This window comes from Arvicola amphibius, chromosome 3, assembly GCF_903992535.2.
Source record: "Arvicola amphibius chromosome 3, mArvAmp1.2, whole genome shotgun sequence".
NCBI lineage: Eukaryota > Metazoa > Chordata > Mammalia > Rodentia > Cricetidae > Arvicola > Arvicola amphibius.
In genome coordinates this window covers 117,977,261-118,049,349 of record NC_052049.1, presented here as the reverse complement: position 1 = coordinate 118,049,349, position 72,089 = coordinate 117,977,261, and positions in this window count along the sequence as shown.

Sequence of the window (72,089 nt, the reverse complement as noted above, 5' to 3'; positions counted from 1 at the left end):
CATTCCTTGGCAATCTTCAGCAGACCTCCTTTGAGAACTGCTGGAAGCTAGCATCTATGTTACCCTGTGTCTGTGGCTAGTGATGGACTGAGGGTCAGACACCTAAATTAATAGGAACTAATCAGAGAACATCTATTGGTCATGATGACGGGGCATGTTCTCCAAGCCATGCTGATTCTAACTCCTTGTGGTGATTTCCTGACTGAAGCTGGGGTCAAATCCTACCTCTTGCCAGTTGCTGATATTATAAAGACCCTAACCTGACCCTGGCAGCGATGAGTCACCTCTTCATGGAGAAGCCATCTGGTGGAACTACCCGAATAATAAATACTGAAGAGCAACCGAGCCTGCCCTCCTGATGGAAAGCGAGCTCCTGATTCAGGTGCTGCCTCGGGTGAGTTTTAGGTCACTCTTTCAGCATTTTGTTTGTGGCAGACAGCACTGCGAAGGGATCTCCTTATCCCGTGTGCTCAAGGCTAAGTGCATAAATTGCAAGAGCGGGTATAGGTGGGGATTGGTGGAGGCTTTCAGCTCCCCCCTGGACAAGGAAAAGGAACTGTCTGTTTAGGAGAGGAACAGACTTCAGGACAAATTTGGGGGTTCCTTTTCAGAGGAAGTAGCAGGCATGGATTAGTACAGCGTGTAGAAAATACCCAGGATCAGAATGTTATCTCAAAGCTGATGTTTTACCTGAACCATGAAGACTCTGGGTCAAGTTCTGTGTGCCACATTTTATCTACCAGTTTCCAAGGACAAGACAGACCAAGTAGTAGTATCTTTGCACAGACTCATGGAAGGGGGATCACCATTACCCAGAAACCCCTGGAAGACTAACTGAACTGAACCAGTGACATTCAGGAGGAAGAGTGCATTACTCCACCATGGAGACTCAGACAGCAGCCAAGCTGCCACAAGTCCCTCATGCCACCTCTAGCTGTGCAGTAGGGCTATGGCAGTTTGAATGCAATTGATCCCCATAATCCCATAATCCCATAATCTCATGGGGAGTGACACTATTGGGAGGTGTGACTTTGTTGGAGTAGGTATGGCCTTGTTGGAGGAAGTGTTTCACTGTGGAAGCAGGCTCTGAGGTTTCATATGCTCAGGATACCGCCCAGTGTGTCAGCTGACTCCCTGTTGCCTGCAAGATATAGGACACTCAGCTATTACTACAGCACCATGCCTGCCTGCAAGCCACCATGCTTCCCACCATGATGGACTGAACCTCTTAATTATAAGAGAGCCCCGTCAATGAGATGTTCTCCTTACGAGAGTTGCCATGGCCATGGTGTCTCCTCACATCAATAGTAAACTGTTACAAGGAGCCACGAGAGTCTGTTTAGGGTTCTCAAGAATTTATTTAGGTACAAAAGACGGGTAAATATTCACTAATACAGAACGGTTTAGACACTGCCACTGATCCAGCTGCCTTCGTCCAGTCATTCCATCCAGGGGTATAGAGTAAACTGTCTGTTCCACTCTGACCACCCAAGACAGCACGGGAGCAAGAGAGGGCAAGACCCTGCCCCTCAGCTTACAAATTGTCACGTCCACAGACTGTGCCCTCGGGTTCAAAATCCCCAAAAGCCATTGGCTAAAGGAATCAAAATCCCACAACAGTAAACCCTAACTAAGACAAGGACTTTCCCCAAACTTGAGGCTTCCCCTGGATCACAGAGGGTGAGAAAAGGATTTAGGGGATCCTGCACTTTTCCAGCTTTGCTTTTATTCGTTTACTCAACATTTCAGGAACATCGACTGTGTTCCCATAGGAACATTTCATCATTCTCGTTTTTGTTTCAGAACTATTTTTGTTTTTCATTAATTAAAATTGTTCTCTGACAATTTCAAACATGTACATGATACATACAAGTATTCTGACCCTCCCACCGTCTTATTTTTAAAGGCTATTTGTTTTCCTTCATGCATATGAGTGCTTGCCTGTATTTGTGTGCACCACATGCTGCCCTGTACCTGTAGAGACCAGCATCAGATCCCCTGGAAATGTAGTAACAGATAACTGAACAAGGTCATCTGGAAGAGCAGCCAGTCTCTTAACCACTGAGCCACCTCTCCAGTAACGGTTTTATGAGCCATTGAGTTACCAAGGCCATCCATAGGAACATGAGTTTGAAGCTATCTGTTGGAGCATGGAGAAGTCAGCAACTGATACACAACTGAAGACTGATTCCTTTTCTCCCAGAATGCATCCGTAGCCAATAGGTCAGCAGTAAGCATGTGAGTGTCTCCTCCATCCATGGCTCTCTGTAGACAGACCAGTCCTGTGTGGACTCCAGGCAGGCATGTCTGTGTCTAGAGGGTAACATGTCATATAGCCCTTTCTATTCCTGCTTTACAAACTTCTCATCCCCTTTTCTGCTATGTTCCCTGTGCCGCATTGGGAATGAGACACATGCCTTTTTTAGGGCTAAGCTCTCAAAAGTCAGTTATTCCCAGCATCTTTTGGAGCTCTGAGTCTGCATTCCCTGCACTCACTACAAATAGAGGCTTCTCTGACAAAGACTGGGAGTTTTACCTGTGGGTTTAAATGCTGTACACTGGCTGCATTTTCATGCCTTCCCTGTTTATTTTCTATGTTGTCCCTTCCTCACTGATGATTCTGACTCTAGTATCTTTTCCTCTCTCATTTCCTTTCTCCCTCTTTGGTAACTCTCCCCATGCATGCTAGCTGTTCACTTTTCTTTTGCCTAGCAGTCCTAGAACTCACTCGTGGGCATAGAAGGAATCAGACACAATAGGAAAGAGAAGTCAACAGGGTGTTTTCCTTAGAATCAGGGTCCCTGTGAGATGGAAAATTCTCTAATCAGACCCCTGGACAGAATGCTGAAGTGGCAGTGATGAGACCCACGGCTAATGTCAAGCTTGACACCTTTGGGGGCATCTTAGCCATAGGAAACTGTGAATCAAAAAGGCAGGTTGAAGCGCCCTCCACTAAAGCTTGAACTGAATTGGATCTATGTTGCAGGCTTTGCTTTGCTTTTCTAAGATTTATTTTCCTTTAAGCATGTGTGTATATGTGCATTTGTGGGTGGGCATGGGCGCCTGTTGTTGGTATCTGTAGCATATAGAACATCAGCTCCCCTATAGCTCTAGCTACAGGAGGTTCTGAACTTCCCTGTGTGGTTCTGGGAGCAAAACTCGGATCCTCTGCAAGAGCCTAACTTCTTTATCATCTCTCCAGACCATTTTAACTTTCTGGAAGAACCAAATCAAAGCCATTGCTTACTCTTTACAAGGGAAATCTCTACAAACCAATTTAAACCAGGAAGAGATTTATGTATAGTCTAAAATTCTACCACATTTCCCTTTCTAGATCCACCAAATGTTTCCTAGTTGCCAGATCTCAGGGCTTTGTCGGAGCCATTCTCCTTTCCTCCACTAACCCACCCTCTTTTCTTCTCCCTTCTCCTTGGCCTCTCAGCTTCCACAGAATGGCTGTCCTGTCTCTGGTGTCCTTTTTGTTTTTCTTTCTTTGCTGGCATCTCCTTAGTAACCTTCATCCCCAAAGCACCACTGTCCTTATGCCCCCTCTGTGAACTTGCTTGCCCCTCACCTCTTGCATGTGTTTTCATCTAAAACCTTGGTTAATATTAGCATCCACAGTGATGACTCTTTAAATGATACCAAACCCTGCCTTCCTTACAAATTTAAGACCCACAATGTTGGCCATTTGAAAGACATTTCTAAACCAATTAGTTCAAAGCACACCTAGTTTTCCATCCTTACCCAAAGTCTCCTTCTCCAGGTTCCAATAGCATGACTTTGCATTCAGCCAGACCCCCAAACTCAGAGTCACCCCAGAGCCTGTCTTTAGCCACCTTCCCTCTTCACTTTACTTACATAGGCTCCAAGCCATGTTGTTCCTAGACTCCAACATGCCTCATCTATACAGTGTCTCTTGCACCCCAGGGTCACTGTCTTTATCCAAGTCATCATGCCCTTCCATTAGTCCTGGAAACCCTTCTGATCTTTCTTCTCCAAATCTTATCACTACCTAGACCATTCCAAAACAGAATTGCATTTCTTGCTGGAAGACAGATCTAGTTTCCTCTGACTCACAATAATCCGATCCCTTCAGCCACATGTTTCTTTATCCTGTCTCCCACCTGTTCCAGCCCTCTCTATGTATTTGTATTCTGGCAGTTTCTTGGAGAAACACCACATGTTGTCTGTCTGTGTCTCTGTCCATAGGATTCCCTCTTTCTGGGACTTCTCTGTCCACTCATACATAATATTCATGTCCCATCCACAAGGGAAATTTAATGCTTGTTGAGTGAATGAACAAATGTTTTAAGATTTGGCACTTTCGTCACTGTTCCTGGAAAGACCTTTTACCTTGGCAGGATCTGTGTGCCTCTTTGCTTCCATAGTAACGCCTGTGTTCCTTCTTGTAGATTGCTGGATTCAAACACAATTTATTTAATGTCTTTTCTCACTATATATTGTGAGCTTCTTGCAGACAGGGTCGATGACTTTGTTTCCGTGCAATGTCAAGGGCAAAGACTGGGTCCTAAACAAATATTTGCTCCAGTAAAGTGAGATAAATCAAACCAGTGGTTTAAAAAAAATATTCTCCAAATGGCACCTTCCCAACTCAGATGCATGTTTTCTGAGTCCAAGCCCAAATGAAATGGCAGCGGGGTGGGGGGCAAACATCTGACTTGGGGGGGGGGGTGATAGAAGGGCTGGGGAGGGCTGGGTTGCTGCTCCTCTGAGAGAGTAATCAACAAAGGGCTCCCGCTTTATCCTTCTTAATAATGCGTGGGCAGCAATCACTCTTTAACGGCAGTAGTCAGAGCAAGTCCCCTCCTGTTCCCTGTGCAAACTGGGAGAGAAAAAGCAAACACTACCTGGGAAGCCTAAGCAGTCCCTCTGTTTCCCATTTCACAGTGCCAGCAAGCAGTCCATTGACACTAATTGCCTGGGGGGTAGGGGGCCTATCTGGAATTTAAGGAGAGGTGAAATCCTTTCATAAGAAAAACTGCAACTACAGACTTGCGCGTCAATATTTATACCCTTTCCATGACAGGCAACGGGAAGACCCAGAGATAGGGAAAACAATTCCATGCCTACCGAGGAAACTGTCAGCCCAGGGTGAGCCAGGAAGCAGCTCTACCGCTGCTCAACTGTATCTGTCTTACGAATGCTAATGCAGCTCGTACAGGAGGGGCCTGGATGCAGACAGGGCAATCTGGTACTAGAAATCCTAGGAAGGCAAATATAAGAAGGAAGAGACAGGTGGATTTAGGGATTGAAAGATGGTGATGAAGGAGGAGAAGGAATGGGGAGGAGGAGGGTGGGGAGAAAAAGTAGGCTGAAGGGAGGGGAGGGAGGAGACCAGGAGGGGAAAGAGGGAGAAGGTGTTATTGTTTGCTTTTCAGTTTCACTTGGTTGATGTCACAAAGAACAGGAATGTATACACCAGCTCTGGACATGGCAATTCTTTATCTGCCAAACCCATCTCTCAGCAAGGACAAGAGTGCCAATCATGTGCATGGGACCAGCGACACCAGAGAGCCAGATGGGGAGAGAGCTGTACTGAGCCCTTCTGAGGAGATGAGTGGTCTCATACAAGAAAATGGCAGCTGGGAAGCAGTTAAATGTGAAGGTGGCACACAGGATGCTCTTCAGTGCTTTCTTGAATTATCTTGGAGTCATGCACTGGAGCTATTTTCACCTAGCACTGGGAGTCTTGAAACTGAGCGTTTAAAACCCTAAGCGGCAGCCCCATTCCTCCATTCATTTACTATGTATACATCCTTTGAACCACTATCGGTGGCATGAATAATATAGTAGTTATCCATTGGGAAGATCATTAGCTTGTTTTCCTCTCTAAAGCTTGGCCATAATGTTCTTCTTCTTTTCCTGCGAGTGTACTCACACAATGAGCAGATGGGCCATATGAGGACCAAGAGCTCATGAGATTTCTCAGAGCTGAGAAAGTGGGGTAGGAAGGGCCAGGGGAGACTTAAACCACACCATGGCAGAAGCTTCTGCTGCAGTGTGGTGCCAAAGAGGCTTCACTGAAGAAGCCTCGTCGAGCCAGATATCCTCACGCCAGAACTCTCCACCAGCTAAGGAAGCTTATTACTGAGACATAAACAGACACATTAGAAAGCCGATAACAGGGTTCATTAAAAGGAAGCGCATTTCAGAATACTATCAGGAATTTCTGAATTTCTGGGCCTCCTGGTAGAACCCGAGGCCATCTAAATATTTAAAACCCAAGAGAGTAAACATCATATATGGCTATTGTGTTATTGTATTTTATATTGTAAGTGTTTGAAAACTTGTTTATGAAACTGATGGCAGCTGCAGCCTCGTGCAAGTAAACCAGAGTATCTCAGAGAAGGAAACACTGTCATCCACTGGGCTCCTGGCTCTACTGCTGCAGCCCCGTCCCTTATTTCCATCTCGACTCCCACTTTGCCACTTTCTGAGAACTGATCCTTCCTCCATGCATTGATTGCTACAGACATGGCCCAGTTAGGGCAATAGCATTTTCTCCCTGGTGCCAGAAAACTGGATGGCGGAAGACGACAAGGCTCAAACTTGGTGCAACAGACCCCCTTCTAGGCTTTCTTGAAGTATAGTTGACACACAAAAGTTGTACGTAGTTAATTTGCAATTTGATAAGTTTGAACTATACATACACCTATGATATCCTCACCATAATCATGGTTATGAAAATAGCTTTCTCCCTCAAAAGTTTATTTGTTCCTGTTATTATGTGTTCTTTGGTTTGACACAAAGTGTGTGTGTGTGTGTGTGTGTGTGTGTGTGTGTGCCTGTGTGTATCCATATGCATGTTATAGCTTTGTATGTTGAGGTCAAAGGACAACCTTGGGTATCTGTCCTCACCTTCTACCTCTCTCTCTCTCTCTCTCTCTCTCTCTCTCTCTCTCTCTCTCTCTCTCTCTCTCTCTCTCTCTCTTGTTCCTGAGGATTCTCCTACATCTGCTTCCCATCTCCTGTAAGAACATCAGGATTAAAGTTGCCTATGCTATGCGCCCAGGTTTCATGTGGGTTCTGGGGATTTGAACTTAGGTCCTCATGCTTGTACAGCAAGTTGTTTTACTCACAAAACTATTTCCCCAGCCTTTCTCTTGACAGTGTCTGAAATGAACAAATGATCTCTAACTGTTGGCATATATATGTTCTACAGCAGCTCCCTAGATCTCGCTTATGGAACAGAAATGAAGTCTTAACATATTAAACAGCGACTCCCTCCTGCTGCCTCTTCTCTGTCCCTTGTCACCACTATTCTCCTTCCTTCTGCTCTGTGTCTGAATGCTCTAGACCCGTCATAGAAACAGAGTCCTGTAGGATTTGTCTTTCTGCATCTACTTATTTCATCAAGTCTCCTGTTCTTCACATTCACTCATGTGGTCATGTATGAGAGGTGTCTGTCTTTTACAGACTAAATATCGCCCTCCCCCCATCTCTCTCTCTCTCTGTACCATATTTTCTTGATCAGATTTCCCACTGTTTATACTGTTTCTAGATTCTGGCTAGTTTGATGAATTGATAAAGATTCTATACCAAAACTATACACAGAATTCCTAACAAGACAGCAAGAAGCAAATAATCAAATTAAAAATAGGTGAAAAGTTTTAATAGACTGTTCTCCAAAGAAAATATACAGATAACTAAAGCTATATGAAGGGTGTTCAGTGTTATTAATTGTCAGGAAATGAAAAATTAACAGCACAATGAGATATTAACTCCCATATGTTTAGATGACTATTATCACCACCACACCCAAAATCACCTTACAAGTGTTTGTGAGGATGTGGGGAAACTGGAACCCTTATGCACTGTTGGTGGGAATAGAAAATGGTGTAGCTACTATGGAAAGCAGTATGGGGGTTTCTCATAAAACTCAACACAACCAGAACCATCAATGATACCACTGTTATCCTTCCATACAGTTATTAGTATGAATAAAACGCCATCCCAAAGAGCTATTTGCCCACCCACGTTCATGCGATGTCTCTTTTGTCTTCTTTGGCTTGCTCTTCCTGTCGCAAATAATGTAAACCCTACATCATACATGGCCAATGGGGCAAAGTTTGAAAAGATAGAAAATTATAATTCAAGATACCAAGAGGATACCCCTCTCCCTAAGAAAATCCAACCTCCTTTCTTCAGGGAAGAGTGGGACTCTTGAATCATTCCAATGACTTGTGACCCTAAGAGCATCCCAGTACCCAGTACTGTATTAAATGTTTACTGAAGAGACATGAGTGCTCTCTTTGAGAATAGTTATAACATGGTCCAGATGACTCCTTTCTTGAGTTTAGGTCTTGGGTGTCTTGCCTTTGTAGATATTCCCACAAGTGGGATCTATCTTTTCAGTTGAATCTGCTCTGTATGACTTGGTTTGACCGGGAGACTAGGCCACAGTGATGGGACATGGGTTCTGAGTCTTGACTTCAGGAGTCTTTCTACGCTTCTACGTGCTATCTTGGGATGCTATAAGGAGACAAAGTCACTCAGGTCAGAAAGCCCCTTGTTCCAACCAATTCTTCTTGGTTGGCCAATAGCTATCTACCCTCCCAAAATATGTGAAAGACCAGCTTAGATCTCTAAAACTGGATTCCTGGCCTACAGCTGACTGCTAGCACATAATCAATCATAGAAACGTCCAGAAGATTTATCAATTTTCCAGCTCATTAACTATGGTTCTTGACCCACTCATGAAGTATAGGGATTGAATATAGGGACCATGACAATTTTGGCAAGTCTAATCTAAACTAAAACTAAACTAAAATTTAATTTTAATTAAATTAAAATTTAATTTAATTCAAAATCAAACACATAATAGATTCAAGGTGTTCCTAGTAACACTCTCCAGTGACACATTACAGGACCTCAATGCAGCCCATAATGCATCAAATGACCTCATTGCCACCCATGATTTTACCTCACAGCAGTCTATGCTATATCACACAGCCTCACTGCAGCCCGTGATGCATCACACAGCCTCACTGCAGCCCGTGATGCATAACATGACCTCAATGCAGCTGTGGTTCTGAACACATGATGTGCCCTATGTACCATGCATGTTATTGTTCCATACAGTGCCAAGGAATGCTGCCTGAAGGACTTTAGTTTAGACTCCATGTCAAGAATTTATACTTTTCTCACTAGATATAAAAATTTTCTGTTCTTGTAGAAACATAGTGGTTTAATTAGAGAAAACAAAGACATTTTATATTTTCCTACCACCATTCCTCGGTACATATAAATCAGATTAGTGTATCTTTGGGCTGTTTGTGTTTGAATGTTTGATTTCCAAGATTTCTGTTGGAGTTATTGATTTGAGGTTGATTAAAAAAATCACTCAATCAATTTTGGGCTTGGTAAAGATTAGGATAGAGTTTCCAACCATCTCTGAAATAGCCCTAAACATATTTCTGCTATTTTGTATCACACATTCATATGGCATAACATTTTCAACACTGATAGTTATAAAATCTAAAATTTGATCTACTCTAAAAGCTTTGAAGCATCCAATATACAACCAAGAATTACTTCTCTAAGATCAAACAAGCACACCCCATTCATTAGTGTGCAAATTTGTTTTTTTCAAAATGGTAAAATCACAAGCATACTAAAGAATTGTCTTAAATTACAATTTTATGATATATTATCAGTAAATGTCTTATTTGTATGCTTATTTTTATATACTTATATGCCCAGAGTAACTAAAAAATTCTCATGCATAACAGAGGTCACAAGAGAAAAAAAGTTTAAAACCCTTGACCCTGCTGATCTGTAGATTCATGAATCATAACACATACTAGTTTTAGCAGCTGAGTTGGGGAGTGATTTGTTATGCAGCAGAAGCCAACTGAAACATTGATTTTTGAAATGTCAGCCTTAGAACACTTAGAAGGCACTCAATGTATCTTCCTTAAGTCACAGTATAGAGCATACTGTGAGAGAGGACACTGTCTTAGCTTCATGTCCCCATTGATCCATCGACAGGAGCAACTGTCCTCATGGGAAAGAAGAAAAATCACGCTTTCTTGAGGGGGGGGGGCACTGTTGTTCCTCCATTCTGCCCCTCGGTCCTCTCTGTCTTTCATCAAGTTTTCCTATTACTCCATACCTCAAGCCCAGCTTTCATGTAGATCATTGTGTGCAAGGACCTGAACAATATTCTGTCTCCTCTTTGCAGAAAGACAAAAAAAAAATACATTATATCATAAAATAGTTTCTCTTGAGATTGGCTAACACAGAGTGAGCATTCTGTTACTTGCAAGAGTAAGATGAACTGTTGGATTTATATGGTGACACTGAGTATCTCTGCCCAGTGGCCCCCACTTGGATTCCACGAGGTAACAGAAATCTGGACTCAAGCAATAAAGCACTGACCTGCCCACTGGAAGTTAAATACCACACTGGATGCTATGAGGACAAACTGACAAAGCCGGTATGAAACAAGGACCCCAGGAGTGATCTCTGCCAAGTTCACTACCGATTGGAAGCCAGCCATCATGTATTCCAACGTCCATCTTCACCCTCGCTCAGAAAGCCCCTCATCCTCATCACATTGCAGAATATTTAGATGCCCTGCCACCACAGTCTCTGCTTCTAGAAGACCACACCGTCATGAAATAGAGATAGCATTTCTAGTTCCTTAGGTAGGAGACAAAGCAGAATTAAAATTCAGCAATTAAGTGCAAGGATTTTTGCTTTATGTAAAACCACAGCCACGGTGCAGTGTCCTCAGGGGGATTCACTGTGTGTGTTTATTCAATTTAATTTGCTTATCTGTGTTTCAATTTTCCATGAGCTGTGTTTACTTTTTTGCAAGGTCCAAAATCTCTTCGAGATATAACTTAATGAAAAGTAGTAAAGCCCTTCTAAGGTGTATAAGAGGCTCAAGTCATGAGGAGCAGAAGTCATTATCTTTTGTGGAGGCAGCAAATGGTTGCCTGAAATGGAGCTGATTCGGGCGATGTGTATTATAATGGAACGAATTACTGACGAAGTGCTAAATTACGGGAAACGTCCTCGTTACTTATTAGGGAAAAATAAAGGGTAAAGCACATTGTGATGTTTCCTTTGAGGCTGGGTCTGAAGCAAACAGATGTGAAAGCCTGTAACCCAACTCAGCACATGGCCATCCTTGTCAGATACAGGGTTCCCAGCACCTGAGACAGACACTCCAAGGAGTTTTTGACCTTGCAAGTTTTAAGCAGGTATGGAGGGTGTCAGTAGATGTCTTTTGGTATCTAAAATGATTGGCATTGCCCAACCATCCAGTAAGTACCAGTTTGTATTTTAAGAGCATGGAAAAATAAACCTGGAAATAAAGAAAAATGAATAGAGAAGAAAAATAATATGAAGACACATCACTATGGCAATGAGGTGAGACAGGAAAAGTATCCAGAAGAAAAGATTGTGGATTAACCTTCAAGGGTATGTCAGTGATCACCAGGAAGCCAAAGCTCTCTGCGGCAGATGTGAGAATCAGGCAAAGATGAAAGTGAGCAGACTCCAAGGAAGGTATCAGAATGAAGCATTGTTTAACATGACTATGAGAAGACACACATGCTCAGTAGAGAGTCTAGGAAGTATCCAGGAGCCAAGCGATGATGGGCTTTCTTTGTTGGATTAAGAGGATGATAGTTAGCCTATAGGCTATCAAGAATATCCATAACCTGTAAATAGAATAGTTGCCATACTCAACTAATGCACGCTGGCTAACTCGGCCTGGTGAGTGATTCATGGGGTGGAGAAGCATGAGGCAAGATCAGTAGCTCAGTGGCATGATTTATTTTCATCATCAACTTTTTATTCACACAGAACTTTATCCAAATTAATACTGTAACAAATAAAGCACAGTTACTTTTAAAAATGGGTTAATATTTGAAACAGCAATGAGCTTTGTGGCATTTTGTCTTGGTATGTGTTCCTACTGATTTTTTAAAAAATGCTTCTTATCTATGCTTAGCTATGTGACCTGGTACCTTTTCTCAGTAAGGCATTCTCTTCTTGCTTTCTCTATATCTGGGTTATGATTGACTCTTTGCCTTCTTCTTCCCAGAATTTTCCTTGTCTGGTAGCCCTGCCTATACTTCTTGCCTGGCTACTGGCCAATCAGCATTTTATTAAACCAATATGAGTGACAAATCTTTAAAGTGTACAAGAGCATGGTCCTACAGCACTTTCCCCTTTTCTTTTCCAAACAATAACCCTGAATCTAATCACCTTTGTTTAGATTTTTTTCCTACCATTGTCCATACAGCTTGTAAACATCACACTAAACAAAGACAAGCATCCATAATCCATTTTTTTTAAGAAATGTGGGTATAGTTTTCTAGGCTACTTCCGGCTGATTGGGGGGCTCAGTGGCATGATTTTAAGAGATCAAATGCAAAGATTCACAGAGTGAAGGGTTACAAGAACTTTGTGATTAATCTGATATGAGCTGGGTAGGAAAAGAAGATGTTGAGTTACCCCTGAGGACTGGTTTAGACACCATGATAGAAATATAAGGACTCTTAGAGGAATACAGAAAGGAAGGGAGATGATAACTGATTTTTGTTTTTGGACCAGTCCTCTCTCCAGTGCCTATGAAGCAACAAAGCAAGGATGTCCATGCACAATAAGATACCCTACTGTGAAGCTGAGAGTCTGAGTCTAAGGAAGTCCTATGAAAGCTGCCCATAGTGGTGAGGGAATAGGAACTAAGGAGATCAGCCAGATAGAAATGTACAGGGTGAAAATGAAGGGCAGAGCCATGTACAAGGAGCCTTACTAAAGAGTTAGTGAAGAAATGACTAGGAAGAGACAAACTATGGGCTATGTCAGACCCAAGAGAACTGGAGGGGAGAGCCCTAAAGCCTGGAATGAAGACTTTCCCAGGGGAGCAATGAGCAACCTCCACACAGAAAAAAAAATCAAGTACTAATTGGGAAAATCTTCATCAATTCTGGCATCTGGAGGGTTATTGATGACTTCTTAATGGATGGATTTTAGCAATGATATACTGAATGAAGCTTAAAGCAGACCAGAAGACATCAGAGTCAATGATCAAAGGTGACTTTTCAATGTATTTGGAATGAAAGGAAAGAGAAGGCCCAGGAGATGGCTGAGAACTGTACAGAGCAGGGCTGGAGATCAGCACAGAGCGGGGATTTTAAGGTGGAAGAGACTCTAAGCAAATGTCCACTGAAGAAAGTGGACAAAGTGATCACCAAGAGAGCTCCCAACACTCCCGTCTTCTAAGGGCTGTGTGGAGGAACAGAGGGAATCAGACAAGTGCTACTCAAGGTTTTCCTATATAGTATGAAAGACAGCTGCAAAATGCCCAGTTACTTAACATAGTAACGTGTGTGTGTGTGTGTGTGTGTGTGTGTGTGTGTGTGTTTATTGAGGGAAGGGTATGTACATATGTGAAGGCCAGAGGTCAATCTCTGCTGTCAGTCCTTAGGTACTGGCCACCTTTCATTGGTTTGGTGTGGTTTTGTGTTGAGTTGTGTTGTGTTGTTTTCTTAGACAGGGTCTGCACACACCTGGAACTGGTCAAGTAAACAAGATTGGCTATCTCCTGAGTTCTAGGGATCAGCCTCTTTTTATCATCCCAGTGTTACCAGTACATGTATGTGCTACTTTGCCCAGTTTTCTTAATGTGAGCTCAAGGATTGATCCCCCAGTCCTTGTGCCTGCCATCTCCCTAGCCCCATGACAATCCTTCTTACTAGCTTGTCCCTCTCTCCTGTCCTTACCAGGACATCCTGATGAGTTCTGACCACATGCTGCACTTAAGAGAGCTCACGGGCACCCAGATACCACCCAGATTTCCATGCTCCTTCCACTCCCATCAGCCTCTGGGCCTCACATTTCCAGTCTGGGGCTTATCTGACCTCTGAGTGAGCAATAGTCTTGCCTTGTGTCCCCTCCATGGTCAAGAAAGGGAACATAACCATTATCACTGCTGAATGAGAAGGAAGATTAAGAACAATATAGGTGAGAAAAGGCAAGAGACAAGGCTCAGCGCTGTGTGATTTGTAGCAGGTCCCACCCCATTGCTGCTCTAGCTTTCCCATTCCTATTTGGTTTAATATTCTCAAGGAAATACCAAGTTGAACACGATAGCCATAGCAGAGGACTTCAGCACTCAATCTATTTTAATCTTTAATAACATATTTCTGAAATAATTTTTAGAAGGTGTTTTTGACTTTCAGGAGAAAGAATCTTCTCTTCTGTGAATTACTATTTATTGGGGGCTTTAATACATGTTTGTTGTTTTTGCTTTTCATCTTTGCTGGCAGGCTGTCTTTTTGTAGCTCATTAAACTGGGGATTATCTTTGGGAGTGTGGGGGTAGAAAAAAACAAAAAGTCTAGTTTTCAGCCTGGGCAAAGTCGTGTTAGAAAAACAAGTAAGAACTGCCACATGCCCAGCATTAATCTTACCTGCTGAGGTGGTTTCTGCTGTTTAATGATATATTTGGGAAATGGATGTGACCCCAGAGGCTGAACATAAATAGGGCTCAGAGTGACAGGAATGAAAATTTCACATTGAAGTCCCTTACTGGGCATCACAGGAACATTTCCCATTGCTGTCTGATGGTACCATAGAGAATTAAGCTCTGCCGGGACAATCTGCCTTCTGCGGAGGGGACCTGGGGAAGGATCAGTATGTTTGGTGTTCGCTTGTTCTCTCTGTCCAGTCATGTGAAGAAAGTTGGCTGGGAGGGTTTGGGTTTTATTGTTGTTGTCTGTGACACAATTGCTACATTATATTGGAGCCTTGTGAAGAGCCAGTGTACAGTTCACTTGCCCACTTCAGTCCCTTGTGTGGAAACAGAACATTGGCTAGCCTTGGGGAAGCCCAGGACAGTCTGTAGTGGCATGGCAGAGGGGTTTCTGCCTTCAGAATTTTCAGAGAGTATGTGAAACCTGCCCAGACAATATGCATTTGCTGGAACCTTGGGAGGGTTTGTTGTTGTTATTTGTTTGTTTACTTGTTTTGTTTTATTTATGTATGCATAGGTGCATCATGGATGTGTATGGAAGTCAGGAGTCAGTTCGCTCCTTCTGCTGTGAGCTTGGAGGATCAAAGGCAGGCTCTGGTCTTGGTGGGAAGTGTCCTTACCTGTTCAGCCATCTCTCTAGTCTGAGCTGTGGTGTTTTTATGCAGCAAACTAAACTCTCAGCTTTTGAAACTGATGGTGTCTGTGCATATGCACGGTTCTTGTGTAGAGGTCAGAGGTCAGCATAGATGTCTTTCTTAATTACTTTCCCTCTCTTTTTTATTTTTTGATACTGGATCTTACTGGATCTTTTTTTTTTTTTTTGGTTTTTCGAGACAGGGTTTCTCTGTGGCTTTGGAGCCTGTCCTGGAACTAGCTCTTGTAGACCAGGCTGGTCTCGAACTCACAGAGATCCGCCTGCCTCTGCCTCCCGAGTGCTGGGATTAAAGGCGTGCGCCACCACCACCCGGCTTTGATACTGGATCTTGCATTGAACCTGGAGCTCACAGATTAAGATAGAATGGCCAAAAGTACCCGCCATCTTCCTGTCTCTGCCTCTTTGACACTGGGATTTTATCCATACACCTCTATGCATAACTTTTTATGTGGATGCTGAGGATCTGAACTCCACAGCCTCAGAATTAGGCCTTTAAAACCATATGGATGTTGACTATAGCCTAGGAATGATGGCTTAGAAGCTTGTCTTTCTACATAATTTAGGAGTCCGATGGGAGAGGTAAAAGGACAGCCTGGATTGCAGCATCTGATCTGATTGCAAACTCATGAAAGCAGGGACAGACCACAGGCTTCCACATTTGAAAGACCTGGAGCTAACTCTGGTCCATGACACCAGCCAACAGTGTAACAACACCCACCATTCCTGACCATTTGCCTGTGAAATAGGCCAAAAAGAGGCACAGGTCATGGACAGCACAAAGGACAATGTATGACCATTCGCATAAGATTTCCTGATCAGGTCATGCCTCAGGCACCCTCTCAGACACATGGGGTAATGCAGTGAGAAACACTGCCCAGAAGACAGGTCTGTGAAGCCCACTATGCTGCTCACCGACATAGCCAATCTGCAGGTCGGTGACAGATCTGTGCTTCCAATGCTTCCTTATCTCTAGTATCACTACACAGCCATCACAACTAATCAAAACTATCACAGTCACAGAACAAAGCCACAATCGTAATGCCTTGCGGGAATCTCTCACCTTTCTCCCGCCTTGGGATACAGAATAGTCAGGACGTACAAAGATCTGCTATAGTAAGAAGTGTGTTGGTAGGGCACTTGGGTTATAGGCAACTCCATTCCTAGGAAGGATGAATAAAAGGGTTTGGGTCTCCACCAATAAAGAGAGCTAAGCACTATTGAGTAGCTCAAGAAACACCATCAAAAGTCCAAGGAGAGAAGATGGAGAACAAGGGCATCAAGGATGGAGTTGAGGGCAGGACCGGAGAAGCATGGGAAAGAGACAAGTCATGGCAGCCTAAGATGGCGCTGCAGGGAAAGGAGGATCCCGAGATCACTACACTTTTGACTAGAATAGTTGGGACGTTTTCACTAACAGGGGCGTTTCAGGAGGAGTGTTCCTCTGGGGCTGTTTCCTGGCAAGGAGGAGATGAGACATATGTGATCCCGACTGCTGCACTGAGCTATGCTAGGGACTCCTCATGGACATCCCTGCTCCCTGTCTTGCACCCCTTAAGTTCATCTTAAGTGTATACCTTCTATCTAAACCACTAATTGACCCATGGGGGTCAGGTTTCTAGCCCTTAGGTACAAGAGGATACTCTCCTGTGCTGACCCTTGCCTACCCTTCGGTGCCATCACAAGTCCCTCCAGTAGAAGTCAGGGCCTAGCCCAGAATGGACCTCTGAACATCAGTGAAAATGAGATCTACGAGGCTGGTATCTCCAGGAATCAGGCAGAACATGGACCTGGTGATGCAAATGGATAAAGAAAGGTTGGATCTGAATACCACATGCTGTATGCATGTATAGAAATTTCACATTGAGCCCATTAGTATGTACAATCAATATATGCTCATCAACTTAAAAAAAAGAAAAGGAAAATGCTTATTCTTGGTAGCAGAGTGAGATCGTAATTTCCTGAGCAAGGCTACCAATCTCTGATTCTTCAACCTTTCTAGAATTTTCAAGAGAAAAGACAGAAGCACTTGGAGTGAGGCCTTGACTCCCACCCTGCCTTCTACCCATCTGGGGAAGTGAGTTCCAAGTAGCAGAAAATAAAAGCAAGCTCTGCCTCCCACAAACTCTAGGGACCCCTTAAACTCAGAGGCCTCACGTTCACTTCATTGCTCCTGTAAAAGGAGCCAGATCGATTTCCCTGGGCAGGCTGGGGAGCAGGGGTCTGTGAGGTGGGGGTATATAGCCTCATCAGGCCTCCCTTCAGAGGAGGGCTAGCTCTCAGGGAGGTTCCTGGCTTTCACAGCTGGTGGGTAGCTTGTCGGGCTGGTGTTAAGGGAAGCATGGCCTTCCTCCAAGATTACAGGTCAAAGAAACCAAAGGGAAAGATTGCAGAGCAGCGTTTTAGAAAAGATGATTCCGGTAAGAGGCAGGCAGTTGAAGAATAAAGGATTTTCCAGCGCCCTGTGGACCAGTTCAGCCTTTATTCTTCAGGCAGGGAGGATTTTTTTTTTTTTTTTTTAGCTCACCTGGTGCATTGAGGCACCAGCGGTGTGTGAGAAAGGTGATTTCAGACCGGTTTTCATGGTTCAGTAACCCGCAAATCCCTCTCTTGTGGTGTAATGATTCTGAAGAGCCTTCCCCCTTCCCCATTTGTTCAACTTTGTAACTTTTAGTAATGAGAAAGGGGCCCTAGGTGAAGAGGGGGTAGCTGAGCACCAGCCCTAAAACCTTTTGTTGGCCCTTCTGGCCCAAGGTCTCCCTTACCAACTGTCTTTGATCCAGCCTGGCAGGGAGCCCCATGCCAACAAATTCAGCAGCCAGAGAAATCAAACACCTCTCCCTCTTCTCTCTAGCCTGCATTTTGCCCCTTTTAAGGACAGCTGTGACCTGCTGCCCCCAAACACTACTGTCTCAAAAAAGTGTGGTGCATTTGATGAGAGGCTTGTGTCTTTGCAAGAGTCTGGATTTTAAAATCTACATGACCACATCTCCTCCCTTAGGTGTAAAGACCTTGGGATGTCTATGAATTGCAAGAATAGGTGGGTTAGGAGGCACTTTGATTATAGTCTCTGGTGTACTCTGGGTGGCTGACAACCTGGAGGGCAGTGGGAAGAATCCGGAAAGAGACTCCCAGACATTTGCCTTCACATCCGATTCCAATCCCATTCTGCTCCACCACATCCCTCCAGTTTCCTTCGCTTCCTCTTCCTTTGTCTGGTGTACAGGAAGGTCCAGGCTGTACGGCACAGCTAGTATCATGGCCTGGGTCATTAATTATTGTTGCTAATGAAAACATGGGCTTGGACAATTGGTAAAATGTAATTATTTACCATCTGTTGTAGGCTCTCATGTATAATCACATAACAATGGAAATAGTCATAAAGGAAAGGTAATGATACCAGACAAGTGAGCCGTGGTCACTGGGAAAGAGACTTGGTCCTAACAACAGTTAGCGCTGCCACCCTCCTCCCTCTTTTCCTCCTCACTCACTCCTCCTGCCCTTCTTCTTTGCCTTCTCCCCCCTTCCTTTCCACTGCTCTCCTTCCCTGTATCCCTTCCCCTTCCTTCCTTTCCTACCTCCTATCCCTTTTCTCTGTTTTCTCCTGATTTCTTCCTTTTCTCCTCCTCTGTCTGTCTTTCTTTCCTTTATTCCTTTTTCCCTCCTTCCTCCCCACTTCACCCCTCTGTCCTTTTCTTCCCTCTGCCTTCTTTTCTTAAAAAAGCAGCTGAAGCACACAAAACCATCATCTGTTGGCTTAAGTCCCACTTGAGTGCCCTTTCTAGTCTAAGCATCTCCTCTTATCAGGTCACCCTGGGTCATACTCTACTCTAGTTGAGTTTTATATCATAACAATTTGCTTTCACATCTTTATGTCTTATTCCCACATCTGACCACAAATTTCTGAAGCAAAGGGACTTGGTTATTCTGGGTCCCACTGCCCAACATGCAACATGATCATATTTTTTTTAATTGAATGCAGACATGAACTTCATTCTCCAAGACAAACTATTTAAAAACCCAATTATTCACCAGCATGAAATTCTTGAGATGGTCATCAGTGTGGAGGGGAAATATCATAAATGTTTCCTTGGGAAGGGCTGCTAGCCCTGGATGCTCCTGTGTCAGAGCCCCTGGGTATAGTTTCCATAGGCATTTAGGTCCCTGAACTGCAAACAAAAGTGATATGGGATTCCCTTCTGTATGCTGAGAATACCATTGGTTAATAAAGGACTGTCTTGAGCCTGTGCTGGGTAAATTAGAGGTAGGTGGGGAAAACTAAACTGAATGCTGAGAGAAAGAAGGCAGAGTCAGTGAGACGCCATGGAGCTGCCAGAGAGAAAGACTCAAGCCACCAGCTTGGAACCTTGCCGGTAGGCCATGAGACTCATGGTAAAATATAAAATAATAAAATGGGTTAATTTAATATGTAAGAGCTTGCCTGCCCAATATGTAACAGACTTTTTTTTTTTCAATGAATGCAGGCATGAACTTCATTCTCCAAGACAAACTATTTAAAAACCCAATTATTTACCAGCATGAAATTCTTGAGATGGTCATCAGTGTGGAGGGGAAATATCATAAATGTTTCCTTGGGGAGGGCTGCTAGCCCTGGATGCTCCTGCGTCAGAGCCCCCGGGTATAGTTTCCATAGGCATTTAGACCCCTGAACTGCAAACAAAAGGCCAAGATTTGAGATTTCAGGCACCAGATCAGCTCTGAAACTTTTGCAAGAAATTTCTTGTTTCCTCATGAATGTTTTAAGACAGTGGTTCTCAACCTTCCTAATGCAATACCCTTGAATACAGTCCTTCATGTTGAAGTAATGCCCCCGCTCATAAAATTAGTTCATTACAACTTTATAACTATAATTTTGTTACTGTTGTGAATCATAGTGTAAATATCTAACATGAAGGAATTTGCTATGTGACTCCAGCCAAAAGTGATTGAGACCCACATATTGAGAACTGCTGTTTCAAGGTAATAGGTATATGGAGAAAAGACCTTTCCCCAAAAAAATGCTCATTAATTCATCCATTCATTTGCTGTATGTGTTACTATTATATACCAAGTTCCATTAAATGTGCTCTCAATGCATACTTTGGGAGCCAGTGTTTACTATATCCTAGTCGACTAAGGAGGGCATCTTTTCAAAACATGCAAATGGTAGTTGATCAAATGGCCTAAGGTCAACACCTCCTGCTGGCACAAAAAAGCACGAGGGCACAGAGAAGAGGCACTCTTGATTGAATGTATCAGAGAAAACAGAGGAACAGAGTATATGTTACATGGGCTAAGGCTAGAACCTGTGGATTACCTGCTCGTGCACATCTGTGGGGGTTGTTAGGAATCACCATTCTTGAGACAAGACTACAGAGAGGTGCAATTTCAGAGTGAGCTCCCTGGACTCCAAGGAAAAGAGAGCTCAGCCAAGTTGAGCTGGAAAGAATTCCCATGCCTTTTCATGCAATATCCAATAATTCTCTGCATGGCTACTGAGGAACGTGGGGGAAGGCTTCCAAAAAGTTATGCTTTATTAACATCTTGAGTGCCCTGAGCCATGTTGGCCTTCTGTTCTGCTTCTTCCCCTCTGCTTCCTTAGTGATAATGAATGTCACAGTCCAAGAACACAACTTAACCTGCTTGTTTGATTTTTTAAGCTTCCTTAAGATTCCAAGTTACAGAAAGCTTTGTAATTTACAACCATGCCTTGTGGCACTGCCAAGCCTTTCTTTAGAAGGCTGCTTTATATTCCTTCTTGAGTTTAGCATGCTATGTATTCCTTTGAATACTAAAAGACAAAAAATCAAGGTGATGGACACGTTGCCTTAGTACCAGAGTCAGCTGCCAAGTTTGTCTGACTTTATCTCCTCCTACAAACACTTCATTGCCAATATGGTCCTCACCAGGAGAGTTGAAACAGTGTGTATGTTTCCCTCATGATCTCCTCTTTTAGTGAGTTACCTGGGCAGTACCAGGAACAAAAAGACAGAAAGTTAATATCGTACAAAAGTGTGTCTAAAGCACGTTGATTTTTATAAGATCTTAATGCTACACTGAATGGAGAGAACAAACTGCAGTTTATATTTAACTGCAGCAGGAGACTTTATGCTTAATAGGTTTTTTAATATAGTTTGACCTAGTACTGTCAAGAGAAAAACTACATTCAGTTCCTGGCTTCTGTGCCGGACATGATTTCTGCAGATAAATAATTTGCAGTGCAGTTTCTATTACTAAGATGGTGCTTTGCACATCTGTTTTATGTTTCGTTAATGGTACAACAAATGAAACCATCAACCATTCTGTTTCTCTACATTAATTCAACACGTAAGGAAGCTCTGATGACTCTAGACAGTAAGGCTGATTATTGTGTCAAAGAAGGCTACCGGTTTGGTTATACATCTGGAAAGGCTGCCAAAGCACAAATCACTAGGCTGGCAAATGGCAATCCAATTTACTATTTAAATCAAGACCAGGCACCATGGTCTAATCCACAACAGAGCACTTTAGAACACATTAAGTACTAATTTAACTTCATCTCCGGTACCAAACTGATGGGGAGTAAGTCACTTACAATGGGAAGGTCCATTGGGAGAGAGGCTCTGATCATGCCTTCAATGGGGCTTCTTTAAAAGGAAGTAGTCTTGATTGGACCAAAGGGACCACATTGCTTTTTGTGGTGATGAACATGGGATATTTCTGGTTTACATCTCCTGTTTTAGACTGGTGTTACAAAAGTCTTCTGTGGATGGGGAGCTTGGGTGGTTTGGAAAGGAAGCATAGAGCCAAGTCAAGCCCTTAGTTGTGGTTTAATAGAAATTTGGGTCTTCCCATGTGGCCAAGATGCCTCTGAGGTACTCTGCAGATCATCTGCTTTATGTCCAGGTTACAACAACAACAACAACAACAACACATTTTCTTCGGAGATGTCACAGCTCTTCCTGTGGTTCCCTTCTCCTAATGTGTCCATTTGTGGAGGAATTGGCTAGGACTGTGGCATGGGTGTGACCTTGACAGGATATAAGGGGCCAAGCTCTGCAGAAGACATCTCAAGCCCATCCAATATGTTGATCATTTTCTTTCCATTTTCTGGAATACTGCCTCTCCCGATGTGTACTTCTAAAGCATCCAGAATGTCCTCTACTATTCTATTTCATACCCAGGACTAATGTTTTGGAGTATTTTTAAGTGGTCTTTTTGTGTATGGGGCATAGAAATAAGTCAGAGCTAAATGTTTTAATCTTCCTTCCCTGTGTATTGTGAGAGCTACCTGGCCCTACTGTAAAGCTTGTTAATGAGGAGTGTTGAGGGGCACATCCCCGTGGCAGAACACGATAGCAGCTCTCAGAAGACTCCAACTCAGATTGTGCTTTCAAGAGTTGACATCTCAGAGCTATGTGTTGTAACATCAAGGCACGCAGAAGAGGGAAATGAAATCTTCCCAAGTCTTCCAAAACTGTTCATTTGTTCCTTAACCAAAAAAAAAAAAAAAAAAAAAAAACTTTTATCATAAGCTGTGATATGTTGATTTTGCCATCAGGTATCATGGGGAAGACCCTGATGTAGATGCTTATCCTACGGATACTTTAGCATAATAGTATAGCATAGTAAAGAAAGTGAGTAGATACAGAAATGACCAATGAGGGGAAAGGGAGATGGTTTAGGATGTAAGGATGCTTGCTGTGCAGGAATGAGGACCTGAATTCAGATTCCCAGTAACTCCAGGGTTGGGAACTGATGGAGAGACCTGTTAAGGACATCCCTAAAGGAGAGCAGTAGGTTTCCTGCTGTGCATATTCCATGTCCACGGGAGCAGATGGCCTTGAACTGGGCCTTAACGACGAATAGGCCCAGCAATCTTAATGCAAGAAATGTGTGTGATAGCCCCACTAATTGGAAGGCTCAAAAAATATTTGGACAAATTGGCTTCCTTACTATGAAGGGTATAAAAAAAAGAAGAAGGGAATGAAGCTGAATGGTGTGCCCATAGGACCTGAGATGCCCAACTATGGATTTGAAATTGATTCTATCAGCTATATCAAGCCAGTGGGCCATCTCGAAAAGGGACAATATTTGCTAGAGGAATTCTAAGGAAAGTGATTTTGTGTTCACGTCTCGTACTTGCACTGAGAAATGTCCCACTTCTTAATTCTCCTTGCCACTGTGCATTGCCAATATCCCTTTGAAACTTGCAAGGCCCAGTTCTGCTTTGAATGTAGTAGGCTATTGACTGATTTAAGTTTCTCCTTTTTTCTTTCCAGGAAATGTCTTTTGTGTGAAGCTGATAAGTCTGCAGGTGCCAGGGCTAAGCCATATTGGAGGAGCTAGAGCATGTAAGAAAATTAGAGTTTAATAATAAAGACGAAGGGTGTTGGGGAACTAGCACAATGAAATATTCATCCCATTCATAAGGTTCATAGAAATACAATAAATGTCCCCCAGGGACAGCCTGCGGTGCTGGGCAGCCTTAATGGTACCTCCTGCTCTCTGGACACACTTACTGGGCTTAAAATAGAACACCCCGAACATGACTGTGATCCCTTGAGGGCAAAGGAAAAAGGAAAGGATGTGAGGTGGGGATTCCGGGCATCTGACAAGAAAGAACACTCCAGCTGCCACAAAGAAGAAAGCCCTGGCCTGGATCTATAAGGAAGATGAGAAGGGTAGATCTTCTAAGATTAGCTAAGATCAAAGACCACATCTTCCTTCTTCGACGTCATTTACCATGTGGGAATCACCTCTACCAGAATCTATATCCTCTTGTCTCTGTTAAGGTTATTTAAGCCCCCTTTCCCTCCCTCAGTTTCTATTTCATTCTATCCTTTCTTTTTGATTGATCTCCATGCTTGTAAATTGAATGTCCCCAGACTTAATGGTCTATAGATCTGACAGATGCCTCTTTGCTCCTCATCATAAGATGCAGTGTTAGCATGAACCTCTCTCTCTCCTAGGAAGCCTTCCAGGTAGACTAAAAGGACTGTCTCTTGCCCTCCTAGCATGTGATGCTCTGCCCAGTGTGGTCCACAAAGGAAGTCTCCTAAGGTAACTGCTCTTGAAAATGACTGAGCAGACCTTTCAAAGGTTGAAAATATGCTGGTCAAGGGCTGGCAATGGTTGCTGTGCCTACAGGCCCCATAAACACGCTGGGCAGAGCTTGAAGGTGGATGCCACTGCCTTCTATACCTCTCTTTCCCACTGGGTCTGAAATTGCGTTACCTATGCCCAAACCACACAGTTTTTCCTTCAACTACTTTCATATCCTTTGTTCCTAAGGAGTAGGAGGCCGTTCTGCTCCCTCCCTGTGTTTTAGACATGTACCACCTCCCTAAAGCTGAACTTTAAAATCCTTAAGCATAGAAAGTATTTTTTAATGCATGCTCTATTCTCCTGTGCATTAGTCACTTTGTACTGTTATAACAGAAGAATAGACTGAATAGCCCATAATAGAGAAAAATCCATTGACTCACATTTCAGAGGCTGGGAAGTCTAGCATGAAGGGGCCACCTTCTTGCCAAAACATCCTTTATTAGTTACTTTTCTCATTGCTGTAGCAAAAGTATGTGGGTTGGGGGAAATTTTGTGGAAGAAGGGATTTATTTAACTCCCAGTTCCATGGCAGGGGATACGTAGCGGCTAGTCCTCTGCTTATGATGGGAGCTTGTGGTTGGTCACATCATAGTGGCACCTAGGAAGCAGAAACTTGGAATATGCTCCCGGCTATACCTCCTAAGCTTGCTCCCTAGTGACCAGCTTCCACAAGTATTACTCATTTCTTAAAGGGCCCAGAACCTTTGAGCACCACAAGTTGGTAACACATGAATTGGTGTGTGCGTGTGTGGGGGGGCATTTTCAAGCTACAGTATTCTAACTTCCACTGAAGCATAAAGTCTCTGGTACTTAAGAAGGCCACTGAGGACCACCCACTTGACTAGACTCTACACACAGTCTGCTTGAAACTGCACAGAGAGCTCATCAGGCCCTCCCGCTACATGTAAAGCTGATTCCCCTTGAACCTTGATCACAGGTAGATTTTACATAGTCATTTACAGTCTAAAATCAGGTTTTTACCATTGATGCTTTTCTAGTGTCAACTGCTGAAACCTATTTGTCCAAACACCATCTAGCGCGAGACTACAATTTATCTCTAAATTGTTCTTTACTGTCGTTAAAGGACAGCTTACCATTTATGGCCAAGAACTGGGCTTCTATGTGTTTATATAGCAATTTGTAGAATAGCCCTTTAAGATGACTGCAACAGGTAGCTGTCAGGATAATCTTTGTCTCCTGCAGAAGGGAAAATTGGAACAAAAGCAAACATTAGTACCACAAAGACATGGACTTGGACCCCAGCTTAGTTATTCACTATCTATGAGGACTTAACTCCTCTGGGCCTTCACCACGAATTGTCACCAATAAATATAGTCAGGAGGTTTAAATGAGACCATGTGTGTGAGGTTCATAGTAGGAGACACCCAGTGAATGGTGGCTACCTGTGTTTGTTTATATTATTATTTAAATAAACTCTGTTACCCAAGGCTACCAGAAAAAAAAAATGAAACAAAGCAAAACAAAAACATTTCTAAACGTGGGGTAAGCCAGGAATGGTTTATGTGTGGGACTCACACTACCGTGTTTTACGTCACACTCACGACAGACACCATGAATCCATAGGCGTGCGTTCCTACTGAGCGTTGCACTTGACTTTACCATAAATAGATACTAGGGCTATGTATTTAGTAAGCAAAGAAATGGAGGTGGAGTTTGCTTTGAAATGTCAAACGAGGAAATCAATTAGTATTTGTGTCCTGTGCACTAGAGGAAACATTAAGAAATTTATGCATATATATATACATATATATATATATATATATAAAACACTAAATGTGATACATCATTTATCTAAAGTGTAAATCTGTGTTCTATTTGTCAAAGTTTGTGATTTGTTCCCAAGTTGAAAGCAATTTTCTACCCCTGACTTCTTTTGTATTTGTTTATTTGTTTTTCGAGACAAGGTTTCTCTGTGTAACAGTCCTGGCTGTCCTGAAACTCACTCTGTACACCAGGCTGGCCTTAAACTCGCTAAGATCTGCTTGTCTCTGCTTCCCAAGTGCTGAGATTGAAGGCATGTTCCACCACTACCCGGCCACGTCTGACTTCTGTATAAATCAGGACTTTGAACTACCTAGTTACTAAACTCAGTTCTAATAGCGATATGTTTATATGTTAGCTTACAGACCTAGGAATTGCATTGGGTACCAAAGGGCTCCAGAGATGGATGAGGTGTCTGGCCCTCACACCTGCTTTCCTATTGGATGCTTTCTAGAGCCCAGGTCTCTGCTGACAGGGAAGAAGACTCTCCCAATGGCAAATGCAATTATGCTCAACTTGATAAGCAAAGAGTTAATTTTTCTCAGCAGCTATACATCAATACAGGACAATTCTGTTTAATTTTACTTGAATCTTGTGCCTGCCTCAAACCTTATTATTTGTTATCTAGATGGGTTTAGATTGGATTTGGGACCTACATTTATAGTGGGTGCTGAATTAAGATATTTTGATGCATAGTCTATTGGGATCATTTAGCATCCTCAAGGTATCATCTCCGAGGGGGGGGGGGAGCAGGGCTGTGCTTCCATTCTGTATTGTGTAGCTCCCAGAAAGGCTTGAATACACTGAAGGTCAAAATCTGCCAGCGAATGACAGATATGTCATACACCCTAGCAAACCCAAGGTACCAGAGCACCTGTGAAAGCAAAGCTAGTGGCCTGTCACAACCAAATATCTTGCTGCAAGAAAGATACAGGGAGAAAGCTCTGCAAGTGATTGACAGAGACAGCAAGGATTGCTGGTAAATGCTCCTTAGGGAAGCATTTTTGACTCAGTATTGGTTTTCAAACAATTCCGAAGCATGGAAAAATCCCATGTTTTCTTCATGCTTTTGAAGCAGCTGTCTGTCAGAGCCCAGAGGGCTGACTGCAAAGGTACTTATAGAGTCTGCTCCCTTGGTATATTTGCAGCCAGGTAGTTCAGAGAGAAGCAAGCAATGAGATCCCTGGAGTTTGGATTCTAGTTCCAGCTTGCTTCTGAAGGTGGACACAGTGACCCCTACGATGATGAAGACTGCATTGGGGTGTTAAGACAACAGGTTGCCCAAACAATGGAAGCCTCCACAGCAGGAAACTGTGGGCAAGGCAAAAAATAAAACCCAAATATAATACCTAATTCAGAAAGAAAGCTCACCTGATACGTCTCGCCCTTGCTATGTAGAATCCCAGAATTCCACGGGACACGTTCTGATTACAGTGTCTCAATGTCTGTAGCAAAATACGTAGGTGTGGCTGTTGTTCTCAGACACTTCTCACACATAAATTTGAGACACGGTCTCTCATTGACCTGAAATTTGCCAAATAGCCTAGGCTGGCCAGCCAGTGAGCACCGGGTTTGCCTAAGTCTACTACTGCCACACTGGGATTATAGGAACTTAACACCAAAATGATTTTTGCCCGTTTGTTTAGCATAAATTCTGTTAGACTAAACTCAGATTCTGTACTTGAATGGTAACCAGCTTACCAACCAAGCCATCCTCCTAGCTCCTGGTGTTCTAAAAGAGATATATCCAAAATGTTATATGGAGAAGAGATGGGGAGCTTCAGGCTGGAATGTGTTCCAAAGGGCTTAAGGATGCATTTACTAAAAACTGTACAGTCTAAGCATGGCTTGGAGGACGGACATGAGTGAGACAGACAGGAGAGAGAAGCAGCTGCTCGACTGGACGCAGAGAAGAGAGTACACATGCTTCCATCTCCCGGCATCCTTTCAGGCTCAAACCTACAACCTCCTCAGCTAATACTCAGAATTCTCTAGTTCTGCTTTGAAAAGGATAAAGAGATGCAAGTCATTTTACACTTTGATTTTTATTAAATTAGGAATTGGAACAAACACCATCACTTCTTTAAAGAACAAGACCTAGTCATGTCATTAGAATTCCAGGGGGAAGCACTTGGGAGCTCTTACCAGTGAGGGATATGAGCCCAGCGAAAAGGGAGAGTAGAAAATAATAAAAAGCTTGGTGGAAAGTGACAAGTGTCAGGGTGGGGGTTCTTTAAAAAAGACAAGGGACCACGTGTGATGGCCTATACCTGTAACCCCTTAATTCAGAAGACAGAGGCAAGAGGATTGCTGAAAGTTCAGGATCAGCTTGGTCTACACAGCAAGTTTCAGGTCAGACCCTGTCTCCAGTAAAACCCACATACAAACTAAAAGACTTAGGCTGCAAAGTGCCATATGCAAGGCATAGCGACTTGATGTGATAAAGGAGAACAAAGACATAGGGTTCAGTACAGGCTGCACAGGAAGTGATCCCACACAATGTCAAGCTTCTTTTCCAGAATCAATAGCCTGAGTTGTGGCCACAGATCCTACAGCGGATTGCCGGGAACAGGACTTGCTGGTGTTTACACCTGAGTATCTTGCTGTTCCCTTTGAATGTGACTTGCTTCTGAGATCACAAGGGCATGATGGCATGTCTCCTCTGAAATTTGCCATCAAAGGACTGTGTCTTTTGTGTGGCGGACTTTCTCCTGCCTGAACTTGCTTCACTCCCCTGGAGGTGATCTGCCATGTTGGAGCTGTACCACAGAGACTTCCATGATCAGGAATTGGAGGAGGCCTCCAGCAACTAGACAGGTGGAAAGAGCTCTTAATCCAGCAGGTCACCGAGAATAGAAATTTACCAGCTGCCACTCAAGTGACTTCTAGGCAGATCCACCGTCAGTCAAGCCTTTAGGTGAGACTGTAGCCCAGTTCCTATCCTGATTACAGTTCCTCAGCAATTTGGAGGCAGAGGCTGATAACAGAATTCTACTCAGATTCCTGGCCCTCTGTGATATAATAAGAGGACTTAATCCACCAAGACTTTATATGATTTATTCAACAGACTACATTATAGCAGGCTTTCTTGTTGGACTATCTTTGGACTGCCAGTCCACAAACAATAACCCTGAAACTTATTAATTATGAAAGCTTGACCTTAGCTTAGCCTTTTTCCCAGCTAGCCCTTATAACTTAATTAACCCATGTTTTTTAAATCTACATTCTGCCACATGGCTTGGTCCCTCTTCTTAATGCATCACATCTGACTTGTTCTGAGCCTGCTGGCGAAATCACACCTAAATTCTTCCTCCCAGTTTCTCTCTCTCTCTGCCTGAAAGTCCTGCCTATTCTCTCCTGCCTAGCTATAAGTCATTTAGCTCTTTATTAAACCAATCTGAAGGCAGCTTAGGCAGAGACACATCTTTACCATGTAAACAAGTATTCCACAGTGTTATATAATTAATAGAAATTCAGTGTGTTCATTTAGCCTGTTCTCCCTGCCTGGCACATATCAGTTATCTCACCCAGCATTCAGGAGCAGTGGAATGAGGTAGAGTCATGATCTCCTTTACAGGTGAGAATCCTCAGGCGTGGCCAGATGAAGGAACTTTTCTAAACTTCCCTAGGTGGCTCAGGTGGCTCTAGTGTCAGCCTTTCTTACTCCAGACAGCGAGCTGTTCTGTGAATCAGTAACATTGTTCTGAACACAATAGAGTGCTATGGCAACCAGGGGTCACTGAGGAAGTAGGGAGGTGAGGGAGATACAGGCTTCTAGAAAAATCTCTCATTAAGTCTGCAGCAAATTGGAGAGTAGCTAGGAGATAATAATTTTATTTCATCTTCAAAGGCTGTTAAACACAAAACAGTGCAATGGAATTAGCAACCTTATTAAAACATTTGCTCACACATCACTAGTTGATAAAATTACAGGTTAATAAACCTCTCTACACCTACAAACGACACAACCAACTATTTGTCTGAAGGCAAATCATCTATTTGCAGGGACTCACTGTTTCATTTCAGGAGACATGGGAGTCTTCAAAAAGCCAGTCATAGACTTTGGGTAGGAATAGATCTCCAAGCCACCACCAGTCCCTGGAGCCAGAAGGACACTGTCAGGTCTGCCCCCAATTACTCTGCTCATCTAGTTGAGGACTGAGAATGCCAACCCTGGCCAAAAATACATTTTCAACCACCTGGGAAGAATAGAAGGCTTAAATAGAGTAGGACATTACAGACAACAGAAGCAAAGGGAGATTCTCCAACGTCTGTTCTTGCTGCTGCAATGTAAAGCTGCTATTTGGGAAGACCACAGTCTCAGTGTGTGTGTTGTGGGGGGATGGGGACCAAGCAGTAAGGGGCAGGTATAGGCGTAAAGAGCAGTGGAGAGGAGAGAGGGTATGTGCAGATGGCCCCCATGGTCCCTACATCTGCTTTCTCAATGAGGAAATTAATCAACATTTATCAGATCTACAGCTTAAATATATTCACTTTCTTTCTCTTATATATTCCCCTCTATCCTTCAGCTTGGGACTTAGGACCCCCACCTTTCCATGTTAATTAGTTTCTATTGTCAACTTGACATAACCTAGTATCACCTGAGAAGAAGGAGATTCGTTGGAGGAACTGTGCAAAGAAAACTGACCTGTGGCATGTCTATGAGAAATTGTCTTGATTGTCGATTGATGTGAGAGGGACGGGTCCATTGTAGGAAGTGCCACTTCTGGGTAGAGTAGTCCTGGGCTGTATAAAAAAGCTATGAGGAGCAACCAAGCAAGCAGCAATCCTCCATGGGCTCTGCTTCAGTTCCTGCCCCCCATGCCCTGTCTTGAATTTCTGCCCTGACTTTTCTCAGTGATGGATTGCTACCTCCAACTGTAAGCTGAAATAAGCCTTTTGTTCACATGTTGCTTTTGGCCACTGATTTTTTTTTTGTCACAGCAAAAATCAAACACAGCAGAAAGCAAACTAGAACATCTCCGCGTCTTCTTTTCTCCAACTGATAGAGTCTCACGGTAGCTCAAGCTAGTCTCACATTTCCCGTGTAATTAAGGCTGATCTTGAGCTCCTGACCTCTTTGCCTCCATCTCTTGAGTACTGGGATTGTGGGCATGTGCTGCCTTGCCTGGGTGTCCATGAGTATTGCTAAGTAAATGGCTATTAGACAATTTCCCAGTGATACTTTAGAAACAGCTATGCATTTTAAAAGGGGGAGTATAGGGATTTTTGACAGACTAGGATAATGAGAGAGAAGGCAGCATCTGTTAGAACTAGTCGAAGTATGGTACAAAATGTATGGGAATGTCAATTTCTTTTAGTTTAAAATTATATCTACTACTTAAGAACACATTTGTCATCCTACAGAAGTCATCTAAATGTGTAAATAAAAAGTAATACTTTAAGAACACAGAAGAAGATATAAATTTCTTGAATTACAAGGTGGCCAGAAATTTTAACATCTGTTGAAATAGCCAAAGTTACCTACTCCCAGCAAAATCTTTCATTGTCCATTCCTAATATCAGAACCGGAGACAGGATGTACAGGGTAGAGTGCCCACCCCTTCATGCTCCGTGCTCTGCGTCCTCCTCTCACTCAAACAACACCCTCCAGGCATTAGCACATCACCTGGGAACCAGCTCACACAGAGCTGAGACTGCATACCTGGTACATGTCAGGCACCATATAGTAAGACCATTAAATACTTGTCTCCATTTAGTATGCACAATAATTCTAAGGTTTCTGCATGCCATGGAGGAAACCGAGACTTAAGGGACTTGTATGATTAATCCAGCTCAGAAGTGATGGAGCAGAGTAAGAACTCAGATAGCTCATTTCTTTGGACCTGAGTGTACCTTCACTCTGAGAACCTGTCATGTTCACGGCAAGTTTTATGTTCTTTTTTACAAGAACTGGTGGCACACGGTAGACCTACGCACATGGGTCTGCCCTCTCAAGGAGGAGTCGTTCCCTAAAGTTTGCCACTGTACTACCCACTGGTCAAGGCATGATACATTTGTGTTCTGTTAAATTTCAAAGTATTTCATTTGTGTTAATTGTTTACAGATAGCTCCAAGGCTATTTGATAACTCCTCAAGGGATCGTATTACTTTATATTTACCTAAAATGTATGTATTCACATGCACGCATGCACTCATGAACACACACACACACACACACACACACACACGAAAAATAGCATAACAAAAGCCAGCACGAGAAGCTTCCTTTTAAATGATTGATGAGAGTAGCCCAAGTGACTCCCAACCAAGATAGACTACCAAGGTATCCCTTGGTTGCCTCTCATGGGGAGAAGTGGCCCTTCACACAGAAGACACCACACACTTAGGATACAAGACTTAGATGATTTGAGCTAGATCTGACATGAAATGCTCTTTCTTGAAGTCTAACCTCCATGGGACCAGAAAATACTACTGGAACTGCCAATGGAGGAAAGCAATTAAATAGCCCTACCCAGCAGCAGTGTCCATGAATCATGACAATGACATGCATGGCACTAAGTGGTAACCACATGTTGGTGGTAACCTATAACGGTCTAACCTGACTTAAGGCTGACTCAACAGGAGGGAAATCATGCCTGGTACTGAAAACCTAACCAGTTTCCTAGGGTTAATAAAGTCATGGACATCAGCAAAGAATCTACAACTACCACTTGGCTAGACCAGCTTAATTCTTTATTACATTCTGAATCTTACTCTTAAACTCACAGAGAAGTGTGGCTACTACCCCTCGTTAAAGAAGCCTTTCTTTACAGCAATTGGAGACCATCAAAAAAAGCCACACATGGACACACTCTAGAGATCAACAGATTGTACTGAGCTGAGCCTTAATGTGATATAGCCTTAAGCTATATCACAGCATCTCCATCTTTGGCTCGGGAAACGTGGAAGAGGGGTCAGAAAAAGTGCGAGCCAGAATACTAGGAACTCTGCAGTGAAACAGTCTCTTTGCGAAATGGCTGTATAAACAAGAGCAGAACAATGGCAATATCAGTGGGCGTGCAGAAGAAATTTTGTAGGACCCCATCCCTGAATAAAGAACCATAGGCAACTAAAGACTGCTAGGAGAAAGAGAACTAACCTCTCAGGAAAGGCCTCCTTATAGGTGGTCTAATGCAGGCTGGTCAGCCCTGAAACCAAATACACACAGGCAAAAAACGTGAGTTCCACAGGTTATATTTTTATATATTTATATTTTTGCACACACACACACACACGGTGTGTGTGTGCAGCAATCATAGACAAAGAAAAATAGATTATCAACTTGAGACTGAGAGGGCATGGGAGGGGTGGGAGGGAGAGCATTTGGGAGGGGCTGGAGAGAGGAAAGGGAGGGGGGAAAGTGATGCAATACTACTTCAATTAAAAACATATAAAAGAAATAAATAACAAATTTCCATTTTTTAAAAAAAATTATAATCTGTCGCCATGTCAACCCTCCCTTGCACAACATCAAATTAAGCAACCAGGTGGCAGCATATTGGCTGTTGGCACTGCTGTAAGCTGAATCCTACCCTCCCCACCCCCAGAAAGAGGTAGTAAATATCGATACTTCAATCCAGGGGACAAGAGAGGGGGACTAAGGAAAGGTGAATGCAGGAAAGCGGATGCGGGGTGAATGCTGGCACGAGTCACCTGTGAGCAACTGGGCCTTGGTGTCAGCAGGTCTCTGGAGAGCCAGGTAGCGTGCACATCAGCATGGCTGCATTAAAGGCAGAGATGAGCATTTATCTCCCCATAGGCTCAGTTCTCCCTGGGGTCCACTTTATTTCTGGACTACTCACACCTAGTGGCATGATAGGTCTTGGGGAAGCCTTGGACAGAAGAAAAGAAGTATGGATGGAACCTGTGGGGAGTGGAATTGCTACAATATTGGAAAGAGAAGGAAATGATGTGAAAGACGAAGGCAAGAAGGAAGCACTCAACACGGGACAACCAGGACCCCGGTATTCTGAGGGCGAGGGGAAGGGAGACGAGCTGGTTAAAATGGCGATCACTTAGATCTAGCTCATAAACTTCTGAGGCGTGTTTTTCCTCTCTGTTAAATTAACAGGTTAGTGATCGTTCAGATTGAAAGCCCTCCTTTCAAAATGCAGTATCAGAGGACCTAACTTCATTCTACTGGTGTTCTAAACCTCTTGTGAAAGCGTTAATGGTCTGCGTTCTTAAAATAAAAGGCTTTGCTAGGAGTCGTGTTGGACAGAAGAGGAGCGAGAGGGACAAAGAAACCGAACACTAATTATCCTGTGCAGCAAGTGGGAAGCAGGGTGCTGGACCACAAACACCTAAAGCGTGTGTCATGTGTCAGCGTAACTGGAAGCTTCACCACTTGCGGTTACCACAGGTTACTAGGCTCTTCTTGGCCTCTTGAGAGGAATAGAAAGACAGCCCCTTCAAAGTAGTGGATGACACCTTTTTGAAAGCACCGGGAATATATTAGCGTTTCCAGGGCTGTTTACAGTGAAGACTCTTGTTTCTTTAGGCGGCATTGGGCTGCGCAGATACTTTGGAGTTTATGAAAAGCATTACCTCATGCTTCAGCAACTTGGGAGCTCAGAGGAGTCTTCGATCAGCGAAGGGTGGGGCTGGGCAGGCAACAGGAGCCTCAGCTGATGCTTATCAGAAAGGATTCTGCGGGAACAGAATCCAGCACTGGATTTTGCTAGGCACGTTCGTAGGGCCACAGCTGACTACCAGCTAGTGATGATGATGAAAGTAAGTTTTAATAGAGCATATACCTGTATTAGAAACTACACAAATCAATCACAAACCAAATTCCATAGTTATGCATCTTTTATAGATAAAAAAAAAAAAAACTGAGTCATCAGAGAACTTGTCCCAAGTCGCACAGTGAGGAAATGATGGACCAAGAATGCTTGTGATGCTTGTGTGTAAGAGTGTATGGGTGTTTGGATGTATTTTGTTAGTGATGATGTGTGCCTTATTTAGGGTTTCCACTGTATAAAACACTGACTAAAAGCAACTCGGGGAGGTCATTTCATCCATCAGTCAGGGCAACTTAAGGCAGGAACTGGAGTGGCAGTCAGAAAGGAGCACTGCTTACTGGCTTGCTCCCTGTGGCTTGCTCTGCCTGGACCACCAGCCCAGGGATGGCACGACCCTCAGTGTGTTGGGCCTTCCCACATCAATCATCCATGAGGAGAAATGCACCATTGGCTTTCCCAGACAATCAGACAAGGGACATTTTCTCAGCTGAAGTTCCCTCTTCCTGAATGACTCTAGCTTGGTTCAAGCTGACACAAAGCCTGCACCATGTCCTTGTGTAGCCATGTGTTTGTGTGGGGCTTGTGGGTAGGGTGTCTTTGTTTGGATGGGTGTTATTGTGAGTGTGTCTGAATGACTTTCTGTAGGGGTGTGTTTGTGTGTCTGTATTTGTGTGTGAATAGATATGTGGTATGGGTATTTGTAGGGAGATGTCGGTGTGGGTGTGTGTTTGTGCTGGATTATGTGGGTATGCTTGTGTAGAGGTGTGTTTGTATTTGTCTGTGAAAGTGTTTGTGGTATGAGTAAGTACGTATGTGAGTGTCTGTGTGATAATATTTTGTGCTGGGTTGTATGTCTATGTTGTATAGGGTGTTTGTGCTTGGGTGGCTGTGGGTGTGTGTGTGTGTGTGTGTGTGTGTGTGTGTGTGTGTGTGTGTGTGTGTGCTTAGATGGATTGTAGTGTTTGTGTTGGAGTTTGCTTGCATGGGTGTGTGTTTGAGGCTGTGTTTTGGGGTGGGGTTGTTTCTGAGTGGGTGACTGAGTGTAGATACGTTTGTATGTAAGCTATGTTCAGAATTTCCCTCCTAGGAAGTGGATTCCCAGGGCCAGGCTACCAGTGTCACTAGGTTTACACAGGCAGCTGATTAGTGTTGTGTCTGGTTTCCCTCTGCTCCCTCCTGGCCACACTTTCTTCCACAGAACAAGGTTTATTATGAGTGCAACAGAACCCCACTGTCCCTTCACTGGACATTCAGTAGTGGCCTCCCATCATACTTTCTGGTGGGGGGGGAGAGATGGGGGAGGAAGCAGGGGCAGGGGGGGCTTCTCCTACAGGCCCTGATCAGCACGCTCCTACCTGTGTCTCCATCTTCATCTCATGTCTCTTACTCGTCAGCAGTAAATGTTGAAGGCACAATCACCTTGCCATCTTTCGGAGAAGCCCTTAGTCCTCCCAAGAATCTCCACGGCCTGCATCTCCTCCAGCCATGCACCACCTTCACCCTGGTGAGCTCCATCCTGACCTTTGTGTGGCTTTGTTTTCATCCTGAGGGAGCTCAGGCTCAAGTCATTGACAGTCCTCAGTGTGTAGCACTTCAATGACAGGACTCTTCAGGCCTGCTTTCCTTTTCCCAGCGCTTACTCTCACCCCAGTGACCTCAGACAACACCAGCACTACAAGTATCCTCATTAAAGGCCGCTGTGGTGTTTCTAAAGTTTTTAGAGCTCATTGAGCCTTGTTCTATTTTGTAGATAAAGAAAATGTGGTATATTTACACAATGGAGTACTACGCAGTGGTAAAAAAAATGACATCATGAAATTTGCAGGCATCTAGAAAAAATCATATTGAGTGAGGTAACCCAGACCCAGAAATACATATATAATATGGACTCACTCATAAGTGTATATTAGACATAAAGCAAAGAAAAACCAGCCTACAGTTCACAACACCAGAGAACCTAGACAACAAATAGGACCCTAGGAGAGACTTACAAGGATTTACATAGAAAGGAGAAAAAGATAAGTTCTCCTGAGTAAATTGGGAGCATGGGGGTCATGGGAGAGGGGAAAAGGGGAAATGGGAGGAAGAGAGTGGAACAGAAAAAATGTATAACTCAATACAAACAATAAAAAAGAATTTTACTAAAATAATTTTGTACTTTGCAACTTCAGCAGACAATCAGCAGTACTGAGACTGAATTATACACATACCGTATATGCCTTTCTCACAAATAAATGTTTACAAAAAGTCTTTCTTTAGATTGCAGTATAACTCCATCTCCCTTTAATCTTTATTTCTGTTTCTTGTTTTCTTCCTGAAAATTATATCTATTCTATTTGTCTTCTTCTTTGTATTTTGATGGTGTCTCCCTTGGAAACATCAGCTCCAGGCAAGAGTACACACATACATGCATGCATGCATGTCGGCTCCTTGAGACCAAGATCATTACTCCTCTAGCTCTCCGTCCTATCTCAGAATCTGCACAAGTACCTGGTGGGTGGTTATGTGTCTAATAAGCATTTGTAGAATGAATGAATAGGTAGATGGGTATGGTTTGGTGAGCACATCATGGCTAAAATGTGCATTAGGAATTCCATGATGGGCATACCACAGTACTCCATCATTATATTAAGAGTTCCCAAGAATCATAAAAGACTGGATCTCCATGTTCAATGAGACACCCTGTTTTAGAAAATAAGGTCGAGAGAAGTTAAGAAACCTTCCCCCAACCACCATGTCAACCTCTGGCCTCCACACATGCGCACATACATGTAGGTGCACCTATGTGTACACAGACACAAGCACATGCTTACCTACACACACATCTTTAAGGAGCTGTCCTCTCTGGTTTCTGGTCTCTGGTGAGCCTGTCTCTCTGTCTCCAGCACTGAGATTGTAGGTACTCGGTGCCAATCCTGGCTTTTTCCTTGGGTGATGGTGATCTTAACTCAGGCCCTTATGCTTGTACAGAGGGCGCTTTGCCAACTCAGCCATCTTCTCAGCTTCCACAAAAGCCTTTTTAAGTCAGTTGTAATGAAATCTAGAAAAGCCAAGAACCTCCCGAAATCTGAATCCTGGATTTCAGAGTTGATGCAGTTAAGAAGTATAGAAAGTGCCAAAAGAAAATCCTAATAAGGGGCCCGTGCCAGACTTGTCAGTTAGAATAAGAAAGTTCCTTTGGGGGCCCAATTACTATGAAGCTGTATCTCCTGTTTTCTCTAACAAACACAAGGCTGGATCCCCACCCCACTGCCCTGGGGCTCTTTAATCCACCTGTTGTGGGATCAGCTCCTCTTGGTTGGTTCCTGGGATCTGACAAGTGTTTAGCAGTCATCAAAGAAAAGCCTGTTATTGGGACAGTCATGTCGTCATTCTAAAAGGTCACTTCTGTTGCCTGAATCATCACAGCTTGCAGGGCTTTTCCTAATTCTTCTTTCAAATGGCGCGACACCACTCAGGGTCATATATCTACCTGTCTTGTCCCACCCTGGGAAGAAGTGACCCCTTCTCCAGCTTCCAATCTTCTGTCTTACTAGTGAGTTCCAAGTGTCCTCGGCTCCATAGTGTCGTCCGGCCCTGTTGTTGCAGCTGCTCTGTGTGACACCCCCCCCCCACCCCGCCCCCGACAGCGCTGGCGTGGGTTCTGTGTCTTTACCCCCTCCAGATGATTTCTTTAGCAGAAGAATCACTAAACCAACAAGAAACAAACAGACTTCCCCTAGCTTCTGGGACAGCTGCCTCGCTTTGACTGAATTACATTTAAATACCTTTGGTTTTAGGAGGATCAACTGGGGAATGTTTTCTGAATAAGATCAGAATCAACTGCCTTAAATTCCTGCTCTCAAGCGATGTTTGCTTGAAGATTTACTGGGCAGCTCTTCCGTCAGCCTTTAAACTCTGGCCTAGATTCAGGTCTCCTTCCCCTTAGACTTTGCGAGCCCATGGCCCCTCAGTAGATCTAGGAGCAAAGGCAGGATTCATTTGCTCCTTTGAGGCCCTGCTGGCCCCATAGGACATGTCTCTACTCAATTTCAAACAGCAAGGAAAATCCAAGTGTGGCCTGCGAGATTTTCTCACTCCTCGGGGAAGGCAACTTCCTCCAACTCCTAAGGCATCGTTTAAGTCACCATCAAAGACATGGTGTTCCTGGGAATGATTTCCCATCTGATCCTTCTCATGTGTGTTTAAAGAGGTGCCTGGGTCTGGGCCTTTGATTCCTGAAAGCCCAGCACCTGGCACAAGGAAATGCTTACCAAATGCACCGTGGGCAGACTCTGCTATGGGGCTCTCTACGAGAAAAAGAACGGTAAGTCCCGGTTTTGTCCAGCTTCAGCATGTCAGATAAAAGCTAAAGGGAATTGTGGACTTAACATGTGTCAGGTTTTGTATGAACCTGTGCCACCTACTGTCCCTCCTGGGGCAAATCAGCCGAAGCTTAGTGGTGACAGCTTAGAGGTCTAAGTTGCCACCGCCTGGAAGTAAGAGAGCCTGGGTATGACAAGAGGTCTGCTTCAAAAGCCAGTTCTCCTTAGTAGCCCTCAGATGTCTCCTCTCCAGCACACAGAAGGCCCCAGCCTCTTTTTCATGCCCTTCCAGACCCAAACACCAGGTGCTTCTCCACCCCCCTATTGTCCTTCAGATTTTAGCAGATAGCTATTTGCTGTTCTTATAAATCGAGACCTGGTGATGTCGGACACAGAATATGAAAGAAAAAGCAATAGCAGCAGCAGCAGCAAATAAATGAACCAAATGAGTGTTGTTCTTCACTTTCAGTGCAAAAAGAAAAAAAGAAAAAGAGAAAGAACGAAACCTCAAGCTCCCAGAGAATGATGCAGTAGCCAGACGAAACTGGGTAAAGAAAAGAGCTTCGAATATTGAATTTTACAGAAGTAATCATTTTTTAGATGATGTGGTATCCAGGGATAGATTTTGTAAATAAAATAGCCTCCTATTTATAAAAACAGATTTAAGAAAATAATTGCTTCTCAATCAGTAAACAAAGAGGAATGGAAAATGTCTGTTTCCATTGCTGTGTTCCAAGCACACGGCCAACTTGTCCTCGAGTGTACTAAGCCCAGAAGCGAGGCACAAGGAGGCAGAAAACTGGGGGAAAACTCTACCTACTGTCTTTTTCTTCCATTTAGCCCAAAGTTTACTTGGCTTTGGTTTTCTACCTTGAGCCTGGCCTTGTCACCTGAATATCAATTGAGAACAATGCCAGAGTGATCCTGACTTAGGTCACACTTGTCATTTCTCTGTCATGAATCCTAGGGACTGAGCTATCTAGAGACATAGAAAAGTGCCTACTTCTTCTGCAAAAGTTCAGTGTTCAGTTATCAGAACTACCAAAACACTAGCTCCAGGGGACGCTTCTGGCCTCTACAAGCAACACACACACTCACATACATAATGAAAAAAATAATATAATCCTTAAAAAATACATAAATAAATCCCAGGGGCTCTGGGATGAAGAAATAGCTCAGGGGTAGCTCATCTCTTCACCTGTCCATGTGGGGTCATTAAAGTCCCAGGCGCTCCAGGGGGAAACAGGGTCCATTCCAATAGTGTGTTCTGTGCTCTTGTCCCAATTGTATTGAGCCTGGTTGCTTCTTAGTCTCATCTTCAGGTTACTGGCTCACTCTTTGGGTTTCCATGGTCACAATAACCTTTGGACTTCAGGCACAACCACTTTGAGTCATCCTTGTTCCAAATCCAGGCTGTGTTGAGTCAGCCCACATGCTCTGTTTCTTCTCCCAGACTAGATCAGTGTGTGTGTGTGTGTGTGTGTGTGTGTGTGTGTGTGTGTGTGTGTGCAGTATTGGGAATCAAACTCAAGACCCCATGAGAGACAGACAAGTACTCATCAGCTGAACTACACTTCCAGCCTCTAGGCCCTGAGAACTCTTGTCTGTTTTCTCCATCCATCTTTGGAGCTACAGTCCTTCTAGAGGCTTCCTGAAGGCCTACCTATTTGTCTGTGTTCCTCACTTACCCCTCTTTCTGCTATCAGCCCTTTCAAAGCTGTGTCCTTCTGGGTTTTCCCTGGCACATGGAAGTCTCTGTTCCAGACTCAGAAAGGCTGATCAAACACTGGTGGCTCTGTTCACGGTTGGGACTGGATCTCTTTTCTTTCTTTGATTCTTCACTATCAATTTCCAAACTCCTCATCTTCATCCCAGAGAAGACTTAGTCATTGAGAAGTCCCCGTGCACACAAAGGAAAATCAGCTCTCTGGCAGTGCAAGGAACACCGTGCCAATGCAAGTCACATTAGGGTTTACCTTTCTGATTGGACTCAGCCAGCATTAAGACATAATGCTTACACATTTACCCTCTGTTAGGCTCAGGAAACATTGCAGAAGAAGGGGTGAGTGTGTAAGAGCTGGAAGATGGAGTGAAGGGCTCTAAGATGCCATCTTCCAGACTCAGCACAACCATGTGACCACAACAGTGGTTACCTGTGTTGAGCACACAGTATCACCCTGTCAACAATCAGGCATGGACCAGGGAGAAGGCTAACAGGACCATACCCTTTGCTGCTTAGCTATTTGCCATCAACAGATTCTAGGAGGAAAGAGTCATTGTCTTTAGTTATGTACCCATAGCTGAGCCCACCAGGCCTCAAAGGAAAACTTCAACCCTCATTAAATTCAGTGGGTTGTCATAGGGTAATCGCCAGAAAAGACTTCTTCGACACAGGTTTAAGTCAGTAGAAAGTCTTTATTAGCTGGCAAGAAATTATACTGGGTGGTTGGAGTGTAACCCAAGCCTTTCTCAGGGTGAGTTTTTAAATACAAAACCCCTAACCTGGGTTGACTTATTTTAGTTAACAGGAACAGTCTCACGGAAGTGAAACTACAGAAGCCAAAAGAGGTTAGCACATTTAGGGACTTTTCCAGAATTATAGACTTTGATATACTTGGTCTTTGTTTTCATTTGGCAGGTGATGCTATCTATGTGCTGAGTTTTATGGCCAGAATGATACTTCCATCATGGAATCAGTTGTGCTAAGATCTAGGGGCCTTAAAAGGTCTAGGAGCCCATTACAAGGTCACAGAAAAGAAAATGGATAGATATGAACTTAGGAAAGAGATTGGCAGGGAAGATGGGAGGCAAAGATGGGTGGTAGGGAAGATGGTGATGGTAAAGAATGAGAATGGTCAGCATACATCATGAACATATGCAAATATCATTTAATAACAAAATTAATCACACTCAAGCATATTGTTAGTAGAGTACAATTTCCTATGCAAATCTCTTTAGGACTCAACCTTTTCATTCTTAAAAACTTTTTTGTAAATTGACAATCTGAACATTGTTCACATTAAAAACTTCTCAGAAGACACAGGCTTTCTCTGGTGGTCCATCCTTGTAATTGAAGGACTTGAGAGGTGGGGGCCAGAAGATCAAGAGATCAAAATCATTTTTGACTACATATAGAGTTCCACCAACCTAATCTACCCAAGACCCAGTCTCAAAAACAAACAAACAAGATAACAAACACAAACTAGGTAAAGAAACTACTGAGAAAAGAAATACACAAAGCACATAGGGAAAGAAGATAACCTTGGTCCACAGACTTGCCTGAGGGTTTGTGTAGTACACATTCAAACCCTTTAAGTTCACCACAGGAATATTGACCATCCAACATCAAATGGATAAACCACTTGAGTCAACACTTCCTAAAAAGAGTTCTACAAGTGGCCAGTGAGCACACAGAAAGACGTTGAACATCAGCAATCATCAGGGAAGTGAAATCCAAATCTCAGAGAGTTGCCACTTGAAGTTCATGAGAGCGGCTGAAACCTAGAAGATGGATATCTCGAAGATGCAAGGATGAAGGCTGTATAGAGATCTCTCTCAAACACCGCTGGGAAGAACATGCTCTGGCTGGTACAGCTACTTCGGAAAACATTTTATCTGTGACACTAAGCACGAAGACATAAAGACACATGTCCACAGGAGTCCTCTGTGATAATGTTTTCCCCACTTTTATTAACAGTAGTGAATACCTGGAAAGCTCAAGTTTCTATGAGCAGAAGAATGGATAGACAAACTGAGGCATGGGTGTACAATGGAATTCTGGTCAGGGATTTAAAGACAAAGTATTAACAAGAGGAAGAGCATGGGCAAAGCCCACAGGCATTACATTGAATGAAATTAGCCCAACATAAAAGTTGGCTTCCCTAAATGAAAAGCCCAGAAGCAGATAAACCAGGTGACTGATGGGGGGAATGAGAGGAAGTGGTTGCTCACAGTTACAGTGGGTAAAGGGCGTCATCACTGTAAAGAGGCCAAAAGGAACTTAGCAGGTGGAAGAAAAAATAAATATTCCACATCTTTAAGGTGATGAGGTTATAGGTAGGTCTATACAATTTTTAAAACCTCAAGTCTATACCTTTCGTCACATTCAATTCCTTTGCTCACCGGAAAGAGAAAAACATCTTGTTTTCTGCCGCAAATCCCAGCTCTTATGAATCAAAGATTTGAAAAGTTGTTGATTTGTTATGTATTTGTTTGAGATTGGAGGTACTGTCACTCCTGAAGGTGGGCAGTATGAAAAGCTAGGAGAGAAATGAAAACAAGTCAAGGTTTGGTATCCTTCTGAGCGTGAGCTGGAGGGACAGGAACACACCATTGACTTGGATGATGCAGGGTGCCAAGATCTGCCCACAGCCTAGTGGAGGAGTCAGATCAGATGCAGGCCTACCTGTGTGTGATTTTAACGTTCAAGTGTTGGAACTAAACAAGGCTCCACAGTAACCAGAGTGATGTCTGTTTAAACACTGCAGTCATCAGAGGCTTCTCTGGTGACTGGAGGCTGACCAGTCGATGTACTGAGTACCAGGAGGCAACTGAGTAGAAAACAGTTTGGTGTGTGCACAGAACCCAGACAAGCAGCATGGTTCACTTGAGTTCATTTAGTGATGGACTAAGTACACTAGGAAGCCATCACCATGCAGGGCTCCTACCAGGTCACAGCAGAAAACTGGCACTTTGTTCTAAGTGTTAAATAAATTTATTCAAAGCGGAGGGGTTAGTGTGTTCTGATTAATTTTAAAGACAGTTTTCTTAAAGTATAACTTATCTATAATAAATTATACATATTTGAACTATAAAGCTTGATATGTTTTAACATATGTACAAAGCCATAAAACCGTCAACAGAATCAAGATAGTGAATACATTGAACATTCCCTGAATTTCTTTTCTTCTTAACCTACTACCTGCCAGCAGTCCCTACCCACACCCCAGGCAACCAATCATCTATTTTCTGTCACACCCTATCAGTTGAATTTTCTGAAAATTAATATGCAAGTAATCATAAACAATGCTCTCATTTCACAGGGCTTCTTTTATTCAACACAGTTATTTCGAGATTAATTTATGTTGAGTGATACATTAGTTTTTCCTCATGGCTAAACAGTATTCCATTCTACTAACATACCACAGCTTGTGTATCTATTTGCTTACAGACAGGTATTAGAATTGTTTCTAGATGCTTAGGTTCAGTAAAGGAGAACGACTGTTTTCAGGCTTTGGTTATCCAAACAAAATCACTCTGAACATTGGTATGCAAATCTCGGTTCCATCGTTTCTCAATGACACACGAGGCTGGTTGACCACACCTTCAGTGTACCTCCCTGCGGGACATTTAAGACGGAAACCATATCACAATGCTGGCACACGGCAATTATTGTTGGGTAATTTGGAATGGAATGACTGGATAAGTGGTAAATTCATGCTTACTAATTAAAACCACCCACAGTTGCAGGCAGCACTCTTGTTACCACACGGTCCTCTGCCCTTTTTTTCCCAATAATTGTGCACACATGCATACGCATGCTGCAATTAAAAGTGTCAAAAAACACCAGAAGTTGTTAGCCCAAATGATTATGCCATTTTTTTCACCTACATCAGTGCAGGGAAATACCAGCAGCTCTAGGGGATTTCCTGAACTTGATATGTCAAGTCCTGGCAGTTACAAACATTTTAATAGATGTGCAATGATTCCTTACGCTGGTATTAATTTGCGTTTTCCAAGGTATATCCATACTGATGAAGTCAACGTGCTTCCAGATCTTTGACAGTGTCTCTTTTGAATTCTTATTGCTGGGTTGCCTTGAGTTTCTTTATACTGTGTGGGTACAGGTTGGTTTTAAACATGGGAACCACGCGTATTTTAAGGTGCTTCTACTGTAAAAGCCTATCTCGGGAGTTTGTCCTAAAGGTCTTGTTTGAGTATCTAAGGAGTCTTTAATTAGAGCCAGGCACAATGGCGCTTGCCTATAATCCTATTACTTGGGTGATGGAGTCACAGGATCGCAAGTTTACTGCCAACTTGGGTTATATAGTGAGTTCTGGGCCAGGCTGAACTAAAAGAGACCCTGTTTCAGAAAGAAAAGAAAGGAAAGAAGGATTCACTTCCCTCTTGGCCAGATCAATTTGTTGCTGTTTTTCCTTTTCTTTTTTTTCTGAAAATGTTACAGACTTGGTTTTATCTTCACACACACACACACACACACACACACACACACACACACACACAAGTCCTATTAGATTTGTACACACACATAAGTCATATTAGATTTGGGGATGGTGGTATTGAGACAGGGTCTCTCTATATAGCCTGGCTATCCCAGAACTCTATAGAACAGGCCAGCCTCAAGCTCACAGCTTGCCTCCTGAGTGCTGAGATTAAAAGTATTCACCATCACAGCTGGACAGATTGATTTTTTTATATGATTGATTTTATATTGTTTTATGTATCTCAATAAGCTTTCTGTTCCTATAACAAAAGAACAGGATAACTGGATTTAAAGGAGATGTACTTTGGTTCATCATTTCAGAGGTTTCCATCCAATGTAAGATGGCTCTGTTACTTTCTGCCCCATGTCAGGCAGAAGTTCTTGGTGAGAGTAAGGCAGATCAAAGCTGCCCATCAGTAAGGCTGGGAGCCACGTTCAGAGGGAAGGGATCAGGGCAGGGTTTTTTCAAAGGCATGCATGTCCTTGATGACCCTATTCCCTCAAGAGGGCTCACCTCACAAATGTCCAACTACCTCTCAATAATACAAGAGGTTGGGGTCCCCTCAGTACACATCCTTGGGGAACACTTAAGATTGAAAACAATGCACAATGTCACTGTTTTTAAAAGCTGTCTTATGAGTATTCCATTTTCTACTGTGTGTGTATATATGTATGTGTGTGTATATTTTTCCTTTCTCTACTAACATGTTTTCATTTCCCCCAAAGTCAGTGGATCACGTATGCATATTTATTTGGAGTCTCTCTATGCTGGTCTTTGATTTGTTAGTCTGTTATTACACCATTGGTACCTTATCTTGGTTACGGTGGGTTTAGAATAAGACTAGAAATCTTGTATAGCGATAACTGTAGACATTTCCCATTCTCTTATTTGGAGGCTGTTTGTATCTTTACATTTTGAGTATCTCTAAAGAGAAAATATATTTCTTGATGTTTTTATCCAATCTAGTAATAACTACCTTCTATACTTAGACTATTTATGCTTATTATTTTAAAACACATATTTGAATTGAAAGTACCATCTTGGTGTTTGGGATTTGGTTATTATTGTTGTTAGTCTATTCAATAATTTTCCTTCCTCTTAAATAGATCAGTACTTTTAATTATTTCATTTATCTTCTTTATTATTTACTTTTTAGGGTCTGTAATTACATCTTTTGTGCACATGTGTGTGCATGTGTGTTTTTGAGTGTGTGGCTGTGTATACACATGCATGCTTGTGTGTTCAGGGGTTAAAAAACAACCATGGATATACCCTTCAAGAATGTTGTCTACCTTCTTTGAGACACAGTCTCTCACTTGCCTGAAGTTCACCAATGAGGCTATACTAAATGGCCAGGGTGTAGAGATTCTGGTCTCTTCAACCCCAGAACCTCACCACACCTGGCTTTATTACATGGTCCTGGGTCAAATCTGGTCCTCATACTTGCAAGGCCAGCATATGCCAACTGAGCCATCTTCCTAACCCTTTAAACGATTGATCAGTACCCATCCGTACACAACAAACTGTGTAGTTCTCATTCTCTTCATACCTGAGTACAAGTTTTGTTATGGGTTTTATGTTATAATCATCATGAGACTTTTAAAAAACTTTAAATGACCAATTGTTTCTAGAAGAGACTGACAGTTGAGAAAACATTTTCCTCTTACTCCAAGTGCCACTTCTATGAATCTAATTCTTAATAATCTTCTAGACTACTCGTTCATGGAGGGGCAGTCTCTCTGTCTCTCTTTCTCTGTCTCTCTCTGTCTCTCTGTCTGTCTCTGTCTCTCTCTCTCTGTGTCTCTGTCTCTCTCTGTCTCTCTCTCTCTCTCTCTCGTAGCTTAGATTACTCATGGTAATTTTGTTCCCTCCTATACGTTACTTTTAATTTGTTCTTTAAAAAGTCTCAGGTGGATATAGAATTCTGTACATATCAAGGTTTTGCTTTGTTTCAACATTTTAAATCGTGCTTCACTAATTTTCTTCTAATTAGACATCAGTGCCCTGCACTTATTTTCCTGTCTCTATGTAATATCTTTGATTCTCTACATACTTTAAACAGACTATCTGACAACTGGTGTTGAGCAACTGTCCTGAGATGAGTGGTTTTTGCTTTATTCTTTTGTATTTAAATTTTATTGGGGATTATGAAAACATGGGTTTATAATGTTCATGAAATTTGAAAACAAAAGGTCATCATCAATTCCAATTGTTTTCTGCATTTCCCACTCAGGTGACTTTCAACACATGTCCTTTAGTCTCTTTGAAGCTGTCTCGTAATGTATTTTTAGTTGAGTTTTGGGTGGCTTCCTGTCTGCCACAGAACATTTCCCTTAGTTATCTGATTTCATAAAGTTTAGTTTCAGGTATTTTGTCTAGTTTTTCATTATTTTTGACCACTGGAGGACTAAAATCCTATTGTTACATCTTGGCTGAAAACATTAAAAATTAAGACTGGATCTTATTCTCACCCTGAGTGCAGGCTAGCCTTGACCAACTCAGAGCAATCCTTCTGCCTTCCAAGTACTGAGATCACAAGCATGAACTACCACTGCCCAACCTTAGTGAATACATTTAAAATTTTTAATTGCTATTTTATAAGCACGTTTATGTGCACAGGAGAGAGGCATGGGTTTCAGCCCACAGTGGAGGTCAGAGGACATGATGTAGGTTCTCTCCTTCCAGCTTTATGTGGGTTCCAGGATTGAACTCATCCTCAAATTTTCTTGGCAAGTGCCTATGCCCCAGAGCCATCTATGACCCATCAAACTTTTATTTTTCAAGTCTACTTTATTGCACTGTGGAAAATCAACTGGAAAGCAAGTAAATCCTTTAAATGTCAGGTATGGTGTTTATTTGTTTGTTTGGGTTTGTGTGTATATGTGTGTGTGTGTGTGTGTGTGTGTGTGTTTAACCAGTAAAGTATGGTCACTCTAGGTAAAATGCATTGTATGTTGTTCCTATAAAATTAAACAAGATTGCATACATTGTGTACAAAGAACATTTGTCACATTCTTTTCTCTATGGCATAAAGATGATAAACATTTTAAACAATATCCATCTTTCTTGTCTAGCTAAAAACACTTAATGAGTGTTGTTGGGAAAACAATCCCCCTGTAAAATGGTTAAAGTAGTATAGTCAGCAAGGAACCAGGGGGCTGTCAAGTCAAATGGATCTCTTTCCAGGGCAGCAGAGGACATTTACCCAGTGCCCTGGTATTGTCTAATAGGCTGTCCTACAGGGCATAAAGAGCACCACCCTCCCCCCCAAAAAACCTCTGTCTGGGGGAACCCATCAGACAACAGTAAAGCCACCTAAGGACCACTTATGAGCATACTGTTAGCAGAACTAATACATGAATCTGAGAGTAGAACCCTCTGGGTTCTCTAGAACAAAATGGAGGGACATGTTTAAAGACACAGCTGTAAATGTTCACACTGGCAAAAGAGGAAAAACTGCCTGAAATTCAAAATAAGAGATGTGAGGGTCTGGGGAGATGGCTCAGTTGGTGGAAGACTGACTGTCCTAACATGCCATCTTGAGTTCAAACTCCAGAACCCCTGTAAAAATGGGGCATGACAACACACACTCTCCCCAAGGCTGAGGAGGGAGAGACAAGCAGATCCCCATGGCCAGTCTAACCTGACTGGTGAGGTCCAGGTCTCAGTGAGAGACCCTAGCTCAGAAAATCAGATGGCTGGTTCCTAAGAATGTAAGCCTAAGGTTGTCCTAATACATGCACACACGTACACATGCGGACCCACACATGAACTTCCCAAAACACACACACACACACACACACACACACACAATCAACACACAGCAAAATTGAATCAGAGACTTGACGTTTGTAGCTTTTAAAAACACGTGAACATAGCCGGGCGGTGGTGGCGCACGCCTTTAATCCCAGCACTCGGGAGGCAGAGGCAGGCGGATCTCTGTGAGTTCGAGACCAGCCTGGTCTACAAGAGCTAGTTCCAGGACAGGCTCCAAAGCTACAGAGAAACCCTGTCTCGAAAAAACAAAAAACAAACAAACAAACAAACAAAAAAAAACACGTGAACACAAGAATGCTTTTCCTTTTTGCATATGGGACTCAACCCGCCCTCTCCCGCCTTTCCAAAGTCAGGGCAGGCGCCAGAGGACCAACATCCAGGTACTCTGCAGGGAATGTTGCTGCCATCTGAGAACACTCACGGCCTTGAGTCAACTTGAGCCAACAGAGAAGCTGTTATGATTTAACAGTTTATCAAGTCATTTCCAAGAGGTTTCCGTTGCTGTTTATGTTGGAAAGCTGTCCCTGCCTCAGACGCTATTGCCTCCACCCAGCGTATGAGGCTCACACTCAGCTGGTGGAGTGTTCGTGCACACGCGGGCTCATTTGGGGTCCACTTTCATTTTTTTTCAACCAAAACTGCTGATTAGAAAACCCCACAATGAGGTCAGTCTTCAGCTCAGCCCTTTGAGTGTTTACTCGCTACTCTTTGGCTGCGGCAATATTTAGCCATAATAAGCAAAACCTTAATCAAATCAGCGGAGGTTTTCAATGGCAGAGTTCAGCTTCCCTCATTTTAAACGCAAGCTGACAGTTTCCATCAGCTCTGATTCTCGATGCAAGGAACATGGAAAAGGAGCCTTTCTTTCTCTTTCTTTTTTTCTTTCTTTTAAGTAAAAAAAAAAAAAAAAAAAAGAAGCTACAAATAACAAGCAATCCTAGCTTTGGAAGCCAACAGTTTACCTAAGAAAAATAAACAAACCAAAGTGACTGAAATCCCTCCCAAATAGCCAATCCTGTCCTCTAGGCCAGTCGCCCTCTGCATATTTTCTATTTTGATCCCCGTTTTGTTCGTGAGACAGCAATAATGATTTAGAGTGACATGTTGTTGCTATGGAATCTCATTTCTCTTTGCTTCTAGTCTATGAAGGACGTGCAAGCTCTTAAATGCCTTCCCATGAGTGATTACTCAAATGCACTGATGTGCCGATGGGATGGGCAGCTGTTCAAACCCAAACTCAAACCAGGACTGGTCACAGAGTCAAAGGTTGGGGCTAGAACTGCAGAGCACGTAAAATAGAAACCAGGCAAATGTCTAAGTCATGCCCTGTAACTTTATCTTGAAGGATTGTGATGATTGGAGCATTACCGCTGGGGTTTGGGGTAATCTTAGTCTGGCATTCACTGTTCTTATGCATTCCATGTACTGCACTCAGAACTACTTTTCTTACCTGATTCTCATAAGGAGAGGTATGAAATTCATTCTGTATGAATGCCGCTTCATTGTGGCCTGACCTGAAAGCACACGTTGCTATACACAAGGGAAAGACTCTTTCCATTGCCCTGATTTCAAATACTGATGGTTACCACAGGAAGGGATGTGACAGCCCGTCTTCTGGAACACAGGTACAGCTTAGATAGACACATTGCTGGTTTTATTCACTGTGGTGTAGCTAGCACTCCGACTTGGGACTGAATATATAGTAGGCGACCAGTACACAAGTTTCGATGGCTAACTAGTGTTACAGAAGCACTTGCTTAGTCTGCTTTCCCAGCAACGTCAAATATCTTTTCCAAAGAGTGGAGATATTGGGTCTCACATCTTCTGGACCCCCTGAAGCTGTGAGACATGTATTACCTAGAGGACACTCCATTTCATCGATGGAGGCCTCTCATTGTTTCAAAGTTCTATCTTACCTGAAATCACTTAGCTAAAATTGTCTCGTGTCTTCGTGGTTTGTTTTTGTTCCTATCAGTAGAGTGGCATCTATTTTCTTCCTCACATTGTTTCAAATACCAATTGAGGGCTCACAATTGCTTTCAGGTTCTAGTGCCACAAATCACGCTAACCCCTACCATCAAGAAAGCCTCTTTACTTCTAGAGAAGCTCATTTCTAGGATACAGTTCAGACCCACCAATTTTAAAGATTGCATGATACTAATAGAGTAATTAGGCTTCATTATAGTGTGGGAGGTTACTGGACCTTAGGGGGAAGAAAAATATCCATTTAAATTTGGCCTGACATGGGAATTAAAGAACTGAGATTCTCAAGGAATTATATGCTAATTTTTGATCAGGTAAAGACCTTGGAATTGAAATGTTAATTAATTAGTCATACAACTCTTTTTAATTTGACTGTGGACTCTGTGCCATCACTTAACTTCTCTGTACTGTATTAAAGCTTTATTACTGAACCCTAAGATTTATTGAGTGCCTGTGTCTTGCAAATGTTATTATACCTAGTCCTTATAACAAACCTTTGAAGATGGCCTCATTAGCATGCTGACTCACAGCACCTGAAACTTAAGTTCACTGGGCAAGGGCGACCCTTCCAACATCACAAGGCAGAGCATCTAGGTTAGGCTTTCTTCTTGGATCCTCTGACACGGAACTGCTCTTAATCTCTGGCTATAACCATAAATACACAAATTCCTACAGGAGACAAAAATGCAGATTCCATTCACTTGTACATCCATCACGGTTCCTTTCCCCTGGTTGGTGCTCAATATGGTGAATGCATGGACACACTTAGTGGGGTGTTGGCCATGGGTCAGAGCTTGAGTACAATACATTAAGGCTCAAGTTTCCTTCCCATCTGTGAAGTGAGGGGAACAGGCAGGATCATCCTGAGTTTCCTCTTCGACTTAAGGAACTATGTTGTCTGAAAGGAGGATGAATCAGAGTTTAACAGCCGCAGACTAGCAATATGAGCCGAGACAACATTCCTTCACACAGAATGTTCCCTCTGCCGAAAATACCCTCTCCCCACTTGCTCATTTGGCAAATGTCCAATGAGCAGCTCAGCTGGCCTCTGAGAAGCTGTCCTTGACCTCTCCATCAGCACACATCCCGTCCCCAAACACACACACAGTGATTTCCATCTTACGGGCCCCTGGGTACACTGTGCAGTGTTGTGATTATCTGATTAAGAGCCTCTCTCCCCATCCTTACACCCAAGACTCCAAGCTCCATAAAGACAAAGGTTGCATGCTGTTTCTCTTCAGGCCCTACCTTCCTGCCTTGCACACAAAGCAAATCTCCAATAAATGTTTTTATTTCCCCCAGTGGCTGAATGAACAAGTAGGACATGTGTAGAGGGGCAGGAGGGGGGGGGGGGCGATTTGACCTTAATGGTGAATCTATTCCAGAAAACAGGGAGAAATTAAGATTCCTGTGATGGAAAGAGGGGGAAGCACAGAAAGAGCACTGAGACCTGGCACCCCAGGCAGTGTGGAGTCCTTGTTCCATTCTGAGGTGGGAGGGGTGACAGGAGGAAAAGCAACAACAGCAAACAGAAAAGATCCTCACAAACATCCTCCCAGTCTTTATTTTATTTTTATTTATTTATTTTTTTTTTTTTTTGGTTTTTCGAGACAGGGTTTCTCTGTAGCATTTTGGAGCCTGTCCTGGAACTAGCTCTTGTAGACCAGGCTGGTCTCGAACTCACAGAGATCCGCCTGCCTCTGCCTCCCGAGTGCTGGGATTAAAGGCGTGTGCCACCACCGCCCGGCTCCTCCCAGTCTTTAAAAAGGAGCGAGAGTAAATGAGCACCTGTCTCGCTGCACTTGCAGCTAATCCATCCACAGCTCAGCGCTACATCTGACACTTCGCTGCCCCTCACAGGCGAGCAGGTCAGAGCGCTGATGCCCCAGCTCTCCTCTCAGCATGAGGCACTGAGGCAGGACTGCAAGTTCTAGGCCAGGGTTTCTCAACCTTTGGGTTGTGACCCCTTCGAGGGTCAAATGATCCTTTCACAGGGGTCTCCAAAGGCCATTGGAAAACACAAGATATTTACAGTATGGTTCACAACATTAGCAAGATTACAGTAAAATATTTTATGGTTGGGTCACCGTGACATGAGGAACTGTATCAAAGGATTGCGGCATTAGGAAGGTTGAGAACCCCTGCTCTAGGCTAACCTGAGATGCGTATGGAGACCTTGATTCAAAACTTCAAAATGGACAATAAAATAATTTTTCTTTTTTTAAATACAGGGTCTTTAAATAAATTACCAATAGTGCACACAAGCATCTTAACTAGGAAAGAAAAATCTGTCTGTCTGTCTGTCTATCATTTATATATCTATCTATGCTCCCCAGTGTACCTGCTCATATCCACTAGGAGTTCTTGAATACCATCTTGGTATCACATTGTGTTTGCATTTACTCTAATTATTCACAAGAACGGAGGACAAAAACCATGCTCAGATTATTTCAGATTTATACTGATTTAGAAAATACTGATTTTTTAGATTAATAAATTTTGTTAAAGATTGAAAGTGTCTGGTATTTGTCTGTGTTTGGAATACAGAGCACACATCTTCATTTATAACACACTCATTTTGAACCATCTGAAATATAGGTAATCCTAAAATATGTGCATGGCAACAGGATACGTGAATGACTAAAATAGACGTGAATACAAAACCTGCATTCCGCTGGAGCCAGACAGCCATGCCCTGGGCAAGCAGCTGAACAAGTGACATTTTCCTTAAAAAGCCAAGCAAGCCTCTTCATTTTGTGCTTTTTGGAGAAGCTGGACCTGGAAAACAGTCCAGACTCTTCAGGTTATTGATGAAGAGGCTTTGCCTGTGTTTACCCAGGTGATGGGCCCTATTACCAAGTGGTTGCATCACTTTGAAACCTTGGATTCTACACTTTTATAAGCAGTTTTCGAGTGCAGAATTTTTTCCCTAAGGTGGAGAAGACCAGTGTGTGTGTGTGTGTGTGTGTGTGTGTGTGTGTGTGTGTGCGCGCGCGCGCGCGCGCGTGTGTGTGAGTGTGTGTGTGTGTTTCAAGGTGAAGACCAGGGAGAACTTTTCAGTGGTGTTTGGTATTTGCAGTAATTAAGCTTGCCGGTGACTAAGTGTAATCTACTAGACAACAGGAGGAGAAGTTGCCGGTAGTGTGTAATGAGCTCATTTAGATCGCCTGTGACTCAACATTTGTAACTAGGAAAAGGTGAGCTGTTGTCGTGAGTCTAGAGTCTTTCAAGAATTTTCATGGTCGTGCGGCTCAGCGGATGACTTATGGGTTTGTGTGGGGGACAATGCTGTCCTCCCAAGTTGGGCTTCCTTCTGCATATTTATTGCCTTTATCTTTCTAGCTAATCATGAAGACACTATTTCTGAAGGAAGTGAAAGTCAACTTCAGTCTCTAGTGCTCCCATTTATACCAAAAGTAAAGGCAGCCAGGGAAGGGCAGCTTCTTTCCTTACATGCAGAAGCCTTGCTATACTATAAATTTCAGCCAGAGATGGGCTATTACATAATAGGTCTTCCAACCAAGTCCTGGTTGTTAAAATTCTGCACAATTTCATGTTCTTACAGGTGCTTATAAATCTGTGGCTGAGCCTGAGCCATGTTACAAAGATCCATCCATTCCTCACCGATGCTGATGTATATCTCAGAGATAACTTATCTTCATTCCTGATTTTGATCTTTCCTGGGTAATGGCTCCCAACTCTCCGGATTTATGTTTCTCTGCCCCTAGTCCCTTTGAAGGCTGTTAATCTTCCCCCCTCTAGCTGTGAGTATAGAGTAGTGGGAAAGACTTTAGGCTTTGGGACTGATAGTAGGCATGGTTGTTCATGAACTAGTTCTGATTTTCCTACTGGGCACAATACATTTCTCCCTCCCTGCTCCTTTGAAGGTAGGGATTCGTACACGGTTGGTTTCAGTCTAGGAAGTGTAAGTGGTGGGGAGGCAGCTTAAAACATAAAAGTGATTCGCCTCATCGTGTCCCTTTTCATGTTGAGGAGGCAGGGAGATACACTGAGTGTCATGGTCAATGCAAGTCAGAACTTGGAACATATGTGAAATAATTTGATCCATTTTCTCCCCAACTCCCCTCCCCTCCTCTCTTCTCTCCACACCTCTCCATGTGTATGTTTGTCTACATATGTGTACCTGGGGAGGTTAGAGGTGAACCTTGAGTGTTTTCCCTCACAAGCCATCCATTTTGATTTTTGAAACAGGGTCTTTCCCTAGGATACTGGGTTAATTAGGGTGAAAGGCTGCCTATCTGGCCAATGAGTTCCAGGGATTTCCTATCTCTGCTTCCCCAGCCTTGTAATTACACAGTTGTACCACCATGCCCAGCTTTTTTTTCACATGTATTCTGGGGCTGGAACTTAGATCCTTAGACTTGCACATCAAGCATTTGACCTACCGAGCCATTTCCAAAGCCCCGATTTTTTATTTTTCAAGCCATTAAGACTTGGGACTTATCTGTTACCTCTATAGAACCTAACTTATGCTGATCAATTCAAAACTAGACATTCTTGTGTCAGATCCTTGAAAAAACTGCTGAATTTCACATAACCATGTGAAAGGTAGGGATTCTCAGAAATGTATACAGACCCTTTATTTCCTCTGTCCTTCTCCCTCTCTTTTGCTGTAAGTAAAAAGAGAAGGTACTTTATGTCAACAGATCATGCCTAGAGTAAGTCATGGAATACAGTAGATATTTGAATAAATAAATAGAATATTTAGACGATATACTAACCTTTCACAATTATTTTGTAACATAAATATCCTTTTTTCTCCAATATATTTTCTTTTATCGTATTTTCCAAGGTATGGGTGGATGAGGAGATGGGTTTGACGGAGCAGAGATAACACAATTTTTATGGTAATTTTTAAAAATCCCTACACTTGTTTACTGTGTGTCTATGAGTACAGCTGTGTGCCAAAGAGCATGTGTGGAGATCAGAGGAACCCTGCTCTCTCCTTCTACCACATGAGTTCCAGAAATGAACCTCAACATCAGTTTTGGTGGCAGGTATCTTTACTTGTGGAGCCATCTCTCAGGTCCTGTATTAGGATTTCAACTCTGGCTTAGCAATTGGCTGCCCTCCACTAGCCTGGACTGTATGGGGGAATCTTTAGTCTCCCTGACATGAGTGAGAAGTCTTTTAGATCGTCAGCCTCTGCTCTGAGCGTCACATTTGAGAAGCACACTGACGAGCTTGAATACACGCAAGTGCCAGGTGAGAAGGAGCAGGATTAGAGAGTAAAACAAGATCTTGGGGAAGTGTTACTTAGACTCCACACCTCCAGTTCTGTTGGGAGGCTGCATTCAGGAATTTAGTAGACAAAGGGAGTAAAAATATTGTCAACAGGCAAACCGGAGTCTACGCTGGGACTTTCTAACAAGGAATAGCTTCCTCATTTTCTTGCTTAGAAATCACGTAGGGAAAATGATCTGAAATACCTAGAAATCTGAGGATGGGATGGGATACAATGGGTTTTTTTTCACTCCATTTAATAGGATCTTCATTAGCAAAGGCAGAAAGACCAGGAATGTGTAGGAGGAAAAGAAGAACCCAAGCAGAAGAGAGGAGGAGGGAATGGCCAACAAGGGGTCTGGGGCCAAAGCAGACCTCTTCTGGAGAGATCTTGTGTCTGGTACTCTAGAACTGAGAGGAGGGACCTGATGCCCGAGGAAACTGATGCCAGAAGAAAATACATTAAAGGTGGGTGTGGTGTCAGGGTACCTGGCCTTTGTAGACACGAAGCAAGAAACAATTGGTGAGCGGCAGAAGTTCTTGATTACAAATAAGAAAGCCCAGAACTAAGCAAAACAAAACAAAAGTTTTGGTGGCTTGTCTGAGATGCTGAGACCAGAACATTCAGGGAAATGATGAAATCTGGCTTTCCTTGCTAGATCCGATTTTGCCAATACAGTATATTTTGTTTCCTGAACAGCATGCACAAAGTTGTTTAAACAAGCACACACACATGCATGTATACACACACACACACACACACACACACACACTCAAAACAAGTAGTCCAAGGAGTGATTGATGATATAATTTCATTCATTCCAAAATAATTGTAGAATGCCCACAGGATGTAGGGCAACATGCTAATGATAAAGCAGCAGAGGCAAAGCCAGAAGCACACACCAAGACTATAACATATGATGTAACTGTGACATATAAGTGAAACCTAAAGGATTCTGGGAAAAGGAACCAATCCCAAAGAGGGAAGGGAGAAGTGAGAGACAGGAAGGATCAAGAGAGAGGTGACTCACTTTAACTGAGTCTCAGTGGAGAGATGGAAATCAAGTGAGCTGCTAGCAGCTGTTAGGGACAGCTCCTGCAGGAGACTGGTGCAGTCCCTTAGGTCTGCAGTAGATCAGAGAAGAGGCAAGGGCTGGGGCTGAAGAGGGGAAGGGGCACAAGCATAGTGAGCCACTCCTTCCTCAGACTTCATTCGGAGGGAGGGAAACGGGGAGCGAAATCTAGGGACTTCTATAGGGCAGCAGAGTTTGCAGCTGTTCCCTAACTTCCCCTTTGAAAGGCAGCTTTAGGGGAAAGGGAGGTGGGAGAGGAGGGAGCAGGGCTGGGAGGACAAGTCCAGGGGCTGTGGCAGAGGCCCACAGTGACACAGGAGAAGTGACCAGGCTCTGAGAAGTTGCCATTGAGCTGCCCAAGAATTCTTGGGCCCAAATCACAGAACAAAGTACCCTTGATCCCTTTGTTGATTTGTTTATGGGTCCCATTCTTCCGCCAAACACTGAAGTGACATTTATGGTCCCTGTATTGAGGGGGCAGTGAGGGATAGCTGGGGTTTAGTGGTCTGGTGTTTGTCACATTCCTTTCTGTTCCTAGACTCCCTGAGGTGAACATGTTGGTTGTTATTTTGCTGATGCAAGGCTAAGGAGTCTCCATGCTGGAGTGCACCTGGCCCCTCCCACAGCTCTGGCTGATGTAATAGGGAATTTCTCTCTAGGAGTGTGGCCCAAAAGAGTTTCCTGTCTCCAGGGAACTCCAGGGAGCTCTCTAGTTCAGTTGGAATCTTGGTATCCAAGGGGCAAAGACACAAAGCAGGAGAGGGGCTGCTTGTCTTGAAAGGCCTGGGTGGGGGTTGTTTTATACTTGCTTGAAGCTTGAAGCTCAGAGTTTTTTAGGATCTAATAGCACTGTCCTCTGAGGCACCATGTTTCTTTATCACCCTCAAGGGACACATAGCGCAGTGACTCTCCAAGACAGAAATGGGAAACGGCGTGGTTCTTTTTGCAAAGAAGTAGTGCTGTTGACACTAGTCAGGGAGTGGAATGATGACTTTGCTATCCATAGGGACATTTGTCATCTTACTTTTTGGTCTCCTTGCCTCTTCTCTCCTTCTCTAAGCATGCTCAGGAGACAGAGTAGCACAGACTTCCTGGATGGGTCTCTGACCCCAAAGAGTCAGGTGAGCCCAGACAGACCCACTAGGCTCCTTCTTTCCTTAATCCTGGAACTGATGCCCTGTGTTGTTCTAGAATGTGATAAAAGACAGTAGTGCATCATAGAACACACAGAAGAACAAGACCAGGTGGGAGGAGCAGGACGCTAGAGAAATAAAGATAACAGGAGGAGGGAGAAAAAGACCTCTTTCCTCTTAGCCCAATTACTGATCTACCAAGTCTTCTGAAAAGGGAAAGAGATGGCTCAGTGGTTAAGAGCATTGCCTGCTCTTCCAAAGGTCCTGAGCTCAATTCCCAGCAACCACATGGTGGCTCACAACCATCTGTAATGAGATCTGGTGCCCTCTTGAGGAAGAGACCTGGTCAGTCATCCTCATCACCTTAGACCATGAAACCCAATATGAACAAGTTCAACAGAACCACCATATACGGGCTGCCCATGCATGCTTCAGCATTGGCCAGGGCATAAATTTCATTTTCAATGTCAAGTCTTCTAGGACATTAGGCTTCTATAACTGCTTAAGGCTATTACTCAAGAAGGGCTAGACAGTCCTTAAAATATGACCAATTTCAACCTTGGATGATGGTGCAGGTCTACAATCCCAGGATTTAGAGCATGCAGAAGGATTAGGCAAGAGGATTACAACTTTGTAGTCCTCCTAATAAGACCCTACTTCGATAAAAAACAAAACATCACCATAACAACAATCAAAGCCCCAAAGAAAGGGCCTAGGCAACAAAGCATTCCTGAGTCAAATGGGCTGATGAGCCAGCCAAAGCTCCTGATGGCTTGGACCTATTCTATTGTCACAGACAGTATTGTCCCAGAAGTGCAAAGGAAGGCTGGGTGGGTGCCCAGTGATGTTGTTCCTCCAGCTAGTCTTCGCTAGCACTCACTTGGAGCCCCAAGAGTATATTTGCTCTTCTTAAGTTTCTCAGACACCCCAGTATCTTCAAATCTCACTTGGCTTCTGAGCAGCCTTAATCAGAATGGCACCACTTTCTCTGCTAGATTCTGGGTCACAAGACACCACTGTCTCTATGAGGACTTCCTGCCTCTCCCGTGTCCTACCTCAGTTCCACTGGATTCTCATTGTTGGAACTCTCTCTCCTTCTCCCACCCTCCTCCATATTTGGTCACATCATCTTTCTCCCAGGTTAGAGTCTAATGACTCACTCTGAAATCCTTATGTCCTGTGGTGACCTCTCTTCTGAACTTAAGACTCTTTTCTGGCCACTAGCCTGATAGTATCTCTGATATCTGGGGTATCTCACAGGGAACCGCCACTCATCCAAACCCAAACCTTCTTCCTTTTCCTCTCCCTGCCATACAAATCCTCCCGGTGTATTTTGAATAATTTCATCTGCCTCTTTCTCTTTCTCACACCCACCAACAAATTAGGTCAATCCACCCCCTGCCACCGTCTCCCTCGGCACCATCATCTTTGCCGCAGATTCCTGTGGGGGCTTCTGATTGGGTCCCTCACACTCTGTCCTGCCTCCCCACAAGTTATTCTCCCCTCAGCAACTGAAGTGATTATTGGTTATTAAACTCGCCCAAGGCAGCTCACATCCCTGGATTGCTAAAAATACTCCAATAGGCTTTCCTTGAACTTTGAATGAAACCAAAACTCCTTCCTTTAGTCCTCAAGGTGGCTCTTGTGTACTGCCCTGGTCTCAGCCCATCCCCTATTGTCATTCTGATCACTCTGGCAATTCTATTAGTTTCTGGATGTACCCAGATTTTTCGGAGAGCAGGGGTCTTTGGACACCTCTGGAATGCATCTGTGCTCTGCACAAATGTTGAAGTTGCAGTTTTTCACCTCCTCCAAGGAACCTTCTCTGATCAAATGCAAATTATTCCTGCCACTGTTTACCAAGGAATAATGGTTATTTCTTCCATGAATCTAATTTAATTTTATTTAGTCATCTTCATTTATTTACCTTAATGAGTCTATAAACATTTTATTATTTGCTCCCCTCCTTCTGTGCCTGCCTTTCTCCTTCCCTCAGCTTCCCAGCTATTGACACAATGCTTTGAATGTGACATGTTCACCACACTGCTGCTGAAAAACATGTCTGTTTACGCTAACCCCTCTGTGAATCTCACCCCAATCCGCATTATACTAAGTCTGGAAGACAGCTGCTGTCTCACTCCTGTTTTAAAGAAAAGAAAAAAAAAAAAGACAATATGCAGTTGTAAGTTCATTTACCTAAATATCTAGCACCTACAGGTTGAGAAGCTGGGATTTTGGCCATGATTTGTCAAGATTTGGGTGTGATGGTTTTTAACGAGAATGGCCCACAGAGGTGCATGTATTTGAAGGCTTGTTCCTCCAGCTGGTGGGACTGTTTGCAGGAGCCTTGTGGGAGGAGCTGTGCGGGGGGGGGTTTGGGGGGTAGAGGGGTGAGTTTTGAGGTTCCCAAAAAGCCCACTTCATTCTCAGTTATCTCTCCTTTTCTCTGCCTCACACTTGTGGATGGTGTATTCCCTCAGCTACTACTCAGCACTATGCCTGCCTGCTGCCGTGTTCCCTTCCATGATGGTCACGAACCCTAAGCTCTAGACCCAAATTAAATCTTTCTTTTATATATTTCTTTGGCAATGGTGCCTCTTCACTGTAATAGCAAAGCAACTAAGATAGAGAAAGAAAGAAAAATTAGGCTTTTATTGAAAACCCAGCCATATTTTGTGATTTTTTTTTTAAAGACCTTGGCATAGGATCTCCAGTCTTTTATATCACTTATTCTAGAGTTTTTGTGTATTTATTTGTTTGGACAAAGCAAGAGGTTAGGTGTCTTGGGATATGCATTCAGCATAGAACTAAGGAAACACTTCAACCTCTATTTTCTTTGCTAGAGTCCTGTAATTGCCCAGTGCCAGCTACACATTCCTTGGTCTGATTCATATGATTGTTACCCTGCTTCACCCTGCCATATGTATGGTAAAGAGGAGAATCCCCAGACCAGCAGTTGTGACAGTCCTCTGTGACTCAGTTTCCCATAGCGCTGAAGTAAGATCTCAGCAGTATATACATATCTGAGATGACCTGAGCCAAACCACAATTCTGGAAAGATTAGAAGAGAGCATTCCTCGATTCTTAATAAAAACCCAAGATAAGTTTTACAAAAAATAGAAAAATCCATCTGAAAATTCATGTGGAATCCCAAAGGACCGTGAATGGTCTATAGGATCTTGGAAAAGGAGAATGAGCTTGAGTTCTCTCATCTTAAGAAACTTCAGAAAACTACAACTGCCAAACTAGTATGGTGTCAGTGTAAAGGTAGGTGTACAGGCCAACGGAACCACTGTGAGCCAAGCCCTAGCTTAGGTGGCCACGAGAATTTTAACAAGGGTGCCAAGACTATTCAATGGGAAAGGGACAATTATGTTTTAAATAAATGGTAGAGCTGCGAAAGCTAAACACACACACACACACACACACACACACACACAGTGGGACACACACACAAACACGGTGGGAGGTATGCTCTCATCAATTACCATCTACAAATATTAACTTGAAATAGTTGCCAGACTTAGATATTAGAGCTAAATATCTTAAAACATTTAAGATAAACTATATGGGGAAAGCTAAAATGATATGGATTCAGCACTAATTTATTGGTTATGACATAAAAAGAATGGGCAATAAGAGTTTAAATATAGTTAAGTTTCATGAAACATTTAAACTTTTATGTCCGAGAAGATGGACCAGCAGGGGGGAAAAAGCAACCCATGCAATGTGAAAACACTTTGAAATCATGTATCTGACATGAGCTTTCATGGAGGATCTCTGTGCTTAGCAATAACAAAACAAAAACCCTAACCAAAAAACAAGCTTCAAAAGACTTAAACAGTCATCTCTTCAAAAATGTAAAAATGGCCAATAGACATATGCAGAGGTATTTGATATCAACAAGCACGGGGGAAATGCAAGTCAAGTCCATACTGAGGTATCACGTCATCTCTTTACATTGGGATGGTTAGGAAAAGAATAAGAGGAAGGAAGAGACAAGGGAGGAAGAATCAGAAAGAATGAACAAAATAAAGAGCAAAGAATTCAGAGAAAAGAGCTCTCACTCACGTTATCTGGGGAGAGAAAATGATGTGCAGTCTTTCTGGAAAAGGGTTCTGGAAACTTCTCAAAAATTTAATGCAGAACCACTATGTGAAGCAGAAGTTCTGCTTCTGCGTATACACCGAGAACTTAAAGCAAAGACTCAAATATATTTATGCACCTCTGTTCAGCATAGTGTTATTCTTACTAGAAAAAACTCTCTCTCTCTCTTTCTCTCTCTCTCTCTCTCTCTCTCTCTCTCTCTCTCACACACACACACACACACACACACACACAGAGAGAGAGAGAGAGAGAGAGAGAGAGAGAGAGAGAGAGAGAACGGGAGAGGGAGAGAGAGAGAGAGAGAGAGAGATTCCTCCATTCGTGGATGAATAGATGAAGGAAACGTGGCATGCATGACACTATCCAGCCTTAGAAAGGCAAGAAATTGACATGTGCTACACCATGGGTGAACCCTGAAAACATGACACTAAGCGAAGCAAGACAGGCATGAAAGGATACATATTGTATGATTCTTCTTACATTATTCCCTACAAGAGACCTCATGCAAGCAACACATGGTTCGGTGGTTGCCAGGGGACACAGTGGGGGTTGGAGATGGTATGTCACAGGGGAAAGAGTTTCAGCTGTGGAAGATGAGCAATTTCTGGGGATGGCTGCTGGTGATACTTGTACCATGTTCATGTACCTAATGCCAAGAGCTCTCCCTGTTAAAATGGCAACAAATTGTTATGTACCTTTTACATTTTACAGCTACAGAAAAGGGAAAGGCTAGCTTTCTCTAGCTTGATACTTTTTATTTACAGATAAACTCCGGGTAGCAGGTGTTATACCAAGCAGCCTGGACTCCCCCTGCAGGGTCAGGGGCTGCTCTTCTCTCTCAGCTGTCTCTTGGTTATTGCTCACAGCTGAAGGTCACATTCCAGAGGTGGTCCGAGTCTGGTGACTGACTGTTCAATGTGAAGATATTGTAACTAGTTTGGAACCCTTAGAGGGCAGTTTAAGGCCTTCTTATGCCTCCCCATGGCCCTTCTCTCTTCTGGCCTGTTTTCCTTCCCTTCCTGTGCAGAAAGTGATCCCCAAAGCACTCTGCAGTAAGCTCCTTACTTCCACAGTAAGAAAGAGAGCAGAAGAAAACAGCTCTCCTTCCTCAACATATTTCTTCAATGGATGTCAGAAAGAAAAACTGACGTAACAACTATATTAATATATGACAAGTGAGATTTGAAAGGCAGGCTTTGAAGTCGTGGAGTGTGCAAACCATACAGAGAAACCATACTTCTGGGTTGATCCCTGTCTTATTCCTCTGCTTTGGAAGTTCCCAGTACTAGTCATGTGGAATTACCGATGAACACCCAGAATTCCCTAATCAGTGCCTGGCCTAATCTTGAACAGGGAGGGTAGGAGGCCACTTCCACCCCATTCTGTAATAGAGCTCAGAACTGAGAGAAATGGGAAGCAAGCTGAGGGCTCCCTAGGAGCTTTTGCTTTCCAGATTTGTGCGCCCCGTTTTATCACTTGGTCCTAATACTTTCCAGGATCGTCCTCAGCACTTTGAACACATTTTTTTCTCTATCTTGTTTTAGTTTGGGGTCATTTACTATGTTGCTCTTAAGCTTCTGTGCTTCTGAGAACACATTTTACCTAGGTCATTAAGAAAAAAACACCCTAGGATAGCTATGAACCATGGAATCATATTTGGGGTTTGTGGTGTTTGCAGTAGAAATGATGACCTCCATAGGCTCATGTGTTTGAATGCTTGGTCCATAGGGAGGGGCACTGTTAGGAGGTGTGGCTTTGTTGGAGTAGGTGGGGCTTTGTTGGAGGAAGTGTGTCACCTTGTTGGAGGTGGGCTTTGAGGTCTTATGTGTTGAAGCTAGGCCTAGTGACACAGTCTCCTTCTGCTGCCTGGGGATAAAGATGTAAAACTCTCAGCTCCTTCTCCAGCAGCATATCTGCCTGCATGTCACCATGTCCTGCCATGATGATAATAGACTAAATCTCCGAACTGTAAGACAGCCCCAATTAAATGTTATTTTTTTTAAAATAAGAGTTGCTGCCATTGTCCTGATGTCTCTTCACAGCAATAGAAACCCTAACTAAGACAGGGGTCTCCTTAACAATAGAAATGGGAAAACCAGGTCTAAATGGAGACACTATACTAGAACCTTGACCAAGTTCATTTATTAAAAACATTCTTGTGTTGAGTTAGTGTATATGGTCACAGAGGGTGTGATCAGGAATTGGCAACTGATTCAATTTACTTTATAACCAGAGAACATCATCATCATATGAAAACCGAAGCAGAGAGAGATGGGATGTAGGTCAGGTGTCAAACACTTTCCTAGCATGCACAAGACCCGGGTTCCACCGCAGATCTGAAATAAGCATGTAAGTAATAATAAAGAAAACAAAATCTAGAAACTCCCCTTTCAAGCTTCCTCCTTCCTCAGACTTACCTTCTTTTTTTTTCTTGTTGCTGTTGTTGTTGTACCGCATCCTCTGCCATCACTGAAACCAATGCTCCCCTTCTCTGGCTCCTCCTCCTTTCTCATCCTTTTATCCTGAGGATAGAGATGTCTCTTTTCCTATCTCTCCACAAATCTGCTCTCTTAGAGCCCACAAAAGACCTTCCAAATGACTAAATCCTAGAAGGCCTTTTAAACTATGTTTTATTTTTAACTACATTGAAAGTTTCTGCTTCTTTTAGGTATTTTAGCAATTTTCATTTTCCCTTCTTTTTCTCTATTACATTGGCAACTCCTCCGGCATATACCTTTAACCAAGAAACACCCGCACCAACGTAATGTCTCCTGTGCCCTGCATGTCACCACTGGAAATCACCTTCTGGGCCTGAGACAGAGAATTTCCAGAGCTGCGTCTTCGCTCCTGTGCTTACCACCTTGTCTGAATCTCCCTTCTTTTCTTATTTCCTGTCCCTGTCACCAGCAGATGTTCAACTGCTGACATAGGAAGCTTTAATCTCAAACCTTTCTTTAATTTTTTTTTTTATGTGTCTCCTATCCAAAGGACAACTCCTCTATAACCTGGAACTCCCACGGCTCTCCCCTCTTCCTCTTCCTCCCTCTGATACTTATCATGGCTTCTCTACTAGATGTCTAATGATTTATCTTATGTATTCTCCATCAGAATGCAAGCCCAGCACTACGAACCCTGTGTCTAGAGCAGCACCTGGCATTTACCTGATACTCAGGAGATAGCTGTGGAACAAAAAGGAGAGGAGCTTGTTTCTTCTTCTATCTCAGATCTAGTCTTGGGAACATTTTGAAATTCTGTTGTGTGCTTCTTGGAAGTCTCTTTCTTTTCCTGCTACACTGTCGGGAACTAGAACCTCCCAATTCCAACACTGACCTGGCTCTCTGGGGGGCCTCTTTCTGTGGCTGTCTTCTTAGATGACACAAGTAAATCTCCCTTCCTACACATAGTCTTAATGTCTCCTTCCCCTACATGGACCCTAAGGGCAGTGAGAGCTACTTACTGATGTGTGCCTAACAGCCTAGACATTATCTATCTATCTATCTATCTATCTATCTATCTATCTATCTATCTATCTATCTATTTATCTATCTCCCAACAAAGGTGTACAGGCAGCCATGGCTTTATCAAATTTAAGAAAAATGGTTCACGGGAGGAGTGTGGACAAAGAACACAGAAGAGAGCTGAAGAACTGGGGACCACCGGTCCCTCCTGTTACAGGAACATCAGAGAGATCCTAGGACTGGAGACTGGAGTAGCTGGGACAGAATTCTAGAATGAGTCATGACAATAGCGAACAGCTACACAGTAATGGGAGGGACTGGAGAGAGACAAAAAGAAAAAAGTCTATTCATGCTGAAGTGAGATAGGATTTCCACACTTGTCTACATCTAAAGGCTAAAAATAGGGACATTTGGGAAAGAAAAGTGGTGAGGAATCTTCTACTGCTACTGACAGGGGCTATAGGAAGCCAGGTTTTCAGGGACGGGTGTGTCTCACGCTGGGTGGTAAAATTAGAAAACATTTATTTTGGGTGCTCCAACCTTCACTCCTCTCCTCCCTCGGCCTACTCTATTTTTCTCTGCACTGAAAGCTTCATTAGAAAAGAGTCTGATATATTCGTCCACATAAAATTGGAAGGTATAATGTGGTCATTTTACACAATGGCAAAAAACAGTGTGGAACCAAAGACAGCAACCAGAAGTATATATAAATGCATGGGATGTGCAGAAAAGTCAGATTTCTGTCTCAGTGAAAAATATGTGACACAAACATCTTATGGAGAGGAAAGGTTCCTGTTAGTTCATGGTTTCAGAGATTTCAGTCTGTGGCGGCTTCATCCTGCTGCCTTTGGGCCTGCAAGAACACAGCATAGTAAGGATTGCGAGGAAGGAAAAAAAAGCCCATAGTCATCAGAAAGTACTAGAGAGAGAAGAGGAACAAAGTTCTCAATATCCCCTTCAAGGCACAACCTCAAGTGATCTTTCTCGTCCCCACCACTGAATGTTCAATCCTGCCCTACTTAAGCCACTCTAGGGGCCAAGACTCAATTTCCTGGGCCTTGGAGGAACATTCCAGATCATGCTATAGTAGATGTATATCCTTTACATCAAACACAGGGCTAAGTACACTGGCTACCCAACCAATACTTGAGTTGATGTTCACAGAAGTATTATTTGTATTATCAAACTCTGGAAGCAATCTAAACATCCAGTGTCATGGGGGGAGAGCTATGGAGACATCCATAGAAGAAATATTATAGAGCTATTTAGAGAGCTCTTCTCATGGCTGCAGGGAAATGCTTATATGCCATTAGGAAAAATCAGCAGGCTTCAGATTGCTAGTAGAATGTGCTAACTATAAAAATTGTACGCAGGGCTAAGGAGGCAGTTCAGACTGTAAATTGCTTGTCTTGCAAGCTGGAGTTCTTGAGCTTAATCGCCAGAAGCCAGTTTGGTTTGCTTGTTTAAGCCAGGTGTGGCAGTGTGCTTGGAGGCTCAGATCTTGGGAGGCAGAGACAGGCAGGTCCCTAGAGGTAACTACCCAGTGAGTCTAGGCTACTGGACGAGAGCTCCAGGATGGGGAGGGTGCCTGAGGAACAACACCCAAAGTTATCTTCTGACGTCTACACACACACACACCTACTAATACACATGCTGCACACACATGCACACCTGCATCACACACAGAGACATAATTGTTGGCACACGTAGAAGACTTAGGAAAATTGTGGATATCTTTAGAATCTGTGGGGCATAGAGATACTCTTTGAGCCTTTATGCTTTTTTGTGTGTTCTTGAATTGTTTATAATCAGTGTAAGGCTAATATTACAAAAGTGAAGGGGAAAGGTTCCTGGGGAGAAGAGAGTGCTTCCCACGAATCCCTGGAACCCCCAGCACCTGAAGTGGTCTACCCGCTTTACTGGAGAGAGGAGAGCTGAAGGGTGATTGGTCAGTCAGAAGAAGGTGGTTTTCCTAAATGCTGTGGCACCAAGGAGCCTGCCCTGTGAAGTAAATGGGAGGGCGTATGGGTGAGGTGATGCTTTCCTCTGTTGGAGGATGTCACTGTGCAGGGCTAACATAAGTCAAGACCCTTCCAGAAAGTCTGTCTGTCTTGTGCAACTCAAGCTCTGTTCAGGTGCAAATGTGTGCTGATTTCACTCTGCTCCCCACCCTTTCTTTTAACAAACAAGGCTGAATAATTAATGGAAGTCTTCGAGCTGATAGCTCAGTCACATTGCATGTTCATAGCTTTAAGAATGGGGGTTGTGTTGCCGGGCGGTGGTGGCGCACGCCTTTAATCCCAGCACTCGGGATGCAGAGGCAGGCGGATCTCTGTGAGTTCGAGGCCAGCCTGGTCTACAAGAGCTAGGTCCAGGACAGGCTCTAAAAAAGCTGCAGAGAAACCCTGTCTCGAAAAACCAAAAAAAAAAAAAAAAAAAAAAAAAAAAAAGAATGGGGGTTGTGCCCTGCTGAAGAAGTGTTGCTCCTAGGCTATAATGTCTACAGAAAAGTCAGAGAGGAAGATGGGGGGGGGGGTCAGGATTCCAACAGTTTCTGCTTATTTCTGGATATTGCTTCTGACTGGCTTCCCCATCCCCACTTTGGAGATCTGAGATGTGCTACTGTGGGAGTTGCTCCCTCTGTGGGAAGGTAAACCTCATAGCCCAGAGAAAACAAACAAACAACAAAAACAAACCTCCGCAACCTTCGTCTCTCTCCAAATTTCCATTTTCCTTCACTTAAAAAAATGAAGCCGTATGCTTCCTATTGCTAAGACTTCAGTAACTAAACGGGGGGGGGGGGATTCCACAACTTTGAAAATCTAACCCAAATCAAAAATTCTTTTCTTTTTTTTTCTTTGGTAATTATTAAAATGTTCAGATTCCTGATTTAGGAACGCTGGAGGGCAGAAGGATCTGCGAGGGCATGAATGAAGGAAGGAAAAGGGTGGAAAGAAATCCCAGCTCAGCCTGCAAGGCTGCGCGTGAAAGAGCCCGGTTCCCCGTGATAATTCCAGGCCGCGTTTTGCAGGCGACCGCATCTGCCTCCCCTGTCTCTTACCTCCTGGATGTGAGGAACTATTTGAGGTCGGCGTGGTGGAAGGACACAGTGAGGTTCTCACCTCCGCCCCCCGCCCGTCGCTCGCATCCCCAGTTCCATCAAAGCCAACCCGGGCCAGCGCAGGGATCTCCGAGTTGCCTGTGTGCTGAGGCTGGGACTGTCACTCATTCTCCGCTCAGCGCGTGAACGCAGCTCGGCAGTGGCTGGCAGGAAACAATTCTGCAAAAATAATCATACCCAGCCTGGCAATTGTCTGCTCCTCGGTCCGTTGCTCCGCCGCCGTCCACAGTCGCTAGCAAGGGGAAGGCACAGAATTTACCGCGGCCAGAACATCCCTTCCAGCCTGCAGTTTACAATGCTGCGAACTACGGATCTCATCTGGACTTTGTTTTTCCTGGGAACTGCAGGTACATTTTTATTTTTTAAAAATTCTACATCGGGTTTGCTAATTGTCCACTTGCCCCTGTCCTTCCTCCCTCTCCTCGAGGAGTACGGTTCTTTTGGAGGGTGTGTGTGTGTGTGTGTGTGTGTGTGTGTGTGTGTGTGTGTGTGTGTGTGTGTAAGGCTAAGACCTAGCATTTTCACCGAGCTGAGAAGGGAGCGCATCGCATCGTCCTTGCTGTCCAGCCAAACCCGTGCCCTCCGGGACGGCGGCACTGGACGCGGCTGCTTCCCCGCTCGGTGGCTGCTGCGCACGCCCTTCCCACTTGTGAGCCCGCGGAGGTGGGACAGGGATATGGGATCGGGTGCTGTGGTGATAGGGAGCGCTGCTTCGCCTTCCCCGAAGGCGGGCGGTGGGGATGCGCGACTCGGGTGGTGTCGCCCCCGGGCTCATCTTCTACCAAGAGGGGCTTGTCAAGCTTCGGGAAGAGTGAACAAACAATAAGGCTGGGATAGCTTCCCCTCATCGTTTCGTCCTGGGGTGTGATAAAGTGGAGCTTGCCGCCTTCGTGTACTCCCCCTTCTTCCCCGCCCCGAATAACGGTTTGCAAAATGGGGCAACCCTGGGCAGTACCGCAGGGCTGTGTGGTCGTTCCTGCACCCCCGTGCAAATGACGTTAGTTTTTCATTTGCCAAATTGCTGGGTAGTTGCAAAGCCTGCCCTCGGCCGGGAGCACAGAGGGATGGGAGGGTCCAGCGCCGCGTTTTGACAGGAGGAAGTGCAGAGGGGCGGAGGGCGAGGAGGGCGTGATCCGAGTTGCCTGGTGTGTGTGTGTGTGTGTGTGTGTGTGTGTGTGTGTGTGTGTGTGTGTGCGCGCGCGCGCGTGTGCGCGCGTGTGCCTTTACACGCACCGCGAGCCCAGGGTTGCGCGGTGCCAGCTAAGAATGGCAGGTAGCCAGCTGACCGAGACATCTCGCCCCAGTCTCCTTTCTCTGGGCGATGTTCCTGATCCTGGCAAAGTGTGAACAATGGGGCGCTCGGGAGAAAGACCATAGCAATGCTGTCGCGGGTGGCGGGGGCTGTGCCGCCGCCCAGAGACTCTCAGCATCCTATAGGGTGGGGGGCGCATTGCATTTAGGCTATTTCGATTTCGTCTTCCCTGGAAAATTCTTCAGTGTGCCCACCCTCTTCTCCAGCTGCTCCCCTTACACCACGCAAGGATTTGTGCTTTGCGTCCCCATGGACTGGGAGAGGGGGAAGAAAAGGGCGCTGGGGCCGGGCGGAGAGCTGGGTGGGATGGGCCGACAGCTGGGGCGGGGGGCGTGTGCTGCCAAGCACCAGCTGAAAGCAGGCTAGGCGTAGGGGGCAGTGCGTGCCTGTCGCTTCTGTCAAATGTGGTAGTACCTGTCCTGGAGCGCTGAGCCCTGGGTGGGGAGTGCACAGGGCGTCCCCGGGAGCACCCAGCGCGCCCCCCTCCGTGGGCAACAGGAGAGCCTAGCTGGGCCACCGCCTCCAGCCAACTCCGGTCGGCGACCAATCAGAGCGAGGCTGGCTGGGCGGGAAGCCGCGAGAGGCTTTTATTGCGGCGCGGGTGGCGCCCGTGCTGCCAAGACGGTCTCCGGGTGTTCTAGCTTAACGGTCTCGCTCGCCTCCCGCCGGGAGAGACCCCGCCCTAATACTGTCCCTAGCTGCCAGGGAGTTTCTGGGGACATAAAATGGGGAGGAGATGGGCACTGGAACATCTCTTGATCCAGCCAGCTCATGCTCGCTCACTCGTGTCTCTTTCACGCTGGCTTGTAGCATCCTGTCCCCCTCCACGGTTTACAGTTGTTCCCCAGCGCTTTGCCTGCGAGCACAGAGGACAGTAGCCCCCAAGATGTGGCCCGGAGCGCAGACGCGCGCCTGCGCTGACCCTCTGGCTAAGGACTAGACGCTGGACTGGAGGGGCGTGGCGAGGCGTGGTAGGGCGTGTCTTGACAGGGAGTGCCAACTGGCTCCTAGCTACCACCAGGCCAGGACTGGCAGGGGCGTTCCCTTCTCTGTGGTGCTTAGGGTGACCCCCCTCTTAGGGTGTGTTTATTGAGACTTTCCTTCTGGATATGAGCTTGACAATGGAGACCTGGTCTTCCATGATGCGTCTTTTTAGGATCTCCTGGTGGTCTTCTCCATGATGGAGATGGGTGTAACCCTCAGGGTTTGAATCCCGCATGGAAGCTGAGGGAGAGAATCCGATACTGGCGTGTTCCCGAATGCTCAGGCAAAGCTGGCATCCTGACCAGGGGTCCCTGAAAAGACAGCATCCTTATTCTGCCGCTAAGACCAGACGGTGACGATGAGAAAAAAAAAAAAAAAAAAGCACAAACTAGACTGTTTAACAAAAGAAAGAAGTGGTTTTACAAAGAGAATTTTCAATTAAAGTGTTGTTTTTACCAGCCTAAAAATAAATCCAGAGAATTCAAGTCAAAGGGTTATATGCATATCCCCTCCCCGTTTTGGGCTGCAAATGTTGTAGGGTATCCACAGACAATGGTATAATTCAACTCTCTGTTATTGGTGCA